Source organism: Pyrus communis, chromosome 2 (assembly GCF_963583255.1).
Source record: "Pyrus communis chromosome 2, drPyrComm1.1, whole genome shotgun sequence".
In the NCBI taxonomy this organism is placed as follows: domain Eukaryota; kingdom Viridiplantae; phylum Streptophyta; class Magnoliopsida; order Rosales; family Rosaceae; genus Pyrus; species Pyrus communis.
In genome coordinates this window covers 27365030-27436919 of record NC_084804.1, presented here as the reverse complement: position 1 = coordinate 27436919, position 71890 = coordinate 27365030, and the positions used below count along the sequence as shown (strand labels likewise).

Here is a 71890-nt window from a genome sequence, read left to right as displayed (position 1 = left end):
TCCGTATGCTCTCATTTTCTAGGCAAAAGATTGATGTAGCAACACTATTTGCTTTACAAACTTTCTTCATATAAAATGATAACCCAACTGATTTTTCTCTGGATGAATAGTAACAAACTATTCATGTGGGCCATTCACATATTACATTACAACACCCTTCACACATTTTTATTGTTTTTCTTTCTTGCCAGTAAAATGCCACAACTATATTTAGAAATCCAATTCAAATATTTACACGTATTTTTTTTTTTTTGAGTATAATGATATATTTTACAGTAAGGAAAGACGGGAGTTCGGTTAAACCACACAATGGATTACCTCATTTGGTATTAAATTCGCCGTCCACAAAATTCGAACCTAAAACCTCTCATTTACATGTGAAGAGCAATACCACCAGACTCGTACTACTGAGTGACATTTATATGTTTTTAATTGATATACCTATATGTATGTAAAGATTTAATTAAATATTTACATGTATTCAATATGAATAAGGATCCTCTTTGGATCCTCTTTGTGAGGATCCTGGAGATTCGTGAATCATATCCATTCATCATACATCATGCGATCATAAATCATTTTAAATTTTTTGTTTAAAATTGAAAACAAACAATACCAAGTGAAAACTAATCACACGATGTATAATGAATGGACACAATTCACGAAGGATCCAGATTCATTTAATACAATACATATTCACACGAATTATATTATAATTTGTGTTGAGTTATATTAAGGGAGCGTTAACGAAAAAGGGTTTGGGTTACATCATCTTTTGGTTAGTTTTTGCCACTGATGTGTAGCTTTTTTCCAATGGGGTTTATTTTGGTACATTACATAAAATAGAGTGAGTCTATTTAGCGTAGTTTCATAAATAACATGCAATTTTTTGTTATAGTTCAATAAATAGTATCCTAACAATTTTCATTGTTGTAGATAAAAACAATGAAAAAACCTGCAAAGAAGGGTAAAACTAAGGGAAAAAAAAAACACTAAACAGAAGAAGGAATACCTCCAGTACAGATGCAACATGGCTGGGTTTGCAGATACAATGAAAGTTTACAACCTTATATTACAACAACGTCAAGATGTATGTGATGAACTAGCAAAGATGCCATTTTGGAGTCTACTGAAGACGTACATGGATGGGACTTTGATTATGTCAGAAAGGAAGCAAAAGTCTGACATAGACTTGATCAAAATCATTAACTGCTACAACCCAACAAACAAAAAGTTCTAATTTGAGCATCATAAATCACAGGGATTTCCAGCGATGATGTTGTCCAAATTTTTGGATTGAACAATGAATGAATCGATATGACGAATACTGACAAATCAACCAAATTCGGTGATGATGACTGCCTCATCAAAAAGTACTTCACAGATGTCAAGATTGTCAAGAAGGCATCTTGCAAAGGCATACGAGAATGCACTTGAAGACGAAACACCTGAGGTCGCACAAGATTGCTTCACTTATGTGCACACCTCATTCAATCACTACTGTTTACAAACTCCGAAACCTACATCACCTGGAGTTTCTTGAAAATTTGTAAGAATTTGCAGCAGATAAACAAGTACAATTAGACCAAAGGAGTAAGGGACTATCTATTCAAGATGCTTAACAAAGCAAATAAAAAAAAAGGGAGGAATGAGAAGAACCGACCACAAGTGGATGCATCGTCCTTGTTTTGGTAACTAACCAAAATAGTTAATAAAATAACATGAATTGTTTCTTATAAATTTTGCACAACTAACATCACTTCCTTAATTCATATAGTACTGGATGTCTTCACACAAATCTAGTGGAGATAATAGATGAACAAGAAAACATGATTCCGGCAATCACAAGATGAGACATAAGCATTATCCACTAAACAATCAAGGATATCCCAGTGGAAAAAATCAAGGTAATCACCAATAATCAATATATTTCACTTTGAAATGGTTTTCCAACACAAAAATAATGACTTATCATATAAAATGACACCTATCTAATGTGACTGTTTGCAGATTAAGAATGTCATTCCTTTTGATCAACCACATGAAGAACCTACAAAAAAACGACAAAAAAAAAAAGGCGAATAAAAGAAAGCAACCTGATACTCAAGAGGATGAATCAAACAACGAAGATGAATCGAACAAAGAAGACATACCACAAGAGGTACAAAACAATCTCCAAGCAAAAAAACTATCTTATATGACCAATAACATCTATAAATATTTAACTAATTCTACAAAAAAAAAAAAATGGTTCATTCAATGTGTCTCTTGTTCTCTTCTATAAAAAAACCGTGGCTTATTATGTTTCTGTTTCATAAATAGTTTGAGTAATTAGGTTGTAGTTCCATAAATATAGTGTCTATTTCATAAACTCTGTTACTTAATTTCATAAATAGTATGTCTATTTCATAAAGAGTGTTGGTTAATTTCATAAATAGTGTCTATTTCATAAACAGTATTGGTTAATTTCATAAATAGTGTGCATATTTCATAAACAGTGTGCTCAATTTCCAGAAAAAATGTTGGACATTTTGTGAAAATTAGCAAAATATGTAATGTTATTATGTGCAGGCTAGTTCTGAAGTTCCTTCTGCTCAACGAGAAGAACAATCCTCAAAGGAAAAAGGCATAAAAAGATAGCAAAGAAATGCAAGAAAACTGATGTTGAGATTGCTGAGGTTCATTCTGAAAATGAAGGACAAAACATGAAAAACATAACTGGGCTTAATTAGAATGTCATCAATAACAATCGAGGAAATGATCCTTATGTGAACAAGAACGCGTAGCAAACTGATGAACAAGAGAATATCAGCATCAATGAAGCCTAAATAGAATTTGACAAACTATTTGGTGAGGAAATGATCAAGCTCGATGCCACTGTCCAAAGACACATCATTGGCATGGATATAGTTATAAGTGAAGAGTTATTCGATGAGTTCAAGAAAGCTAGAAGCATTGTTGAGAAAATGTATACAACCTTCAGGGAGATGATGGCACATGCAATGGATGCATCATACAGAGAATGCTTGATACTCGGCTAAACGAACAAAATGCTGAACAATGAAGTTGAAAAGCTCCTCCGAAAAGTAGAGGTTCATCAGAAGAATATCATGCATATCAAACAAGATATTAGTTTCATGAACCATTCTTTACTAAAATTGATTTTTATTAAACCAGTACAATGAACAAAGAATTGAAGCAACTATGCAAAATAAGGAAATGCTCTATAAGCAATTGATGGACCAACGTGGAAAAGTATCAATGATTTTCTTCCCATTATTTCATTACAACCACTTCTCCTTAGTAGTTTTGGACACCAATACTACAGAAATGACACATTACAATTCTCTTTGACAAGGTTCAAAAGATGAAGATCTGGAATTTGATTGCTACTGGGAAAATGAAGCAAACTAAGTGTGCATCCTTAATAAACATACAAAAGTAAGTTCTTTATAAAGCAGATAAGTAAATCACATTCATATTTTATGAAACAATAAATGGATGTAATCAATTTATATAAAACATATGATCATGGCTTCGAATTTATCTCTAGTTAAAAAGAAACTTAGTTACACATGTTCATCATAATTGAAAAGCAATCTAAAATAAACATCGAAACTTAAAACAAAGATAGAAAAAACTCTGAAAATTCCAACTACTTCAATGGATGAATGGTAGACATGGTACACCCTAAATCGCTGCAGGAATTTCATATATATAGGGGGAATGGCTGAATCTAAGGAGGAATTTGGCATTTTTGAGTTATTTTAGGGCTTTAAAAATTAGGTAGAAAGTGTTGGAATGTGATTAGGATTTCTCCTTGCAGCTAGAGATAAGATAAGATAAGATTTGATAAGATAGGATAGGATAGGATAATGTTCCTCTCCAATTAGGATTCCTTTTTCTTGTGTAATTCCTTGCCTTCCAAGCCTCAACTTTAATTTTTCCAAATTTTAGCACATGTCTAGCACCATTTAAACACCAAAAATGTTCAGCCCATATGGTATCTACAAAACTACTCCAAATTGCTCCATTTAACTATTTATTGTCATCTTTACCAACTGGACCTCCAATAATACGAAAATAACTTAAATTACCAAAATAAATGGAAATTAACTAAGCAAATGCAAAGAAATAAGATAACAAAGTTGCATAAATATGCTCCTATCATGGTGAACCAAAACTCAACTCAAATCTAAAAGAAAAAAGTTGAGAAACTTTTATACCTTTGAAGCACCTCTTTGCTTAGCAAAGGATATTAACCCATATGAAGACATTATTTCCTTAATCTCCTTGCTCCTTGGCTCCATGGATGTGGATGGAGGAACTTTACTTCTTTTCATGACTTCTTGGATACAGATGTATGGATGAAGGAATGGATTCTCCAAGTTCCTAAGAAAGGGAACCTCTAAGTTTCCACACCAAGGAGAGTATTGAGGAAGAGATGAGTGATCTAGGAAGAAATGGATGCTAGTCCATTCTTCCTATGGTGGCCGGCCTCCTAAGAGAAGATAGATTTTTTGTGTTTTCAATTCTCCCTCACTCTATGGCTAGCCATGTGGGTTCATTGGGCTTTCATGCCCTTTGCGTTTTCAAGTTGTCATACAACTTGGGTTATTGGTCTTGACATTTGAAGCCTATTGGGCCTTGAGGCCCAAAACTAACACGAGGTCTAAAACAAACTTATTCGTTTGATTAATTAACATATTAATTAATCATAGCCATAAATAATTAAACCATTTAATTATCCTTAGTCATCTCCATGGTTTCTTCAATCTCTACCTTACACGGTGTACGATCCATTAGGTTTCTTTTAGCGAGGCAATGAGTGATTATAACTCTTCAAATCGATTGTGAATTGAAACTTACTTTTCAATTCTCCCTTTAGTGATTATACACCTTTAGGACTCTCACAAACCATGAGTGACACCTAGCAGTATGTCATGGCTATCCAAACTAATCAAAAGAGGTTGGAGAACCCATTTAATCATCGATTGTCGTTTACACTCTATTCTTGTCATCGGATTTCATTTTTCAGATTTTCTTTTTTGGAAATATGATCTTTTAGCATATACAGAAAAATGAAAGGTTCAAATATTTAATATCACGTTCTGATGTTTATAGTTAACTGAAATATGGAGTCGATCTTTGATGTGGCGTTCCAAACAATATTTTCACTAATCATAAAAATCTGAAAATGTTATCAACGATCTGAATTGTTCATCTTTCTGCGTTCGCTAAAAGTTCATGTAGCAACAAAGAAAATTTAAAAAATGAAATTCAGTGAGAAGAATAAAGCGTAAACTTAAACGACAATAGATTTCTTGAATACAATAGATTAAGCCAAAGTTCCAATACCATTTCCCTTGTTGATCGATGAAAATTAAAGGGTTTTAGTGTATAATAAAAAAATTAAAAAAAAAAAAAAAAAAAAAAAAACAATGTGCAAGCTTTGAGTCTCATTGGCAAGGTTTTGACTTTTAAGAAAGGCTCCACAATCTTGAAAAAAAACTGCATTTTGCGTATCCTTGAATATTTGTTATTTTGTAGTAATGTAATGTTTTTTCATTAGGCTCTTATTTTGGGTATATAATACTTGAAAGACAAAAGTGTTTTTATGTTATGAAGTAATGTTTATGTGACAATGTGGTATATGTAGATACTAATTTAGTATTATGTTTTTCATTTGATTATTTATTGATTTAAATATATTTTTTTTAACTTATCGTGGATCAGGTCATATTACCCGTTAATATAAACGGGTCGAGTTTGGGTCGGATCATCAAACATGGTTTCAGAAATATGCTAACTCTAGAATCAGATTATTAATTTAAACAGGTATGTACAAAGCTCATCATCTCTTAAAAGAATGGTGAACAAACGAAACCACTTCAAGCATAAAGTGATATCCAAAGCTTTTTAATCCGGCATTGAACACTTACACGTCTACAGATGACAAAACTCATGAGATAGGAATTATGACCTAAATACAGTTGCTACAACGAAAATGTCTCTACACTTAATATCTGAAACTTTGGACTACATAGGCCAACTCAATTGCCATCCAACCAAGCTCTACGCCCACTTACCCACTGAAATAAGCCCAGCTCAAATGACACTTTACATTAGAGTTGATTAAGGTGGCAAACTAAATTCTTAAATGCTAAACCCTACACTCTAAAACATAACTGTTTTAGGACAAAACCAACAAACAAATTACAAGTAGATGATCATGATCCTATTTGCACATGACCAGTACTTCTTTTGTTTCCACTTTGTTGGAGGAGGTGTATGGTTCAACCCATACGGATGGGCTGACAATGTATAAAGCTATTTTGTTAATATCCTATCATTTGTCAAAGAACAATAAGCTAGACGATTCTACTTCTGTTATCTTCCCATGTGGACAGGATATTGTAGTATACAATTCATGCATTTGATAAAGCAAAAATAAAATTTAGAAACAAACCTCTGAGAATACGAGCAGGGATTCAATGTCATCAAAGCTGGGAATTGGAATGCTCCCAAATATGGGGTCATTGGCTCTTGATGGAATCCAAAAGGGGAAAGACAGGGCTTTTCTAGCTTTCTTTTTTGAGTATTTGAATTAGTTGGAGGATTCACAAAGTCACTCTTATCAGTTTTTTCTTGAACGAGGTTTGAATCTTCCTCCTCTATTGCATTGTCCATCTATGCAGAAATAGATAAACAATCAACTATTAAATTTCGTAATTGAATAATAAGGAAAGTTGCAGAATCATTTTAGATTTTGTACCTTGATTTGAATATTTTTTTATCTTTGTAAGTGTTTATGGAGTATGTGGAGGTCCCATCTCACTGCAGTGGGTTCACTTTTCTCCCTCCCTTCAATCGGTTTGATCATATTTCCTCGCTCGCACAACCAATACTGTAAAAATTGGGGTAATGGATTAGTCATGGAAATATCTGATAAATGCAGAAACACGTAAATAAGTCTTAAGTGAAAACAATTAAACAAGGCCTTTCATCATTTAAACATGTGTCTAAACCATGAGTATCGGCTTCAATACGAAGTGCTATTAATAGAGAACCATACCAAGATGCGCATGTAAAAACAATCCAATGATAAACACCATGAAGTAGGAAATAAGTGTTGCACGAATAGTTCAAAGGATTATCTTCTGTAAAAAGAGTTAACTGATAATCTTATGTAATATTGGGTTTGAGTTTCGTTTTCCTTTTCTCACCAGCAGAGTCATGATGCATCCACTTATTGCAGATTGTTTCCCTTTCTCCTCAGTTTTGACTTGAGCTTTGTGGATTCCGTTTTGAAGGTATTCTTTTATCTCTCTTGCCCAATTATATGTCTTTATCTGTTCCACACTCTCACAAGCTTGGACGTAACTCCATGGCAGGTAGTTTCCAGAATTTGCAAGCAATAAAGTGATAAGTAAGTACAACACTATTAAACATGCTGCATCATCTTGCCCTCTCTCTAAATCATCTTCAAATGCAAGTTCAATTGCATTAGAGAGATCCCTCTTGTCGGGTCTTGCCGTTGCACTGAAGAACTTGTCTGTTAATCGAGAAACGCCTGTTTTTCCCTTTCTTGAATTTGTTGTTTTTGGTGCTTCTGTTCCTTTGTTCGGTGTCCCATAAATCCGCACCACATCTTCAGTAGTGATATGACTATATCCATTTTGAAACTTGAACTTTTTCTTTGTTGTGTCATACCATTTGCAAACTTCTTTGACATCCAAATTTGACTTTCTTACCGTCATTTTCCCTTCTTGATACGCCTTTATCAGTGCTCCAAATGGTGTGCTGTAAAGCTTCTTCAAGACAAGCGGCTTTTGTTCAAATTTGTTCTTCAACTCAGCCATTTCCTCACCAAATCCAACCATAGTGCACTTGAACTGGGCATATTCACTGTTTTTAGTCATTGGCACTTTTCTTCTGTCTTCCTTTTGTGTCACATCAATTGATTCGTTCTGATCTAGCTTCCTTGTTTATGTACTACATCTTTGATCCTCGGCTAGGTTCTTCCATCATTTGATACAAATATAGTAAATAAATGGAGGTTTTTTGAAGAAATAATTGTGCATAAACAATGAAGAAACAGTACAGAACAATTTGGAGTTCAAATTGAAACTCAAATACAGATTGAGCAACCGAAAAAACAGATAATAAAACTATTCAAATAAAGAAATCTAAAAACAGTAGAACAAAAACACTTACCAACTCAAATAATCCCAAACGTAATTTTGTAACTACATAAGCCAACTCTAAGGCCATCTATCTATCGACCCTCTACACCCACTCGACATTATAGTTGAAGCGCACAAAGAAAATATTTTGTTCCGAATGAACAAAGCAACAGACTTTTTTTTATTATCCCAATTTAGAGGGACACTCGAATCAAACTTTCATTTTTGTACTCTACTCGTTCCTTGAAGATCCAACTAATTAACAGTAATGAGAGAATGTTTGGTCTGGAACGTTATAGCACGTGGTCCAATATCTTAGTGGATAAGGTGTTGGGTTTTCATCCATGAGTTCTGAGTTAGAAACTCCACCCTTCCCCGAATTATTGTTATAATTTAGAATTCTCCCCTCCCCCTCCCCCTCCCCCTCCCCCTCCAAGCTAAATTCTTAAACGCTAAAACCTACACTCTAAAACATTATCAGTTTAGGATAACACCAACATACAAAGTATATGTAGATGATCATAATCCTATTAATCCATGCGGGGAGGACAATGTAGTTTCCAATTCATGCGTTTTCCAAAGCCAAAAATGTACAATTAAATTTTTTAAAAAGATATAAAAGATGAATTTGTACAGAAAACAAACCTCTGAGAAAACACGAGTTGGGAATTGGGATGCTTCCAGATATGGGCTCTGCGGCTCTTGGAACCAGACAAGGGAAACCTGCTCTTTAAATGTCAAGACTCTCTGTCTCTCCATCTCTCTCCTCTGAGTCAAACTAATTGAAATCGGGTCTGGGTTTTGGACATGATTGAAATGTGACCCTGTCAATCTCGCATTTTTGGGCTGATTGCAAATACAAAAAAGTGCTCGAAATCATTAACAACTTCGCCCAAAAAGAAAGAAATATAATACTTGTTCATGTACTTGCAATTAATCGAGGAGTCTGATATCCAAACATTTCTTTTTACTTCTTATATATTATTTTAATTTTCAACTGGCAGATCGAATGAATTGATAACGATCAAAGACATAAATTAATTAGGAGTGTGAGAGAAGTAAATAGAGTCTTAACTTATCATTACAATAAGAATATCATAATTAAAATTTCTCATTCGCTTTATCATTGTCTAAAATTATATATACAAAGAATCGTTCAATTTGAATATCGCTTATCCATTCATGTGTGTCAAACCAATCAATAGTTTTTGTAGCAAATAGCTTCATCATGATGAACCGTTCATTTATTTTATGCATAAGAATGACTAAAAGATGAACACTTGCATATGATCTTTAGATAATGATATTCTACACAAAATTCGGTCAAATTTTATACACGGAAAAAAAATACTACTAACCAAAGTGATTAACCCCAAGTCGAACTGAGCAAATGATTATTATTATTAGTATTATTTTATTTTATTTTTTTTGGTATTGGTCAAGTAACAAATGGTTTATAAATTGAGGATGGATATATATTTTGTTATCTTTTAATTAATAACTATTCACGAAATTCGAACTCATAGCATTCTCCAATAGAATAAAGATCTAGTGTCGTTAGACTAAATTACCAACTCTCTTATTTGTAGCATTTAATGCACATACGTACTCAATGATGAAATCGACAAGAGGGTAGTTGTTCTGATTCTCTTTCCTTACTTCTCCTATTTTTAAGTTTTCAAATTCATTCATTTTCTCATTTCTTTTAATTTAACAACCATTCACAAAATTCAAACTCATAACATTCTTCAATAGAATGCAGATCGAGTGTCGCTAGATCAAATTACCAACTCTCTCATTTGTAATATTTAATGTGCATCCTTACTCAATGTATAAAATCAAATCTACGAGTGGGTAGTTGTTCTGATTTCTTTTCGTTCTTATATTTTTAAGCTTTCCGATTTCTCATTTCTGTTAAGTAAACATGCCTATATGTGCAAATCAAAGAAGATGATATCCCAATATAACACAATAATGTGAGTCAGTGAGTGAGTGGAGATATTGTAGGAGTCCTTATGACATCCCACATCGCCCAGGGGAGTGATCCTTAAATGTATATTCCCATCCTTACCTAGCACGAGGCCTTTTGGGAGCTCACTGGCTTCGGGTTCCGTAGGAACTCCAAAGTTAAGCGAGAAGGGGGCTAGAGCAATCCCATGATGGGTGACCCACTGGGAAGTTGCTCGTGAGTCCCCAAAAACAAAACCGTGAGGGAATGGTAAGCCCAAAGCGGACAATATCGTGCTACGGTGGTGGAGCGGGCCCGGGAAGTGATCCCGCCCGGGCCAGGATGTGACAACTTGGTATCAGAGCTTAACCCTGGTCGCGTGTGTGCCGACGAGGACGTCGGGCCCCTGAGGGGGGTGGATTGTGACATCCCACATCGCCCAGGGGAGTGATCCTTATATGTATATTCCCATCTCTACCTAGCATGAGGCCTTTTGGGAGCTCACTGGCTTCGGGTTTCGTAGGAACTCCGAAGTTAAGCAAGAAGGGGGCTAGAGCAATCCCATGATGGGTGACCCACTGGGAAGTTGCTCGTGAGTTCCCAAAAACAAAAACCGTGAGGGAATGGTAAGCCCAAAGCGGACAATATCGTGCTACGGTGGTGGAGCAGGCCTGGGAAGTGATCTGCCCCGGGCCGAGATGTAACAAATTGGTATCAGAGCCTATCCCTGGTTGCGAATGTGCCGACGAGGACGTCGGGCCCCTAAGGGGGGGTGGATTGTGACATCCCACATCGCCCAGGGGAGTGATCCTTAAATGTATATTCCCATCCTTACCTAGCACGAGGCCTTTTGGGAGCTCACTGACTTCGGAGTTCCACTCCGAAGTTAAGCGAGAAGGGGGTTAGAGCAATCCCATGATGGGTGACCCACTGGGAAGTTGCTCGTGAATTCCCAAAAATAAAACCGTGAGGGAATGGTAAGCCCAAAGCGGACAATATCGTGCTACGGTAGTGGAGTCGGGCCCGGGAAGTGATCCGCCCCGGGCCGGGATGTGACAGTCCTTTATTAGGAATGATATATATTGTGTTTATTGTTTTCCTTGTACGACAAGAATTGTATGTGTATAAATTGTGAAGTGTTAGCAAATATCATTTTTCTAGAGGGAGTTAATAGTTATGGCAGTTTTAGTACATGAAGGTCGAGCTGCGCGCAAATACAAAATTTTCTACAAATATGTATCACCGTTGCAGATTAAAGGAGAGTTAATTCCTATTTATTAGGATTTTTAAACAGTTGAAAGAAGTCAAAAAACCTTTTGATATAATGGGACATAATGAGACTTCAACGCTCACTAGGAGAGAAGAAAAGAAGGCCATTCAAGCCTTGGGCTGTTACAAAATGAAAAGGGATAATATCCGTTATCAGGAAGTGAAGCAAGGCAGCGGGAGAATAAATAGAAAAAGAAGAAAAGCAAAGGCAGTAGCAGCCATAAGAATAGAGAACGAGGCAGCCACGGTAGAAAAGGAAAAAGAGGAAGGACCAGAGCATCATTTCGCACTTCGTCATTTTTGCTGCCTATTTACATTATAAATAAATAAATTCCGTAGTTGAGACTTGATTGAAGTCCTAATAATGTTTCTTTGAGTATTTTTGATTCACTTTTGTTACAAAAACAAGATAATTTGTTGATGTTTTAATGGTTAATTCTTATTTTAATTCTAATCTTATTGAGTTGTTTTATGCTTAATCACCATAGAATAGCTTTGTAATTGAGTTCATTACATAGGTAAATTTGGATGACCCACTCTTGTACCTATGCTGAGTAGGCTTGACAATTTCTTACACGACTTGTTAACCCGACACGACACGACACGAAATTAACAAATTTTCAGGTCGACACAATAATGAATCGGGTCGTTATCAGGTAACCCAATAAACACCTGTTAAGATAACGGGTCAGTTCAGGTATACACATGAGTAACCCGTCACACGATAAGAAAAGTATTAATTAAATACCTTTATAACGCTAAAGAGAAATACTATAATTAAATAGTAGGATCTAATGCCGAACTGAACTGAAAGTTAAAATATAAATATATGTGTGTGTGTGTGTATTTTTTCAAAAAGAAAAAATTAGAAACTTGATGACCATTTGACACACCCCGACTGAGATCAGGGCATGCTGGCCGTCACGTGGAAGTGACGTAACCATGTGTACAATGCGGAAGCTAATAAATAATAATAAAAGTACGAATAAATAAAAACCCAGCTATACACAAAGTAATAACATACATGTGCAAGCGTAAGTGTGAAAAACAAAGTTCAGAGCACGAAAGACCTAGTGCAGTCCGGGAGAAACAACACTAAATAAACACACCCAAAGGTGGTCCTACACTAGTGATAATCTGTCAGATAGGCCGGGAAAATCCTCTCGGGAGCCACCAAAAGCGCTAGCCAAACTAGAACCTGGAGGGGCGCAAAACAGAAAGCGCAAGTGGGCAAAAACAAAGCTTTTCAAAAACCATTTCATATATAAAGTTCTAACCCCTCACCGTAAAACATGTATACATCCCAGAAAAATAGCATATATACATATATATAAATCATGCTCGGAAATATGCCATGCCAAATGCCTCGATATAAAATGCAAGTACTCAGGTAATGCCAAACAATGCCATGTAATCTGTCAGCCGGAGTCACCTAACGTGACCTGTACGGCTGGATCTAGAGCTCAAATCTCCAACTCACTAACTATACCTGCACACGAGTCGGAACCACCTAAAGTGGTCTGTACGACAAGACTGGGTGTATAATAAGTATGCTCAAGTGCTACGATCACGTGAAGATTGGATGAATAATGGCGGGTCACCTACGAGTCGGAACCACCTAAAGTGGTCTGTACGACAGGACTGTGCACCTAACTTAGATCCAAGATGAGCATGTGGTGTGGGAGGTGAACATCACGTGAAGGACTGTGCCCAACTCTGGGCGGGAACACTAACATTGGGGGTGCAGGTTATGAGCTCTCTATGCATCTCACATCACTACTGAACATAAACATAAACCATAACTTACATGGCACTTACCTGTGCGTCCGCAGCACCAACACACATATACATATGCAACTAATAATGCATAATTAAATGGGCAAACATAATGCGTGGCATATAAACGTATAAACGTTTCATTCCACTTTCTGGGAAAAACATAAGTATATAGGTATATACGGAAAACCAAAAGCCCACTCACTGGTATGTAGAAGGGTCGTAACCCCCTTGCCTCGAGTGACCGCGCTTGTCCTTGGGATAGGTCTCACCTATATGCGAAACAACTATAAAAAGATTAATTTTAAAGCACATAACCAACATTACGAAATAACTTCTCATACAAGGCTCAAATGGGGTGTATGAAATACACCAACGTGATCTACTCAACCTCACGAACATCCCCATATTTTTAGAATAATTTTTCGACACCGCACGCGCCCCCACGCGCCGGCCAAGGCACTGCCACACGCTCCACCCACGCGCTGGCACGTGCCTGGCACACTGACGGCGTCAGTTAACGCCGTTAAGAATATTCCGTTATATCTAACTGATTCCGTTAACGTCGTTAGGAATATTCCGTCCAAACTGACGGAATATTCCGTCATCTTCTCTGTCCAAACTGACGGAATACCGTTATATCTAAAAAATTCTTTAAATTTTTTTTTTTAATTCCAGATTAATTCAATGCATATTCATATAAATAATTTAATGCATGGACATATTTTTGATGCAATTCATGGCAATATCAAATTCACATAATTCAATAATTGTGGATATAATGCATACACAATTTATGTAGAATCTAAAATTCGCAAAACGTAAAGTTGGTTCATGCATTATGGTGAATGTTCATGCTATCAGGGCTATAAAAATATCGAGATAAAAAACCGTTGTTTTGAAAGAACTTGATTGCGTGATGATATTGGTGGACTGGTTTGATGCATAAAACTTCCACGTCAAATTCCTAAGCTCAACGGTAGGAGCATACTGATAACGTGTTGTGGCCCATATTTAACTGACAAGGAGAGCGGGTCGGTGGCACAGAGAAAATATAGAGAGAGATGTGTTTGTAGGGTTGTGTAGAGGATGTGTTATTCTCTCTGCGCAGTGCCTTTATTTATAGTAATAAGGGAGAGAAGAAATCCTTCTCCTCCAAGGAATACAAGTCCTAATAGGGAAGAATAACTAGAATCAAATCTAATCTATGATTTACACAATCACACTTAAATAAGAAGTTTCTAACAATTATTAAATTACAGAGTGCATTTTTGTTCACCCCTCAAACGTCGGGTGCCATCAGATTAATTTGGTTTCATTGATTTAAGACACCGATTTCAAAATTAAAAAGTAATTAATCAATGACATGGTGAATATCATCCTCACTTTAAAGAGAAATTTTTCGAGGTGACGGGAACCACACATTACCCTGGACAACTGAAATACCCCTTCAATGAAATTACGCCACCTATTCTATAATAACTCCACAAAGTTTATCTTTTAAAAAATTAATTAAATAAAAACTAGAACATAAAAATACAAATCTCCAGGCCAAACAACCCCTTCCCAGGCAAGACAGGCCACCCCAATTCCGTTCAAATATGGTACCACCACCACCTCCCTCTCTTCCTCTTCCTCGTAGATGAACAACAACAGGCAGAGGAGAATTATAGAATGAGTAATACTATTCATACCATGTTTTTGTACCACATTACTATACCACCTCAGGTGGCATCTAATATGGACAGCTACATTATTTGAAAATTTTGCAAAACCCGAGGAAATGAAGGAGAAAGACTTCTCGTATACCACAATCATCATTTAATTAACTAGTTTTTCTTAATTATTAGTTATTAAATAATGAACTAAATTTAAAAATCTGATTAATTCAAATGATGTGGCTGTTCACATCAAATGCCACCTAAGATGGTATGAAAATGTGGTATAAAAATGTGGTATGAATAGCATTACTCTTATAGAATAGTACAGTATCACCTCGTCAATCGAGGCACTTCCATTCAAAACTAGCCATTTGTACGGATATTTTATAGTTGAATTAAATTTCATCAAAGTTCTGTCTTTCTTTCTCACAAACAACACTGGAGCTCCCCAAGGTGAAGTATTAGGCTGAATAAAATCCTTATCCACTAATTCCTACAACTGAACTTTCAATTCCCTCAACTCAGCATGAGCCATATGATAAGGAGTTAAGGATATAGGATTAGTACCTAGAAGCAAATCAATAATGAACTCCACGTCTCGGTCTGGCGGCAAACCAGGTAAATTATCAGGGAAAACATCAGGAAAATGCCTGACTACCCTTACATCCTCCACATTACTAGGAGCAACATCATTCAACACCACATAAGCTAAATATTCTTGGTAACCCTTCGATAAAAACCTTTTCGCTCATATAGCAGAAATAACGCCATGTCTCACCCTACTCTGCTCACCCACAAAAGTAACCATAGGTAATCCAGGACAATGGAATGTAACTATTTTCCCGTAACAATCAATATTGGCACGATTGAAATGCAACCAATCTGTGCCCAAAATCACATCAAAGTCAACAATATTTAACGGGATAAGGTCAGCTGGCATAACAACATCCTCCACCATCACTGGACATCCTAGATACACACAATCAACAATACATCTCTCCCCTCTAGGCATAGCAAACTCTAAATCATACACTAGAGGTGTAGGGTGAGGTTGCGTCACTTGAGCAAATGTGTGAGAAATAACAGAATGTGCAGTACCACAATCAATCAATACTCTAGCAAAATAACCAAGGATATTTAACGTACCCATGATCAAGTCTGGATTATTTTGAGCATCCTGCAGAGAGATATTGTGAATACGCCCCTGGGTTTGCTGCCGTCCACCACGACCTCTACTAGTCTGACCACCACGACTCTGTGCACTACGCCCCTGACTAGGCTGACTAGACTATCTCGACGACCCCGCACTACTAGCAGCAATCTCCCCCTGTTGTGGTTGTTCTCCCTGGTACCATAAAGACCCACCTGCTGAAACTGGAGGATACGACATATAGCCACCAGAATACTGGGGATAACCAATTTGAGAATACGGATCCTGGGGATATGGATACTGTCCTGGGGCATAAGGAACATCATCACCTTGATAGTAATAGGCACCACCACGACCTATCTGCCCATAACTACCAGGGCCAGGAACCTGCTGGATCGACGTAGGTGGTGGCAAGAAAGGCTGCTGGGGTCTCTGCTGACTCTGGGGACAATTTGCAGCTCGATGTCCCATCTGTCCACAAGTGAAGTAACCACCGCTGCCTCTTCTGCACTCTCCAAAATGTCGATTATTATATCTGCGGCAAACCGGAGCCCTTCCTCTACCAGCATCACCCTGCTTCTGGCCTCTAGCACCCCCAGCAAATCTACCACCACGACCCTGACCAGTGGCACTGAAACCATTGCTAGAAGAACTAGAACTAGTTTCACATCGCTTAAAACTCTGGGTCTTGCGAGGTCCGAGCGATGCCTGACCCTTGCCCTTATCATATTTCCTTTGATTACCATCTTTTTCTTTTTCCTCACTCTCGCTGGGCATGTTCTCGGAATCCTCAATCCTCAACAGAATCTCGTAGAACTCCTGGTAGGTGTCACAAGAGGTAGTGGTCGCCATAGAATGCCACTTCTTCTTAGTACCCAAACGGAAACGACGAAGCATCTCTGCCGGATTGGCAGCAACATCTAGATGATAACGGGACAAATCAGTAAACCTCCGATAATAGTCGTTTGCCGTCAACTTCCCTTGCCTCAACTTAGTGAATTCCTGCTTTTTGCGATCTATATACTTAGGAGGCACAAACCTTCTCCTGAACAACTCTCTGAACACCTCCCAATCAGTCATCTCCTCTGGGGACAAACGATGAACCTCCTGCTCCCACTAGGATGCCAAATCCTTACCCAAAAACCAAGATGTCGTCTTAATCCACTTCTCAACAGGGAGATTCCCCTGATTATGCAGAACACGAAAAATCTTCTCAATATGTTCTAACCACCGCTCCACTCCCTCAAAACCCTCGTGGCCCTCGAACTTATCCAGCTTCAGATTGTACATAGTCTCCAGAGGAGTCCTCTGGGGAGGGCGGAGCACCGACTGAATAGCTGTGGCGATAGCTTCCCCCAGTTGAGCTACATCGGGGAAACTAGGCTCAGCAGAGCGACGTGGTTCCCTACAAGGTGGCATAGTTCTGACAGAAGACACCAAAATAATTAGAACACTCACAAAAATACAGGACTGCCAAACCTATGCTCTGATACCAAACTGACACACCCCGACCAAAATCAGGGCGTGCTGGCCGTCACATGAGAATTACGTAACCATGTGCACAGTGCTAAAGCTAAGAATAAAAAAATAAAAGTATGAATAAATAAAAACCAAGCTATACACCAAGTAGAAAACATACATGTGCAAGTGTAAGTGTGAAAAACAATATTCAGAGCACAAAAGACCTAGTGCAGCCCGGGGGAACAAACACTAAATAAACACACCCAGAGCTAATCCTACACTGGTGATAGTCTGTCAGATATGCCGAGAATTCCTCGAGAGCCACCAAAAGAGTAATCCAACTAGAACTTGGAGGGGCGCAAAACAGAAAGTGTGAGTGGGCAAAAACAAAGCTTCTCAAAATCATTTCAATATTAAAAGTACTAACCCCTCGCTGTAAAACCTGTATAGTTTCCCAGAAAATAGAATATGCACATTTATATAAAACATGCTCAGAAGTATGCCATGTCGAATGCCTCTAAATAAAATGCAAGTACTCAGGTAATGTCAACAATGTCATGTAATCTGTTTGCCGGAGTCACCTAACGTGACCTGTACGGCTGAATTTAAAGCTCAAATCCCCAACTCACTAACTATACCTGCACACGAGTCGGAACCACCTATAGTGGTCTGTACGACAGGACTGGGTGTAAATAAATACGCTCAAGTGCTACGATCACGTGAAGACTAGGCGAATAATCGTGGGTCACCTACGAGTCGGAACCACCTATAGTGGTCTGTACGACAAGACTGTGTACCTAACTTGGATCCAAGATGAGCGTGTGGTGCGGGAGGTGAACATCATGTGAAGGACTGTGCCCTACTCTGGGCGGGAGCACTAACACCGGGGGTACAGGTTATGAGCTCTCAATGCATCTCAACTCACTACTAAACGCAACATAAACCATAACTTACCTGACACTTACCTGTGTGTCCACAGCACCAAACATATATATATATATGCAACTACTAATGCATAATTAAATAGGCAAATGCAAAGCATGTCATTTAAAACATATAAACGTTTCATTTCATTTTTTGGGAAAATCACAAGTATATAGGTATATACGGAAAACCAAAAGCCCACTCACTGGTATGTAGAAGGGTCGTAACCCCCTTGCCTCGAGTGACTGCGCTCGTCCTCGGGATAGGTCTCACCTATATACGAAACAATTATAAAAACGTTAATTTAATGCACATAACCCAAACTAGGTAATAATTTCTCATACAATGCTCAAATGGGGTGTGTGAATACACCAACGTGATCTACTCAACCTCACGAACATCCCCATATTTTTAAAATAATTTTCCGACACCGCATGTGCCCCCACGCGCCGACCAAGGTACGGCCACAGGCGTCGCCCACGCGCAGGCACGTGCCTGGCACACTGACGGCGTCAGTTAACACTGTCAGGAATATTCCGTTAAATATGACAGATTTCGTTAAAGTTAACCTAACGCCGTTAGGAATATTCCGTCCAAACTGACGGAATATTTCGTCGTCTTCTCCGGCCAACCTCCGGCGCCAACGGCGTTGCCGAAAAATCGGAAAATTTTCTAAATTTAATTTCTCACTCGTTTTTCACCCAAATTTCACGAAATTGATACCAAAATGGAGCTTACAACTAGAGGAACAAAACCTTACCACTTTCAAGCACTAAAACCAACAGAATCTCGCCAGAAAAACTTCACCAAATCCGGCCAAACCTGCAACTCACGATCTCGACGTCCAAAACCTTCAAACGAACCACCCCAAGCTTCCTAAGGACCTCACCAAGCTTCCTACAACCCTGAAATTCCCAAAAACACATGATTTTACGTGTGCATGAACAGTACCCCGAATTGAACATCTCGGGTTCGACTTGAAAACGAAGGTGTCCTTACCTGAAATGGGTATGGTTGAACTCGTATGAAGCTCACAAACACAAAGGTATAAGTCTCCACCACGATCTACCACATTTTCGAAGGATTTGATCTTGTCCGTACAAAGAAGAAAGGAAAGGGAGAGAGAGACAGGGATACAGGACAGGGAAAGGATGAGAATGAGTGTGGATGTGTGTGTGTGGTCCAAAAACAGCCAACCAAAACTCCAAAATAACCACACAACAAAACAAAACCACTAGGGGCAAAACCGTCATTTTACCCCTACGGTACGAAAAATCCGGGACAGGCTGTCACAGCATATGCATAAACTATAGTATTAGTGAGATTATATTTTCCAATGAAATTAGATATAAAAGGAATAACTTGAGTAGCAACTAGCAATCTAGTTCAAAACTAAACGTTGAGACTTAAAGAAAATTTGGTGTCACCTTTAACACAGAAAACCAAGAGTGTGGGGCGCCAAAACCTAGAAGAAATACATGCAGGGTCGGGATTTGGATCCCATCCGGATCCTCACATCCTATCCGTTTATCATACATCGTGTGGTCAGAAATTATTTTGAATTTTTTTATTTAAAATTAAATACGAATAGTGTTTAAAGCAAGTTAGCCACTCGATATACGATAAATAGATAGGATGTGAGAAATACTAAAATCCTCACAAAAATGACCTAGAGAGGAATGTCACATCCTGGCCCGGGACGGATCACTTCCCGGGCCCGCTCCACCACCGTAGCACGATATTGTCCGCTTTGGGCTTGCCATTCCCTCACGGTTTTGTTTTTGGGAACTCACGAGCAACTTCCCAGTGGGTCACCCATCATGGGATTGCTCTAGCCCCCTTCTCGCTTAACTTCGGAGTTCCTACGGAACCCGAAGCCAGTGAGCTCCCAAAAGGCCTCGTGCTAAGTAGGGATGGGAATATACATTTAAGGATCACCCCCTGGGCGATGTGGGATGTCACAAGGAACATCACAAAAAGGGCCCGGAGGGGATCCTCATCCGGGTACAAGGAACGGCAACAAAACCAAATCAAGTTTTGTTTTAGGTCAAGCCAATGAGGCATCGTCCCAATTCTAAACCTGGTTTAGGGCTGGCTCTTCTTCTAATCCTGCCTCCCATTTTACAGACAACATTTTCCATTTTAAAATACAATGGCATGGCACAAAAAAAACACCCAACTAAATAAAACCCACAAATATTATACATAACTTGGGAATTGGGATCCGGCTTCAATAGCACTAAGTGCTTTGAATGTTTTAGCCGTTAAATTTAATTTCTATAACTATTCGATTTTATATTTTCAATCTCCTTCATTCAATTTTTATATCACTTGGTGTCAAGGCCCATTCATTAAAAAAGAATTGCACATCACTCTATGCACATTAACTAAGTGTCGATTAACGTTTTTATATAAGATTCCGTTGGTGTTGGGTCAAGACATTGTGTCTACACATCAACCCTGCCCTGCCCTGCCCTCCCCTCGCCTAGGTTAGCCTAGGTGGGAAAGTAGAGTAAAACAATGAATTAGAATTAAGATACATTTAGGATTCGAATCCTTCAATGTAATTGTCTATCCATTACAAATCACGATTATAGTTTATAAATATCTTGATTAGGCATGACAAAGGCCTAAATGGTGAGTGAATTCACAACTGAATTTCACACCGATTACTTTCATTTTCTCCACAACTTTTTACCACCGAGAATGTCGTTGGAGTAAATAGCCCCTAATGGTGAATTCACAACTGAGCAGCAGCAAAAGGGTTGTAAAACATGCCGACCCTTTACAGCGTGCCATATACGTGTTGTGCGTCATAATTCATAATACTTATGACATACAGACGACCACGCCCGAGGCGTTTTGCATGTGTTTGTGCCTTTTGTACATTTACTGTAACACTGACTACGAGTAATGCTAAGAAGCAATGCACACCATATTTTCAAGAAACTGTTAGCCCCTTCATCCTGTTCTCATTTCATAACTAGCGATAAACATTCACGAGACAGCCAAACATCAAAATGCACACAAAGTACTTTGATCCCTAGTTAAAGAAGACAGCAGTTGATGTTACGTACAATGATTATCTAGCATGAACAGTAAAAAAAAGCCTCCTTACAGATCCTGGAATGCGTACTAGTACTCCACTGAATGCTTTGCAACTTCAGCCTGCATACAGGATTTAGAAATGTAAATGCACTCATCGTTGTACTCCTAGGTACACAATTCATGACACATTTGATATTACTTAACAGCCTTATAAAACAAATCATATCCTTTCACATGAACCTTGTGCGCTTTCAGATATTTCAAAAGAAAAACGTGAACATAGGAAACCCCTCGCATTTATGCCTCAGTTTGTTCTAAAATATTTGAGAACTTATGTCGAACATGATAGCAATTTCATGATCTTATACTCTCAGAGGCGTGATATCAATCATTGTCCTCTAGACCTATGATTAGATAAACATGATAGTAAGTTCATTTGACATACAGTCCAAATTAAACTATCATGACACTGAAGTTCACACCAATTATTAAACGAAGAGGGCTCCATAGTAGCACAATGTTAAAAATCTCATAAATGCTATAGGTAAAGGTAAATTTCAAATTTCAAAAGCATTCCCAACGCCTTTATTTAGTTGGACCAACACTAAGTGAGAGTTTTACTAAAGCAAGCGTTGAGAAGGAGAAGCATCAAAAAGCAATACCTCAAAACCATTCTTCAAATGGTCAAGTTCCTTGTCAAGATCATTAATAGCCTGGTTGTATGCCTGCATTGGTGAAGACTGGCTGCTTGTGTGAATCTACAAAAACACCATTTACTGGTTCAGGTCACAACCACAACATTATATGAGCACTTCTACTTCTCATTTCATGATTAACATGTTTCCTTTCTCTCTTTTTTTTTTTTTTTTTTTTCGCAGAGGATAAAATAATCATAGAGAATTAAATTGGGAAAACTAACCCTGACAATAATCTTGTACTGAAGAGGGTGAGGAAGCTTGTAGCCAGCAAACAAAACATTCTCGTCCCTGTGTAGCTGCCTGAATGTTGCAATTTTCAAAAGGAATTATTAAATAGGGTTTGGTTAAGCTTATACAAGTGATCTAAGAATGACAAAATGTTTAAAAACAAAATAAAACTTGAAATAAAGGAATAGGCCTGCATACATGCGGAGGATGTTGCCGATGGTGTGGTCCTCTCTCTCAATTGTAAATGATGCTGCATTTATGATCTTCGTGTCCCTCTCGTACGACACCCTGCAAATAGGAAGAAAAAAAAAATTAGGATTCAAAATTTATACTTCAAAAAGGAGCTAAATTTCTTCCAGAGAGTAGAATTACTTTTTTGTTCCCTCTGGAACGACAAACCGTTCATATCGGTCTGGGGCATTCATGGTAGTATTTCCTTCTGTTTCTCACAGACTGAGGATCAGCTCTCTTCTCTTTTGCGGGGCGCAACTTACTGAATACAAAACAAGGACAATGTTTATAGAACTCTTTCTGGGGACTAAGAATGTGATAAAATATTACGGCACAGATGATATACAGTTTGACTAACCACCTGCAGCTACTTATTGTACGCTATAATGATTTAGTTGTATACAGTATAAGCACCTCAAGAGATTAAAATACTGTCGATACCAAAGCGGGGGAAGCAAATATAGTTTGATTTCATACGTTAGTAGTGAATCAATATACATAAAAGGAAAGGACTTTATAATCATAAATAAATAATAAATAAATAAATAAACGTAACAGTACAAAAACCAAGATCTATACAAACTGCTGCAGACCCAGATCAAGAGCTAGGGAAGAATGAAAGCGTGTACAAATAATTTTTATAATGAAGAACTTGCAGTAATTAACATTGAACCAGAGAATAAGCATAATCTGATTGTACATAGCATAATATGGTAACCAAAACAATCCAAATTGCTAAGACAGCTAACTCGATCTCACCACTGAGTTCGAAAGCCTCTATGTTTACAGTACATAAAAATAACACACAATGAGCACCAAGTCCAAATAAGCCAGAACCAGAAACACGTTCCTAATCTTATCATAGAACATTATGTTTAGTATCCATAAAGTCTGGTTAGAGTTTGCCTTACAAATTTACAATAAACTAAAAATGAAGCTTTTATGGAGTTTCTAAAGAAAATTTTGCATTTATGTTCTCTTGAATATGTTTTCTGCCCATTCATCTTTTCACTCCTTCATGCGATATCAAATTCATTGTATAACAACAGAGAAGCGGGATTTTTCATGTGCCCAAAAAACCCAAAAATTTGAATCTCCAAGTAAAAAGAAATACCATTATCCATCTGCATTTCCCGGTATTTTACTTGCAATCACAATGGGCATGCGCCTTTCCACTCACATCTCCCATCTAATTTCTAGAGAGGTGCAAGACCCTCTTGGCCTTCCATGGCTCCTAAACCCTCTAAACCCTAAGACCCCTAATCCCCACAATCTCTCTTGGGGATAACAGCCACCCACCCTCCTCCACTAACAAAGTGAAGGTGATGTGCAGCAATGGTGAAAAAAACCGCCGTATAGCCAACCCAGAAACCGGAACATCAACCAAAACCAAAACAATCCAAACAATCAGAAAAATTAAATTCTTCATTCCAATCGCAACAACAATCAGATAGCTCCAAAAAAAAAAAAAAAATTTCAGCAAGAAATAATAAAATTTCCGGAGAAATCGACAGGCAACTCGCATGAAGGAGAGAAACAGAGCGAGAGAGATCACTTACGATCTTGCTATGCTGACGAGCGAGGAAGAAGCTGGATAGAGTGAGAGAGATGCTTGGTTGCCCAAAGTTCTGTATTCCTGCCTGGCCTGTTTGGTTGGAACCTCTCTCTCTCTCTCTCTCTCTCTCTTTTAATACAACGATATATTTACGTCAAACAGTATGATGTAGTAATTCAATATTAACCGCGTTATTCATGATATTCAAACATATGGATGGAAGAGGATACATATCGAACGAGGTGCTTGAAATCCGTCTTGGATTCAATTTTTTATTTTAAAACTAGTCAGTGACTCAGTATGCAATTTGGGTCAAGCAGATGAAACGATGAACTGTTCGGCTCTGATTTTGCACCATCAATGAACTGTTTGGACCTGATTTTGCACCATTGGTTCTCGTAATTTTGGGCGTTTCGGTGAAAGTCTGGGCTGCTTGGGGGTGAAGGCAAATCAAGTAGCCAGGAATGCAAACAAATAAAGAGAAACGAATGCCGTCATGGATTAGTAGGTTGTAGTGCAGTCTAATAATATTCCTTTTCACTTTTAACGATATTCCTCTATTAGCACCAAGTGTGATGGACACGGCCACGCAGTGTCACATTAGTAATATAATATCGGCGGGCAAAGGGAATTGGCTGATATTTCATTAATCCAAGGTGCAGTATTATAGAATAGAACATTTGAATTAGGTCAATAATATACGTGTTACAATATGAGTGAATTGTCAACAACACATGACGGTACGTTCGACGCTCAATAACTTCCCCTTGTAATGAAGTCGAACAAGTATAAACTTGAACTGCAACCAATAAAATTAAGACATGGTAAATGAATATACAACAAATATAGATACCTAACTTGTTATGGTAGGAAATTCTCCGACCTGCATTTGCCCCGCGGGCGATTGCTAATTCGGGTTATAAATTATACCGTCGATGCTTAACTTACAAAACGCAATCCAAAGTGGTTGTTGGATTTGAGTTGGTTGCCACCAACCAAATGCAAAGTGCGTATGTTCTCACTTCAATTACATGAATGTGGAAGGCTCCGGGTTTGATGATCCGAGTTGATGAGTTTGCTTGACTATGGCAATGGGCAGAGTGAAATCTTCCATAGCCTCTCTTAGCCTGGAAGAAGTTAGATAACTATGGCTTACCACCAATTGTCCCTCTTTTTGTAAAAGGAAGAAAAACAAAAAATCATACCTAAAAGAAAGCTTTTCTAGTGACTTTTCAGTTAGACCTGGTATTCGTGTCATGTTTCTTGTGTTCGTGTTATACTTGATAGCTTAACGGGTCGTGTCGTGTAATACCCGTTAAAGTAAACGAGTAATATGACCCGACCCAAAATCAACCCATTAATATTATCAGATAATATGACCTGACTCGTTAATCGTTAAGAAAAATATATTTTAAATCAATAAAAATGAAAATGAAAAACATAATTTCACCTAAAAAAATGTAAAACATAATACTAAATTAGTATATACATACTTAATTTTGGAGTTGACCCCTTCATGAAAGTTGTAAAGCTTTTCACTACGAATTATTACATTTTTCACACTTCTACAATAATTATTATTAATTTTGCACTCAAATAAAAAACACTGTTCATGAAATTTGGAGAGTTTTAAAAATCTAAACGACCATGTAACTATCGTCTAAGCGTTAAGGATGCAATTATGAATGTTTATTATGCTTTCACATCTTTCAGACTTATATATTAATGATTATGAATTTTGTTTATTTTGAACTCCCTTAAAAATACTATTTATGAGAGTTTGTATGGTTTTAAAAAATTCAAACGATCATATACCCATCCTCAAAGCATAGAGGATGCGATTACGAGCGTTTGCATATTTTTTTTTCATATTTTTCACATATGTAAATTAATTATTATAATTTTTTTAATGTGTTTGGTATTTTTAAATTACTTAATATTTTTATTTTTAATGTGTTTTATGATTTTTAATCTCAATCTTTGCCTATAATATACTATAAAAATAAATAAATAAATAAAACTTAAAATTTAAAATTTATATAGAATAATAATTAAAAAACAATATATACATATTCATTATATTTATCTCTACTAATTAATAAAACATTTATTGTCAACCAAAACTCTATGAAATTACTAGTTTAACATTTTAATTAAAACATAACCTGTATAAGAAATATGAGGTAAAAATGTAATTTCACACAACCAAATTTTGCTTTTTTTTTCTTCAAAGCTTCACATACATGTAATCTTAACATATCTCTAATTAAAAAAAAATTAAAAAATTAAAAAACTTCTTACTCCCACATTCTCTATCACTCTCTTCCTCTCCCCTTCTATTTCTAAATCAAAAAAAAAAAAAAAAAATTCTCACAATTTGTGTGCGCCCATATGCTAGTTGTATTTGATAGCAAGTTTTTTATGGTAGTTTAAAAATTTAAAATCATCAAAATCGTGTCGAAACAGGTTACCCACGTATCACTCTCGTGTAAACTTATTAAGAACCCGTTATTAATAGGTTATTATCATGTGACCCGATAATAATCCAATTAATTATCGTGTTGATTCGAAATCCGTTATTTTCGTATCGTTTACGTTTCGTGTTAACAGGTCGTGTAAGAAATTGCCAAGTCTATTTTCAGTATTTGCACACAACAAAAAGGCGAAGGAAAGAAAAACAAGAAAACGACCTCCCAATACAAATTCCAGTCTCCAAAAATTTTGAATATTAACCCAAGATAATAACTAAGAATAGCTCAAATTTCAGTTGGAAAATTTACAAATTTAGCTCCCCCGAATAGCCCCCGCTCCATAAACTATATCTACAAAATACATATTTTCAAAAACAAGAAAAGGATCCAGATACAAGGATCTCCAAATTTCTCTTCCACGAGAAACAAATAGCAACACAAGGAAGAATGGGAAAAGCACTTGGGATCTTAGAACGTAAAGCACTTGAGTGTTTAATAATAATGATACCATCGTAGAAAAATACGGTCTTACGTTAGAGACTGTACACCTTTTTCTGTATGAAGCATTCAGCTTTCATGAATCAGATCTGTCAACCTCTGCTGGCAAGTTTAGATCAAAACCACCTCCAAGACCATCCTTCCTAGCACGCTTCCGAGAGGAGCATCCACTCTCATCTGAACTTCCAAAACCTGAAGGTTGTTCCAGTTCCGTCGATCCTCCTACATTAGAAGTGTATCAGTAAAATCTTACACATGTTAGCCTGAATTTTCTGTTTTGCATCCATCATGTTCTATACAAGAGACGATACTGTGAAACTTTTCTTAAAACTGAACATGAAAGAAAAGAACCATCGATAGTTTGCACCCCCAACAAATTTCTTTAAAAACTGCCGAGAACACATAATAGTACACTGCTTTTCTTCATTGAAAAAATTAATGATGACTGCTGCAGACCAAGGTTTTATAAGTAAAGTCTATCCAATTGAAAATTACAAAATCACAATGCCAAGACGATATGATGTGATGCTAGTAGGAAGAGCTACTCATAAAAGACAGGAAATATGTGATAACCGCTACCCACTTTAAAAAAAGGTCCAAGTTTCTCATCTTTCTAAGGGGATTCCAATCAGATGTAAGTTTTCACTAATCTATACAATTACAAGAAAGGTGAAAGAAGCTGACCACAGAAAAGCAAAAAAAGCCTTCAATCTTTTATGTCAACTGGTCAGGTTAAAACATTACCTAAGCAGCTAAAAAACTGATCATAAAGCTTAACATATAACCATTGCAAGTAAGGGATGACTATTATATTTGAGCTATAGCTAGATATGCCAAAAACATTATCGGCTGATGAAGATACATGCTCAAGTTGCATTGTGAATTATAAGTAAGAAGAGGCATAATCAAATATATAACCTAAGATTGTTTAATGATAATAATAACTATAATAAAGTTTCAGCATGCAATTGAGCTCCTGAGTATACCATAATAGCGACACATGAAAAGTTGACAGGTTCTACTCGCTCACTAAAGCTTTAGATGTTTGAATATAACATATTAAATGGTATACAACCGAGTTTTTTTCTTTACAAATACCATAGTTTTAATTCTTTTTTGTTCATTAGGACATCGAGGGAGGCAGAAGAATTCATGGAATCTACTTTACCACTTGTACCACAATGCAATGCTGGACCTTTATCAGCATTATTGGCATTATTGACCCAACTAACAGGAAGTTCTGATGCCTTCTCAATGCCCTTCGACTTGTAAGGAGCTATGTTATGGATACCAAGCTGTAGAGAGCCCAATAAATCAGTCTCAATACAGTCATACCTGCATACAGTTTAAAAAAACATGTGTTAATGAGCATCACATATATGCACAAACACATTCATAACTGTGTGTTGTAGAGAGTTATGCCAAGATATTTTCAGACACTAACATTTTCTGACAGAGGGTATCCGTGATTGCTGAGAGATTGATCACTTGCATCCTTACATCCATAACTTCATTCTCATTATATTGATCAAAAGGTGACTCCAAAAACTTGGATAATTTCTCAACATTTTCCTCAAGTTGCTGCTGCTGGTCCTCAAACAAATTTTGTTTTATTTCCCTTTCCTCCTCTGTCATCTCATCCTTAAACAGCTCTTCTCCAAACATATAGAAAGCAAATGGGTACGAATATGAAAGAACCCTCCTTGATCTGAAAAGTCTGGAGAGTCCATTGTTTACCCAGCTGAAATCTCTGAGATTCGAGTCCTTCTCCTCTGAAATTGACACCTTCTTTTGTATACTCTCCTTCAAGTTACTTTCAAGCTTAAAGGAATCAGTATGAGCTTTGTAACGGTTATGATAGTGCATATACCGGTAAAGATCCCGCTTTGCCCGCTCAGCATTTTTTTCTTTGTCTTCTTTGTACCGACCACAGCTATGACCTGCAATACTTGACCATGTATGGTCTCGACCAGTCGCTCCACCACATAGCCAACTGGCAGTAAAGAAAGTAGAAGTCAGTTTCAACCCTCCAAAAGTAGTCAATAGATATCAAACTCATAATGGAAATCTTTGCTCATTTTTGACGTTTGTCAAGCCAGAATTAGCAAGGGCTTGCATCAAGTTACAAAGAACGTTTAAAGTACAAGAAAACAAGATAATACAAATACATCAACCGAAGGGAGCAAGATGAAGTGGAAAAAAAAAGAACCCTCACCAAAATGCTTGTCCACAGATACAGCTCACAAGGTTGCAGCCACCATTCTTCTCCACAGGTTTGTGACATTTGGGACAAGGTTTTGTATGAACTGTGATCCAATTAACTGTCTCTGATTCATCACGGCACTTCTTGGCCCAAAGCTCCCACATTAAACATGAACAAGGTGAATGAGCTTTTAATAAACAACTGAAACAAAATTGCAGACCACAAGAACATTCTATCTCACAAAACTGATCATCCTCCACGCGTATTGCATTCCCACAATGAGGAGTGCTCGGGCACCACTTAACCCTTTTATTGTCCTCAATATATGACTCAAGAAGAAAACGGTCAAATTTTTCAGCAAGCTGGGGATGCCTCTTACTGACTAGATTTCTGACAACAGCTTCATCACAAATGGCATTGCATTTGTGAGCCATGCACCTAATGCGCTTACTTTGACCCTCATTTATCTTTACAACGAAATGCTCTGTCCAGCCTAAACAAGATACAGTATGTTAAATTTACGACAGTAGCTACATGATAGAAAATAAAGCACATGGCAAAAAAGACCTTATATGTATGCTCATTTTACATACTACATATGTATAATACACGATATAGAATAAATAAAATAAAAAAAGCCATTTGATGAACTGCATACTAATAATTGTATAAATCCACTAAAAGAATAAACGTGTTAACAATCAGAAATGCAAAAAAAAGTGTAGAGTACTTACAACTGTTGCAAAAGCAATGTCCACAATCCATTTTTGTCGTCTCATTACTAGGCACATCTTCCATACAAATAGCACACATTACTGGAGAATTAGGGGGCGATGGGTCAAGATCTTGATGATCAACAACAGTTACACCTGCTTCAGCAAACAACCAAGATTTTCCCTTCTCTACATACACCGCAAAAAGCTTCTCAACATCCCAGCGATGATGAATAAGTAAAGTCCTGGCATGGTGCTCCCTAAGGAATAGCAAGTCCATCACCCTGCGCAAATCCTCCTTCTGCAGAAAACACAGCCGAATTGAAACATTAATCTTAGACAGTGACGACAAATTAGTGAGGATTTAAAGCAGAGCAGTAAGGACTGTTCTTTCCCTACCTGTGCGGTCAAAAGAGATTCTTTGGTGATCACCTGCAACCGTACACAAAAACCATCAAATTCCCAAATAAGTAAACAGAGCTAAAACTTATTTGAAAGAAATACCCAACAACAAAAATCATATGAAATATCGAAAATAATACCAAAATTGTTAAGAAAGCGAAAAGTAACCCAAATTCCAATACACCCCACAACAAAAAAGGTAAGTCTTTCCAAATTGATACAAACAACATACATATTAATGCACGATGCACCCAAACAAAACAAGCAAAAAAAAAATACACACACACACACAGAGATTACAGTTATACAATGAAAACCCATTAAATTAGGAATAAATAATCGAAATTAAACTCCTATTAATTGCTAGAAAGAGCTGAAAACCCAGAAAGCAATCGGAAAACCTTAGTAGTGGGCCCCTTGGGGAGAATCCACGGAAGATCAGAGTCTTCATTCTCAATGACGTCGAGAGAATCCTGATCGGAGTAATAGTACTCCTCGTCGCTGCCCAAGCAATCCTCCATCGATTATTTATCTCCCCCCCCCCCCCCCCAAAAGCAAAAAAATCGAAAACTTAATGTAAAATTTTATTGAAATCGAAACGAATAGGCAGTACGCGCATGCAGGGAATTCACGTAGGGACGAATTGGGGATTGGGTTTCTGCCCCGAGAGACGAGAGATTGAAGGACTGATTGAATTTTGAAGACGAGGGTTCCGTGAAGGGGAATGGTGAAGCTGGACGACGTCGTTTGAGCTGGTTGGGGAAGTGGGAGAGATGGATCTAGTTGAAGTGCTGGATTTTGGGTGCGATTCTGCAGAGGATGGGTTGGGAAGAAGCTGAACTGGAAAGTCTGAATGAGAGAGATGATGCAACGGAGGAGGCCTCTTCGCTTTATGCTTCTCTCTCTCTCCACACAGACTTTGGTCATAAATAAAAAAGTATTTGAAATATTAGTGGACAATTAATTTACAGTTTAGAGGAAGAACTTTAAAATTATAATTTTAAAATAACGGAAATAAAAATATAAGAATTGTTGCAAGCGTTGCAGCTCATGTAACCAAAAGAGAAAGAGGGGTGTGGCAATAGAAAAATGGTAGAGGAAGTGTAGAGATTTATTATGTGTGTGTTATTCCTGCGTGACTTTATTTATAGTGAAAAAAATAATCTATTTAGAATTTACAAAATCACAATCCAAGAATATCCATCACACTCAAGTACATTCGTCATTAGGAAAAACTCAACAACGTCAGTGTGGATTAACCCTAGAATTTCAGTGGCACGCTTTCCTTTCCTAATGAATGAAGATTTGGACATCTTCCCTTTCAAGCAACATTCACAAGTACCCATTTGGTCATTTACCTAATGGGCGGAAATATCCGTCTTTCGACATCTTACAAATCTTATCAAGGTTCACATGTCCAAGTTTAAGATGCCAAATCATTTCTTGGTTAACTTCTTCTCTTGCCTTTTTGGGTTTGAGGTATTCGCGCTTTTAATACAATGCATCCCACTACTATTCTCGCGGTGAAAAAGTCCTTCGATCATGTTACCATGGGAGATAATATGACCATTCAAGCATAAAGTACAACTCATTTTGTCAAACAATAGTGAGTGCCCATCTCTCAAAAGCATAGAGATGGATATTAAGTTCTTTATACAAGAAGGAAAATATAAACAATTTTTAAGTTCCAAGACTTCCCCTAAGGGCAGTTTGAGCATGTAGGTGCCTATTGCTTTTGCAGAGATTTTAGTGTAGATTCAACTTGCACAATCTTCTCCCATTGCGCAATGTTATGCTCCCTATTAGTCCCTACAACAAATTACAGATATGTTGACTAGCGCCTGAATAAAAAATTCAGGAATTGGAGCTCATTGTAAAAGTGCTCTCTATGACAAAAATACTCTTCGAAAGTTCATGTCACAAGGCTCGCAATGCGCACCCTGTATTTCTTCTTCCAACATTCATCACTTCCACAATGAAAGCATGTTCCTTTGGATTTTCTTGCCTTCTTCTTATGCAAACTTTTCCTTGTGATTGCATTCTCATTCTCATTGTCCCCTTTGAAACTTTGTTCAAACTCACAACACATGTCAATCATCTCAGAAAAAGTATGGTTGAATCTATTCACTTCATAGTTTACAATAAACTTAGTGAAGTCATCCGAGAGAGATGTAAGGAAAAAGTTTTGGGCCATTTTCCTATCGATGGGAGTTCCTAAACTCTCAAGATCTTGGAAAGATCCCTTCCATCTTTTGTCCATGTTTTTGGACCAATGTCCCCTTTGCCATTTTGGCATTCAACAAACTACAAACATTTGAGAATCGTACATTATTAGTCTCAATGCCATGCATCTTATGCAAACTATCAACCATGGCATAAGAAGCATCCATGTGCTTATGTAGCTTCTTAAGCTCCTCACTACGTTAAGTGAAGATTAAGCATTTGACTTGTAAGTCATCCTCATAGTGTCTAGCATAACTTTGACACTCTTCCTTTGAAGCTAGTTTTATAGGAGGTACATGAGTAGGGGATTACTTGAGCACATACAATATGTGATTCACCTTTGGGACATTCTCAATGTGACGATACCAAGCAAGGAAACGTTGGCTTTAAGGCTCCTTTTCTCAAGTATAGTGGTAGGTGTAATTTTAGGCATGTTGTTTGCTACCTAACGTAACATAAATCGTATTAGATTGTTGATTTTAAAATAACTTGATCGGGTCTTAAGTCAAATGGTACCACCCACTATTTTTGGCAAATCCACATCCCTCTAAATGGAATCCGAGAGTTATTTTGAACCCTTAACGGGGTATGGGAGACTCAATATTACCAAGCCCATCTAATAATGATATGATGTTGGCTAGCGACAATAATGATGAGAGGATAACGCTTTAGTCATTTACAACTCTTGTAATTACCCATCTAGTTTGGCCTCTGGAGAATGTGTCTCGCAATGATATGATATTAGCACCATGACACTTAGTTAAGTCATTCCCACCATGCTAGTTCTTACACTAATTGTAGTTACAATATTCATGCATATTTGAACAACATCCACAACATTCAAGATGCCAAATTTTCAAGCAAAATTCATATTCAAAAAGCAAGAATGAAGCATATAACATTTACATTCAAATCATAAACTATGAAAAACACAAAACCCAAAATGATTCACCACACACTAGACCTAGGCTCTTGATGATTTTGTCCTAGTTAAGAACATGTGAGAATATTTGAACATACAAGCATACAAACAACTCTTAATGTAGGCATGCGTTCAAAACAATTCTATAAGCTCATGACTTTTAAAGCCTAGCGAATGGTGAACCTAAAGACTTTTTGCAAAAGAAAGAGAAAGTTTGAGCTTTTCTCACCCTTGAAGCTCATCCTTGTTCACACAAGGGATTCACCCAAGTGGAGGGCTTTCAAGTCACCTCCTTGCTCCTTGCTTATTTCCATTCTTATTGGCTCTTTGCTGCTTGAATTTTTTCACCTTTGCTTTTAGAAGATGTAAGGAAATGATCTCCAGAAGCACCAAAGGCTTTGTGCCTCTTAAGTCTGCACATCAAAGATGTATTCGTGAAGAGAAGATGGATGACTTAGAGAGATTTTTGATGCTATAAAAATTCCCTCTAAGTGGCGGGCCTCCTTGGAGAAAGTCCAGCTGGGGGAGTAGCACGATGGACCGACGTTTGCACAGGAGCCAATCGCCCCAACAATCAACTCCAGCCCATGTGGGCTTTAGTGCAGGAGGGGCCCCGAGCAACATGCCTGACACAAATCGGTGGCTCAAGAGCCTGAAGTGGGGGTGATGTAACGTTGACGTCAGGGCGACGTTAGCCACATTTCAGATTTTTTTGTGTCAGGCACGTGCATAACACGTGCACGTGGGGGCGTGTCCCCGACAAGTTTTCAGACTCTGGGGCCTGCGGCGTAGATTCTAAAATGTTACCGTTGCCTGGGACACGTGGCTTCTTCGCGTCTGTTGGATTTCAACGGTTACTTTTTATGGACCGTTGGATTCCCAACGGTAAAAAAAAAAAATTTCAAACCTTCATTAATTTCAGCCATTGGATTTGAGATTAATGGACCACGTTATTGGCTTTTATAAATTAAAAACAAAAACAGTAAAAAAATCTAAAATATTACTGTTGTGCCACGTGGCACAATCTGGAGGGTTGGATTTCAAAATTTTTTTAATCCAACGGCAGAAATTAATTATGTGAATAAAAAATTAATAAAAAATCCGAAATTTTTTTTTAAAAATTAAAAAAAAAAAATAACTTTTCTATAAATACCTTCTCATTATCTTCTACCTTACACCACAATTTCATATTTTCTCAAGTACTTTCAATCACATTCAAATCTTTCTCTCAAACTTTCAATCCAATTGGTTTCCAACAAAATGACTAATGATGCAGGTACGAATTGGATGCTTATTGAAGATGTTACGTTGTGTTCTAGCTGGGTTGAAGTTACTCATGATCCGATTACGGGTAATGATATGTAGTTGCGAGAAATGTGGAGTCTTATTCATACCAATTATCTTGAGAAAATTGGTGGGAAAAGAACCAAAGAATCGATGTCTAGTCGTTGGAGAATACTCAGTCAATTGTTTAGTATGTGGAGAGACACCTTGGCACAAGCTAGTAGTAATCTTCGAAGTGGGGAAAATTTAGCAGATCAAGTAACAATATATTATTTATTTGTTTGTACTATACCCAAATTTACATTAGCTACTTTGATTATAATTAATTATTTTCCCGCATTGTGTAGACATTTTAGGCACAAGCTTGGTATAATGCTGAAACCAAAAACAAAAACAAATCATTCAACTGGTGGGAATGTTGGAATATTGTCAAATATTGTCCTAAATTCAGAGTTATGCCTGTCGGCCCAGAAGTTGTCGTGAACAGCACTCATCTACACTCTACGCCTGATCATGCCTGGTATGTTCATGAAGATGATGCAGAAGAAGTGCTGGAAACGCCCCTTGAACAAGCATTGGGGTCGACCTGTTATCCAATTAGGCCTCAAGGTAAGAAGGCTTCAAAGAGAAAAGGGAATGCTTCCAAGAATGATTATGCAAAATATATGGAAGAATTTATTCGCCAAGATGAATTGACTTTGGCGCGGGAAATGGCTAAATTTGAGGTTGATAAGGCTAGAAAGGATGCAAAAGCTGTAGCTATTGAGAGATTATTTCAAGCTAATGAGAGAGAAAGAGAGCTATTTAGGCAAGAAAGGGAAAAGCTTAGAGAAGAAAGAAAGGCTCAACAAGATTGCGACATTATGAAGGAGCCTGTAAAGGCGATGTTTCTGAATTCTAAATATTTTTGAAATTCGGAGAAAGCGGACGTGGTGCGAAGGAGGCGTGCAAGAGAAGCGAGAGCAAGAGGAGATAGTCCTAGCACGACAAGAGGAGATAATCCTAGAACCACAAATTGGTTAGGTGATGATTTTCCATTCACGAGGAACTAAGGAATTTGTTTTTAATCGGAACCCATAATTTTCCAATCACTTTAGGTTGTAATTTCTTATTTATTGAGTAGAGTACTTTATGTTGTTTCTAATTTATTGAATTTAGTACTTTATTTAAACTAAGAGTATATTTATTTAATTTGGTAATTTATTTAAACTAGGAGAATCTTTATTCAAAATGACATAAACAAACCACATAAAATTACATAAATATACCAAATAAAAAAAAAAATACTCACTAAATGAACTTAAAAAACACACCAAATAAAATTAAATAAACACACCAAATAAAAACAAATACACTAAATGAACTTAAGTATGTTGAGCATGTTTCAATTCCCACTGGTGCTCTATCAAGTCAATTTGCCAGGCATTGTGCATATATGGGTCCTGATGTGCAGCATATTGTTGAATGAGCCTTTCATTGTAACGTCCATCCCCTTCTAATGGTTCGTGTTGCACGGGTTCTTTGTTGGCATCATGAGCACAATATATTTATGTTCTGGAATTGTTCATTGTGTCTGGCTCATATTCATCAACGACATCATAATCGTATTCATCTTTCATAATCATGTTGTGAAGAATGATGCATGTCATCATGATGGATTGAAGCGACTCTAAATCAAACATTATGGCAGCACCCTTGACGCCCAACGAGCTTGAAGGATACCAAAACAATGCTCTACATCCTTCCTACACCCATCTTGACAACTTGCAAAATGTTTCTCCTTTGCACTTCCCAGACGTGGCACTGTTTTGACAAACGATGACCACCTTGGGTAAATGCCGTCTGTTAGGTAGTATGGCCCGTGGTACTTATGTCCGTTGACCCAGTATGTGACTCTTGGTGCTTTTCCATGCAAGACATCATTGAAAACTGGGGATTAGGCCAGGATATTGAGGTCATTTTGAGCTCTCTGAAAACCGAAAAAACGTGCCAGATCCATATATCAAATGAAGCCACCGCCTCCAAAATGATACTTTTTGCTCATTTTCTGTCCCCATAAGCTCCTTGCCATGCACTTGGACAGTTTTTCTAGGTCCAATGGTGTTGTGAAAATTAACTTGACACACAAATTAAACCCTAATGTTGACAATTGTAGTATATATGTAAGTAGGGATCGTTCTAGACCGGGGATTAATTAGGGATGCTAATCAACACAAATAAGACTTAAAAACACTAAACTAGACTTTATAGACTCAAAACTGACTTAAAACACTCAAAACAGTAACACACAATAAAAAATACTCAATTCTAGACCTAACAAGTGATTTTGACGAAAATAAGACTTAACTTGACTCAAAAGACCAAAAGAAAATAGATTTTTACTCAACTAACAAGACTCAATGGAAAGGGGATTGTTTTTGACGAATTTAAAACTTAAAACAGAACTTTGCATAATACCGAATTTGGTGAATTAAAAAGGGTGAAAGGCTAGTTAGAGGGTCATTTTCCACACATGACATATGCATACAAACCAATTTCCAGTTATGATTCCTTTAGACTATGAATGACAACACCCCAAGTTAGCCGTGATAACACAAATTAACCATCAGATTTTCCTTAACTCATTGAATTGGATGGGATACGCATCACAACCAAATTATCCTTATCAAATTCCCTAACTATGAAAAGCATGATACTCATACCAAGGATTTACTTAACACAATCATGACTAGTGACTTCCACTACTTGTGAATATAAGTTCATAACGATTAGGTGAAACTCCCTTATACTCTAGTATCAAATTCATGCATGCAAATTAAGTGTCGACCCTCAATCAACATACAAAAACATGTTTTGATAACTCAGATAAGCAAATCACATTCAAGACTCAAGAAACAATAACTGGATGTAATCAATTCATATAAAACATATAATCATGGCTTCGAATTCACCTCCAACTATAAAGAAATTAGTTCCTCATGCTCATCATAATTGAAAACCAAATTAAAATAAACATTGAACTAAAACTAAGGATAGAAAGAACCCAAAAACACTCCACACTCCAATGGCAAACTTGCAGCACTCCCTTGGATGGCAGGTTGCACGATACTCTTCTTTTCCTTCCTTCCTTGCTGCGGCACTAGGGTGATTTGGATGTATGTGGTGTGAATTATGGTGTTTGATGGCTGAATGAATGAATGAATGAGTGAGTGAATGGATGGGTGGATGCCTAGGTGCGGCACAAGCTTAAATATATATATATATATATATATATATATATATATATATATGATGCATGGCAAACCTTAGGGAAATCAGATTAGGGTTTGGTAGAAATCAGGTGGGAAAAGGACTAGGGTGCACCAAAATCTGAAGGGAAAAGGATTTCTCAATTCTCTAAGGAAAAGGATTGTAGGTTCTAGAGCTTTTAGAAGAGGGAGAGGCGCCACCTTTCTAGGGATTTTAGAAACAATGTGTTTTGTGGCAGAAATTGGGACTTCTAGAAGGGATAAAGGGGAAGGGTGCGGCACCCTTTTAGGAGCATATAAGACTTCTAGAAATCAGGTATTTAGGTCCCTTTGTAGCTAGAAATAAGGTAGAACAAGATTAGGTTAGGATAACGTTTGGATAAGATAAGGTTGTTTGGATAATGTTCCATGTTTCTTGCTCTTTCCTTATCTTTTTTGTCTTGAACTTGTTTCTCCAGATTTGTAGCATGTTCCTAGCCTCTTTTGACTTCAAATTCGCCCATCCACCTTGCTCCATATGCAAGCTATCCATTCCATGCCCAAAACTGCTCCAAATAGCTCCAAAATGCACTTTCTTGCTTCCTTTGTCATTAAGACCTACAAACACACAAAAATAGCTTAAATCACTATAATAAGTTGAAACTAACTATGTAAATGCAAGAAAACAAGCTAACTAAGTCGCATAAATATGCTTCTATCAAGTGCATATAGTCGATGCTTCTAATCATCCCAGGAAAACCTTGCATCTCGGCCTTCTTCAGAAGCCTTTGCAACTCCATCTTAGTAGGTCTCCAGAGGTACTCTGCAGTGTAGAGAGATTCGATTGCAAAGAAAAACCTCATTAGGGACTTAAGAATGATTGATTTCCCCTTCTCACTATCTTATCCACTTGGTTTGCAGATACTCTATATGCAAGCATCCATAGTAATTTTTTGTTCAGGAAGGAGACCCGTACCACCAAAAAAATCATTCTTTTGCACAAAGTAAGAATCATGGTTGCAAACAACAATCATGATTTTGTTGAACAAATGTTGTTCCATTCTAAAACAACATCTAAAGTACGTATCAGGGAATGCACTATTACGGACAAAATAATTGTCCAAAAGATCCTTACCTCATCGTTGCCTACTTCTATCAATGTTTGTGGAACGGCTGGGCCTGCAGATCTGAGCCACAGCTTGGATGACTCAACGAGAATGTGAGGCTCTTTGGCTTCTTGCTTCATCATCTCTCATTCTACGTTCCTCATCCTCATCCTCTTCTATCTCATTTTGGGTCACCTGGAGACTGAACATTTATTCCCCTTGCTTAAACAATTCTTTCTCTTACTCCTCGATTTCCCACAACATCCTTGAAGAAGAAGACATTGCAAGAAGGAAGCAAAAACTATGAATAATGATAGAGATTTTGATTTTGGTGTATGATTTCTTAGGATGGATGGTGAGTTATATGGAGGAAAAAGAAAGGATTAGGTTGTAGATAATGCCACATGGCATGCCATCATTCTTTAAAAATCTAATTGAAATCTATCCTCAAAGATTGTAAACAGATTGTGACACGTGGCACGACGTGATTGGTTAAAATTTTTATCGGAAATCTATCCTCAACGATTCTGAAAAGGTAACGCCACATGGCATGATGGCATTGGATAAATATCTTATCGAAATCTATCACCAAAAATTGTCTTCTCGGATAATGACAAGTGGCTCAACGAGAATGATTAAAAATCTTATCCAAAATTACAAATAAAATTATTTTTTAAAATAAAAAATACTAATATTTTATTGCCTATTGCCATGGCTATTCAGTGCAGGGGTGAAGATGCAAAAGGCAGTTACTGTTCATTAAAGACAGTTACATTAGAGGCTATTCAATAGTGACTTGCCCTAAGAGGCCTTTGCAATACTGGAGTTGCTCTTATTGGAAAGAGAGAGTGAAATGTTTCTCTTTTTGTCCAAAGAAAACCTTGTTGAGCTTTTGCCTATAACTTCCTTTTTGTACTCACTCAAAAGTGAGTGGCAATTATGCAAACTTACTCACCATGGCCGGCTTCTCTTAGTTTCTTTGGCTGATTCCCATTTTGTTTTAGTTGTCATACAACTTAAACATAATAGGCCTTAGGACCAAAACCGTTTTGGGCCTCGAAGCCCAAAACTAACTTAAAGGCCCAATTTGAACCTTTCGTAATTAATTAAATAAATAAATAATCTTGACCATTCTCAATTAAACTATTTAATTACTTATCCTTCTCATTTATATATCTTCACGTTCATCCTTACTCGGTCTGCGATCCATTAGTTTCTGTTTAGCAAAGCAGTGGGCGATTGTTACTCTTAACGATCGATTGTGAATTGAAACAACATTTCAATTCTCCCTTTGATGAAGATTAGTGTTTTGCTAATCTTAGTGCTTCCACAAACCATAAGTGACACCTAGCAATATGTCATAGCTACCCATGCTAAGCAGAAGTGGTTGGAGAACCTATCCAGTTACAACTACAATGTAATATGGTTAATTTCTAACACAATACTCTTGATCACATTGTTTAAGTGATAGTTTGTTTCATGTTTACTATCCAACATGATACTTCTCTATATGATTTAATTGAATATGATTTAGAATATTCCTCTTAAGTCATATTCATATGCTTTGGCCAAAGACTCTTGAATCATATTTCAAAGTATTCTCCTTTCATCATGGAAGGTTAGAGATCCCTTGTTATCCATTCACATGCCTACATGACTACGTAGCTTAACCCCAACAATTTCGTGGACATTTTCAATTGCCTTTGACATAGTCAAAGATCAAGGACCTAACATCAGACAATTATGATGCCTCAAGTCAGATGACTACTTTGCATATTGCAACTCATGAGCTCTGATATGACATGTATGTTTGAACTCCCTTTTGATCGTTGTTTAGTTTAATCAATTACCATTTCGAGTACATATGTGTTTGTCATAGTGTCCAACACTAAATGTCTTGAGACTTGTCATACTTAGGCTTGAAAATTGGCAACACTTGAGGAGGCGTGTTGAGAATGAATCTCATATTGATGGGAGAATGTCCTTGCATGGGTTTATGAGGTTGAGTTATTCTCCATATTACCAATTGGTTTATGGTAGAACCTTAACTTCTTTAAATTACCTGCTCCCTTGCCTATGACGACTGCTGTTTTTCACAAATTGACCTCATTTTCTTCTCTTTCTCCTCCCTCTTTCCAGGTGCAAAACCCATTCGATACTACAACTTTACTAAGATTAGGGGTTGAATGAGAGATAAAGAAGCTCGGGTGAGGAGAGTAGTGACCGCTTATGTAGCTATGTGGTTGTTGATGAGTGATCCGTTAATATATTGTCATATGGCGTTTTTCCCATGAAGGAAACATCCCATTATTATGAGATTCTTTTTTGTAATTATACCTAGCGGGATATCATGCTATCTCTTATTGAAATATTCTTACAGGGGAAGCACATTGCCAAGTGATCATGCCAGGTAGCTAGACTTTCTATTTTAGAACCCAGGCAATTTCGCTGTCGGTAAGAAAAAGGCAGATGGTAACCGTTCCTGGTTTAACTTTCGCCTCTTGTAAGGCATAACTATTTGGGTTCCATCCAGATGTGTCTCAGCTACTGCTTTCGCTGTTGTCCCGTCAGATCCTTGCAGAGGCACCATATAAGCCTTAGTTCTTCCAAATGTATGGCAGTAGTGGATGGCATATGGGTAGCTCATCTTGTGACACACAATGACTCTTTTCTTATCAGCGACAGAAAGGTTCTTCATTTCGGGGGATATTGTGTAATTCTACATAGTGGCAGCTCCTTTTTCCACCTCTGTGGAGATTGCTAATTAATATTTCTTTCGTGCTTAGAAGTGGCGTATTCAATCACCGACTCTAAAGAGGTGGTACACTGTTTTTCTTCTCCTTTAAAGCCCTGAGTTTGGTATTCCTAGACGGTTTCTTTATTTATAACCTCTTCCACAGACCTCGGTTTCACTGAATATTGATTGAAAATTTCTGGCAGTTCGAGAGATGAGAAGGGGATTGATTCTGCAGTTTTGTGGGACAAGAAAGTTGTTCTTGTTGAATTTGTAGCCAAGTGATGTTTCATTGTTTTCCCAGGATGCATGTCCTTCTCCACAAAGAAAATTACTCTATTCAGGACCCCAATTTTAGGGTAATGTCTAAAGGGTGGGTCATTTTGGACAACATCTTGGCTCAAGAAATCCATGTCTCTTTGGTATATTCTAAAGGGTGGGTCATTTTGGGCAGCATCTTGGCTTAGAAAAGACTAGTCTTCATTGCCAACACTAGTGAAGTCTGCAGATTTATGAACATAAATGGAGAAAAAGAGTAAGTTTTAAGATGATGATTGATTTTTACAAAGGAATTGTTATAATTAGCAAATTGACAAAAATAGTCACAATTCCCTAATTCTTCTTACGTATTTTTTTATTTTATGTTTCATTCAATGAGGATTGCAGGATAACTATTTTGGAGTATCAATACTAACCCATAATAGTTTGTGACGGTTCATTTGATTAGTACATACATTTCAAAATAATTGTACTATCTACATATACTTTCTTCATATTAAGAGAACCAAAGAGTATTAATTCAATTCAGTTTTGTATCCAATTTCTTTCCCATTCACTAATTTTTCTCTATCCAGCAATGACTTCCTCCTACACACATGCATAACATGTTTCAAGACCAGTGTTTATGGATACAACTCCAATTTCATTCAATTATTCCTATTCCTTTAAAATACCCTTCAAAAGAATCAAATCATTTTTTTCTATTCTTTTTTCTTTCATACAAGTAAAATGATGGGATAAGCTCTATGAGTAAGAGATTGTATATACAAACCAGGTTGGACAAGTTGACTAAGAGCTTTTGGCATTGGTGTGTCTAGAAAAATGGAGTTCTAGTAGTAAAGTTGAGGTGGGAGTGAAGTAGTAGCATGGTTTGCCACCACCACCAGTGTCAGCTGCAAATAGTTAAAATTCTCATTAGTTCGAGCTAAAGGAAATCAGATACACACGCACCCAAACACATATATGATTAAAAAAAAATCATTGTGAAATTCAATTTTACGGTGTTTACTTGCATTGAGAAAAGCAAAGATTTTGAAAAGAAGGAACCCCATTAAAAAGGATGAAACAAGAAACTCAGGCTCCTATGGTAAACAACAGTAGATTGGTTCGATTTTTATAAAGGAAGTCAGAACTAAAGTGCCAAATTTGTTGGGATGAGGTGTAAAACATGCAGCCCTATGCACATGCCTTGTGTGAAGGTCCTCATCTGCTTCTAGATTAATTATCTGTCACCATTGAAAAAAAAAAAAAAATTACCTGTCACCAGTGGGTGAAACAGAAAATGCAGAGAATGCAGTGGCCTATAAATAATTTTTTTTTCTTATTCGTTTCTTTGTGCGGAAAAAAATGGAGAATTTAATTCAACATTAACCTAGTGGCTAGTGAACACTATTCTAAAAAATTTTGCCTAGGCGCTAAGCAGCTGGTTACTGCCACAATAATCTCTAAGCGTTTAAAAATTAATAAAGGACAACTAGACTTGCTTAGGCGTCCACTGATGTGATAGAAACTAACACACAAATTAAACCCTATTAAGATAGCTGTAGTATATGAAAGTAGGGATCATTCTAGGTCGGGGATTAACTAGGGATGCTAATCTACTCAAATGTGACTCAAAAACATAAAACTAGACTTAGAAGCACTTAACTAGACACTAAAAACTCAAAACACACTAAACAGACTCAAAACAAACAGACTCAAAACACTAAATTGGACAGATTTGAACACGTTTCTAAATAATCTAACACACTTAATTAAAGGGGGGATTGATTTCGAAGAAATTAATTAAACTAAACAGATTGCATAAACTAAGCAAGTTAGACACGAAATTGGGTGTTTTAAGGGTGAAAGCCTAGCTAGAGGGTCCTTTTCCACACATGAACCACATGCAACACAAATAGATTTCCAGTTATTATTTCTTTAAACCATAAATGAAAATGCCCCAAGTTCACCGTGAGAAGCACAAATTAACCTTCAGATTTTCCTAAATTCATTGAATTGGAATCAACGACGCAACCAAATTATTCTTATCAAGTTCCCTATATGAACTGCATAATAGAGATACATATCAAAGATCATTAAGTTCTATGAAAATCATGAGCATTGACAAGACATTCGTAACTATGAACAGCATGATACTCCTGCCAGGAATTTACTTAACCCGATCGTGATTAGCAACCTCCACTACTCATGAATATAAGTTCATAACGATTAGGTGAAATTTCCTTATATTCTAGCATCAAATTCATGCATGCAAACTAAGTAGGTCTCCTTAATCAACATACAAAAATAAGTTATCAATTAAACAGATAAGTAAATCGCATTCATGTTCTATGAAATAATAACTGGAGGAAATCAATTCATATCACACATATGTTCATGGGTTTGAATTCACCTCTAACTAAAAAGAAATTAGTTCCACATAATTGCAGAAATTAACAACGAAATCAACATAATTGTAAGACTAAAACAAGGATAGGAGACACCCCAGAGACGCTCTAGCACTCCCAAAAGCTTGGGCATAGGCACGGAACAAAGGCTTCTCCCTTCCTTCCTTCTCCTTGCTGCGGCACACCTTTGAAACTCTCTAAAAATCTCTCAATTGCTCTCTTCTGTGTGTTTTTCTTTTTTGCGGCATAATGATGAGGTATTTATAGGGTAGGGATGTGGCACATTGTCATGATTGGAGAGGGATTGATATGATACAAATTCATGTAGAAAAAGGATTACACAACACACTCCAACAAGGATGCAACCTGCGGCAGATTCTAGAGCTTCTAGAAGGGTTGTTGCGGCACCTTTTTAGGAGAAGAGATAGGCCTTCTAGAACCAGGTTTTTATGTGTTCTAAACTAAAAATAACTCCCCTTGGTAGCTGGAATTAAGGTGAAATAGGATTAGGATAGGGTGAGATAAGATAAGATTAGTGTGGATAATGTTGGATAAGATAAGGTTAGATAAGGTTCTATGTTTCTTGCTGTTTTCTTATCTTCTTTGTCTTGAATTTGTTTCTCCAGATTTGTAGCATGTTCCTAGCCTCTTTTGAATTCAAATTCGTCCATCCACCTTGCTTCATTCATAAGCTATCCATTCCAAACCAAAAACTGCTCCAAAATGCACTTTCTTGCCACTTTTGCCATTTGAACTTACAAACACACGAAAATAAACTAAATCACTATAATAAATGGAAATTAACTAAGAAAATGCAAGGAAACAGACTAATAAAGTCGCATAAATATGCTCCTATCAAATTCCCCCACACTTAGTTTTTGCTAGTCCTCGAGCAAAAGAAAACAAACAAAACATAACCTAAACCTTCCAACAATTGCCTCAGGGATTTCCAATGAAACACAACATGTTAAAAAACATCACTACTCCCACAGATTTTAGCTATCCTTACCCTCGAACTCATACTTCATCGCAGTAATCACTTACTAGCTCGCATTTAATCAATTAAAACAACATTTTGAATGTAGTAACATGCCTTAGAGAATCCCTCAATTCCTCATCGGATATACTCTCTATTTTCACACAGATTTTCTGACTACACTTCCTACACTAGGTATATGTGAGAAGATTGATGTAAACATGTAGACTTGTGAACATGTAGACTAGCACTCACATATGTTATAACAAAAAAAGCACTTTCTGGAATTATTAACATGTATATGATCTCATGAATGGAATGCCACTACTTAGACGCGAGAATCAGGGATACCATATGCTCGTACCAATTTTAAACTCCACATATTGAAACACATAACAATCAAGATAAAAGTCTAAAGGTTGTAATGGGGCTAAGGTATTGGCTAAAAAAGAAAGGTAAGGATAAACAAAAGTTCTTAAAGCGATAGTAAGCAAAGTAATGAAATAAACACTTAGAATTCACTTTTGAATGCATAAATCAACTTTAAACACCCATGGGAGATTCACACAACACTTAGGGCTAGATTCAAACTTTTGGACCCATTCTTCAACAACCAATACTTGTGAGTTCATTCTCACTTATTTTCAACTCTTTTTCTTTCTTTTCTTCAACTTTTTCTTTTTTTTTTCTTTTTCACATTTTTTTCTTTCTTTGGCACACAAACATACAACCTTTTAAATCTCCAACGAAAAACCTTCCCCCACACTTGTTTTTCTGCAAATTGTAGATTAGGAGGAATTCTCTCTAAGTCATGCTCCACTATCCTTTAAGAACAAGGGTATGGATAGTCCTATTCTAGGCTAGGTAAGGATAATATGGCTTAAAATAGGCTAACTAAGGCTCAACGGGGTTAAACCTACAATACATATGCAAAGGGTAAGGCTTTTTGGCTCTGACATAACTAAACAACTTCATCTTGTTATATGTTATGCACTCAATTTTATGCTTTGAATGAAACAGACATGAGTTCTAGTATTTGGATCTATAGTGATGAAACGCATTCTAAGTAGCAACCAAGCAAAGAAATAATGAGATCATGCAAAGACTTTAGAAAACAAGAACATCTCAGATTAATAACTCTCCAAATAATGTATAGGCTCAAGTCTCTCAGGGTTGTAGCATTAGTTTGAGTTCCTTCCTTCAAGCATGTTACAAAGACTGTTTTTTTCTCTTTGTGATTACATGTGAATTCGTAAATGACAACTACAACTAAGCATAAACCAAAGAGCATATCAAACTTCCACCCATGTTTGTAACTTTCTTTAACAGTTATGTAATTAAAAACCAAATCCTCATCATTGTGTTGGAAGGTACCCTAAGACACAAACAAACTTCAAAAATGACTCTTTTTGAGTTTTTTCAAACCAATTTTCGAATTTTTTTTTCAAAATTTTCATATTTCCCTTTCAAAACACATTAAAACACTTCAAAACACACTAAAAACGCTTAAAAACAGTGGAAACAACATTAGAAGTGATAGGTGATAAAATCTGACGCCCCCACACTTAAACCAAACATTGTCCTCAATGTTGCAAACATAGACTCACATACAAACAATCAAACACACAACTAACAAACATGACAATTATGGCAAAGTAAAAAGCAATAAAGAGTAGGGTAAAAGAAAGCAAATATGATTGTAGGAGTCGAAGATTCCTAGTTCTCTTTATTTGAACACATGGGTTGCCTCCTAAGAAGCGCTTGCTTTAACGTCTTTCAACCGGACGATACCTCCATTCAAGCTCCATTAGTGCCCACGGAATGGAGGGGTATCTCCTCCACGACATGCTCCCCAAAATACTCATGCATTGGCTCTATGAACGGAAGGGGATAATGATCCTTCCTGATTGTGGCCTTGAGCTTCCTAAAGTCAATGTAAATTCTCCCACCACCTTGGATTTGATTGGGTATCTACACCAAAGAAGGTAGTTGAAATAGGAATTGGAATTGGAATAGGTGGCGCACCAATGTATTGCAATGAAGACTTAAAAGTGGCAACACTGTCCACAAAATCACTATGGATGCTCTCGGCCAGATTGGGTGTTTTGAGGGCAGTGGTGTGTTCTTTGTGCTCTACTCCAATTCCCTCTTCGATGGTGGTTCGAAATACATCCTTCTTGATAGTTGTTGAACGTTCATGCCCTATATTTTTATTCACATCAATGGCAAGAACGAACACCATTATGATTCTTAACAGATTTAGAAACATTGAATTTAATAATATCACCACCAAACTCCATTGTTAACGATCCCTTGGCCACATCAATCTTGGTTTGGGCTGCTTTCATGAATGGTCTTCCAAGTAGGATCGGCAATGGTGGAGAATGGGCCGAATCTTCCATTTCAAGTGCATAGAAATCAGCCGGAAAGATTAAATGATTAACTTGCACCAAAACATCTTCCAAAACTCCTTTTGGATATGCATTAGAACGATCGGCTAATTGAATTATAACACCATCATTTTTAAGCTCTTCTAGGTTCATAGATGCATAATTAGAGTAGGGCATTACATTAATGGAAGCACCTAAATCTAACATAGCTTGTTCAAACTTTGTATTACCAATTACATAAGGGATTGTGAAACTACCTGGATCTTTGCATTTAGGAGGCAATTTCCTTTGTAACATTGCAGAAACATTTTCACTTACATGTACCACCTCTTTCTCCCGAATTCGCTTCTTTGTTGTACAAAGCTTCTTCAAAAACTTAGCATAAAAACTTAGCATACTTCGGAATTTGCTTTATTGCATCAAGGAGCGGGATATTTACTTGCACTTTCCTAAATGTCTCTAGAATGTCTTTTTCATTTTCTTCATTCCTAGATTGCATAAACCTGTGAGGGAAAGGCACATTTGGTGGAATAACGTTAGAAGGAATTGAATTTGAACCTACTTTAGTTAAGTTAGATGGAATAGGGTGCTTAGGGGGTTGCGGCAAGGGGTGTGCTTCCCTTGCCATGACTTTGGCATCCTCCTCTTCCTCGAGCAGCAGCTTTTCATCCTTCTTTTGACTTGATTTGGACGTTTGTGGGTTGGTTCCAACCTCCTTGCCACTTCTCAACGTGATGGCATTGGCGGTTTCAAATCCTCCTATTGGATTCACTATGGTTGAATTAGGTAGTTTGCCTTGTTCTCTAAATTGTCCCATGAATTCTGCCATTTGCCCCATTTGTTTCTTCAATTTGCCCATCTGTTTAGATTGATTTTGTAAACCCTGCGTCAAAGAAGTTAGTATTGGAAGAATTTTATCGTAATCCAAGGACGAACCTAAATTTGGTCGGGATTGGTGTGGGGGAGGCTGTGGTGGCTGCATAGGTCTTGAATAAAACTCCTCAGATGGTTGTCAATATCCTTCTTGTTGAACTTGTTGAGGTTCCCTCCACATAAAATTTGAATAATCTCTCAAATCTGAATTGTAAGTGTTGGAAAACAGGTTGTTACTTGATTGATTATGGCCTTGATAACCCCAGGCACCTCCATTCTCAGTTAATTGAGGGCGTTGATAAGTTTGATATCCTTGCCTATAGGACACACCAAATGTAGGGACACTTTGCATTGTGGTCCTTTCGATATACTATGACAACTGAGAAGTAAGATTCACAATTTGAGCTTGACCACTAGCAATTGCCATGTCTTGCTTCTATAGTACCTAAAATCAAAGAAAGAAAACTAAATCAAATATCAAAAGTAAAAAAAACAAAAAAAACAAAGGGATTAGCAATTTTACTAATCCTCGGCAACGGTGCCAAAATTTGATGTGATAGAAACTCACACACAAATTAAACCATATTAAGATAGTTGTAGTATATGAAAGTAGGGATCGTTCTAGGTCGGGGATTAACTAGGGATGCTAATCTACACAAATGTGACTTAAAAACATAAAACTAGACTTAGAAGCACTCTAAAAACTCAAAACACACTAAACAGACTCTAAACAACACAATACTAGCAAACAGACTCAAAACACTAAATTGGACAGATTTGAACACGTTTCTAACTAATCTAACACACTTAATTAAATAGGGGATTGATTTCAAAGAAATTAATTAAACTAAACAGATTGCATAAACTAAGCAGGTTAGGCACGAAATTGGGTGTTTTAAGGGTGAAAGCCTAGCTAGAGGGTCATTCTCCACACATGAACCACATGCAACACAAATCGATTTCCAGTTATTATTTCTTTAAACCATAAATGACAATGCCCTAAGTTAACCGTGAGAAGCACAAATTAACCTTCAGATTTTCCAAAGTTCATTGAATTGGACTCAGCGACGCAACCAAACTATTCTTATCAAGTTCCCTATATGAACTGCATAATAGAGATACATATCAAAGATCATTAAGTTCTATGAAACATCATAATACTCCTGCCAGGAATTTACTTAACGTGATCGTGAATAACAACCTCCATAACTCATGAATATAAGTTCATAACGATTAGGTGAAATTCCCTTATATTCTAGCATCAAATTCATGCATGCAAACTAAGTAGGTCTCCTTAATCAACATACAAGAATAAGTTATCAATCAAACAGATAAGTAAATCGCATTCATGTTCTATGAAACAATAACTGGAGGAAATCAATTCATATCACATATATGTTCATGGCTTTGAATTCACCTCTAACTAAAAAGAAATTAGTTCCACATAATTGCAGAAATTAACAACGAAATCAACATAATTGTAAAACTAAAACAAGGATAGAAGACACCCCAAAGACGCTCCAACACTCCCAAAAGCTTGGGCATAGGCACGGCACAAAGGCTTCTCTTTTCCTTCCTCCTCCTTGTTGCAGCACACCTTTGTAACTCTCTCAAAATCTCTCAATTGCTCTCTTCAGTGTGTTCTTCTTTTTTACGGCAGAATGATGGGGTATTTATAGGGCAGGGATGTGGCATATTGTCATGATTGGAGAGGGATTGATATGATACAAATTCATGTAGAAAAAGGATTAGAGAAGGGAAAAAGAGTGGGAATCTGACTCTTTTCATAAGTTGCGTGTTAGGATTTACTTTTACCATGCCGCATTTTTTCCAGGAGGTGATCTGCTCCATGAAATGCGCACCTGCTCAGTGTTCCCTAAATGCAGTTCGTGTGATGGTGGGGTTCTCGAACTTGAGCAGGTTCTTTAATCTTGGCTTAACCATAAATGAGTTTTGGTACTTTTTTGAGATCGACCACAAGGAAAATGTGGGCAGCTGAGATCTCGCCATAGGCTGCTCGATGCTTCTAGCAAAGGTGATCATGAGTGGGTGAGAGATACCTTGGAGGTGACCAGAGAGTGGGAGTCTGACTCTTCTCCTGAGCTGCATGTCCCGACTACCTTTATCAATGGTAAGTGACTTGCTTCATTCTTGTCCTGCTTGAATTTTGCTTAAGCTGTTCCATGACTTCAATTTATTGATCATCTTTCTTACTTTGCGTAGATTCGGAGTTTGGCTCAACTCCAAAGACTTCAGCAGATATAAAGAAAGTGCACGTCGCCTTGGATATTCCTGCTGAGTACCGTGAATGGCGTTAGCTGCTCAGCCCTCTTCGTCAGGAGAAAGGTGGCCTGCCTCCGGAGGAAGAGATAAAACTGATAAAGGATGAGGCGTTAGCTCGTCCGATCACTGCTGTAGAGCCTGCTGCCAATGATGGTAGTAAGAAGAGGTATTCCTCTCCTACTTGTGAGCCTTCTGTTGAGAAGAACCTAAGGAATTCTTCTGCTACTCGTGGGAGCTCATCTACTGCCGAGAAGCTTGTCATTGATCTAACTTCCCCAAAGGGGGCGAAGAAGACCGTTGAGCCTAAGCCTTTGAAACTTGTTGCTCCAAAGGTGACTGTTTTCATCGTTAAGAGACTTGCCCAGCGGAAGGGTTCGGCAACGCCTCCAATGTTCAAGTTTGTATCGAAGCATCCGTGGAGAGCTAAGTCTGGATCAGCTTCTGAGAGGCTCATCGCTATGAAGAACGGGAATGTGGATTCTGCAGCTAAGGTGGCGCCTGGGCCTGTTCCTTCTTTTGCTGTGACTGACTCATTTGCTGAGAAGGGGAAATTTGCTAGCACGGGTAGTTGTGAGAAATCCACTGAGTCTGAGGTAAGAGAGTTTCCCGAGGTTTGTGCGCTGCTGAAGGCTGACCTGTTTAAGGATGTCGATGCATGCGCCAAGTTTGTTGACGGTGTTGGGAAAGTTGTCATCCGCTCAGACTCATTTACGAAGCGTCCTGCCTACTTGAAGAGGTCATCCCTGATTGCTAAAATGCATAAGACCTTAATCCTAGCAGCTGAGTCTATGCGCGTTAATCAACATGTTGTCAAGTGTGCCAAGGAGGCCGAAGTGGCATTGGTGACTCGCCATTTTAAAGGGGTCTGATGTCTCTACCCCTACTTCTTTGCAGCTCGAGATCGCTCATCAGGAGATCACCCATTTGCATGCTAGGCTTAGTGCGACTCAAGTGATGTTGGAAGCTACAGAGAAGGAAGTCAGTCGTGTTTCTCCGGTAGTCGAGGACCTTGAGCGTGTCAATTCAAAGCTACGATCTGCTTGCTTTGCCAAGGACGAGGAGCTTACTTCATGCATGCTGAAATGTCTCATCTCAATTAGATTACCAGTAAGCTTGAGTCCAAGGAGGTGGATCTGCAAGGTGCGCTGTCTACCAGCGAGAACCTGAAAATGAATTGGATGAGCTATAGGGTGTTCACACTAGGCTCGTTGAGGAGAATGTGCAACTGAAGAATACGAAAGCTAGTCACGAAGTGGCGCTTGCTTCTTGCAAGGCCGATTTATACAAGTTTGGTTATGTAGACCATCTTCAGGGCAGGCCGTCAGATTATGAATTTTTCGAGAAGGACTTCGAGACTTTTTACATTTCTCCAGTTCATTTGCTTGATTTCTCATTTGAGGCTGCCTTTGGTGGAGCAGTTGAGGGTCAGGCAGTCCAGGCAGTGGTGACTGAGGATGAGCTGATGGAAGCGATGCGGCTGCTGAAGGCGTGGCAGTTGAGGAACCAATGGTTGTATAGGTTGCCAAGGAGTAGTTTTTTTGCTTAGACTTAGGAATTTTCTTCTTTTCCTTTTTGTTCTACTTTGCTTGAACTTCATTAGCCTTGGACCTGATTTATCAATTTGCTAGAAATTTAATAAACAGCTTTCCTTGTTTTTGCTTCATCCTTCTATTTGACCATGCCTTTTGTGAAACATTACCGTAGGGCGGACGTCTGGGTGAGCTACTTCAACGAAGCAGTTGATCCCACATCATCACTTAGATTTTAGTTTCATCTTCAGGGCTTCGGGAGGCTTGCCTGCTGGAGGCAACTTGCAAAACTTCGTCGTAGGATGGGCAGTTGAGTTGTCTACTTCGATGGAGCAGTTGACTCGCGTGGTCACTTTAGGCTTCAATTTTGGCTTTGATGCTCATAGAGCTTTACCTGCAAGAGTAAAGAGTGCGAGACTTCTAGCTTATAGGGCCAACGGCCAAACTTGTTACCTTCGTAGGAAGCAAACGAGTTCGTGTTGCTACTATAGCTGTGAATCTCGGCTTTGGATGGCCTCATGAACTTTTAGCCCTCCCAGGGTGTATTTGCAAAATGTTTAACCTATAGGGCCGGTGGCCAGACTCATGCTTCTCATGGGAAGTAGAGAAGTTCACATAGCCTCTATGGTTGTATTTCGGCTTTTGTGTGGCTTCTTGAGCCTTGGGTCTCCCGGGGCATGTTGCGAAGTGTTTAATTTATAGAGTTGTCGGGTAGACTCATACTTCCCGTAGGCAACAGAGAAGGTCAGTGTATCCACTATAGTTGTACCTCAGCTTTGTCCCAACAAAACTTAAACTGTAGACCGTCGGCCAAAAGCGCTGCTTATAAGTAAGCAGGCGAGTCCGCGTAGTCATAGCATGTGTAAGTCTCGGCTTACGGATTGCCTTGGGCTTTTACCCGTTGGGTTGTTGGCCGGGCATCTTACTTACAGAAGCAGACAACCCACGTAACCACTTCAGGCGTCATCCCTGGCTCTCAAGGCGTTTTAGGCATGAGGTGTAGGCAAAATCGGGCTTCAGAGGCCATATCCTTCTGAGTCACAACTTTAATTCCGTAGGTTGCTTAACTAGTATTACAACACTTTAAAATTAAGCCACTTCATGAAGATTTGCACGTCGAGGACGGACCATCTTGTCACATAAATTCTTTCGTGGGTAGGGGTCCTGCACTTAACATCTTTTCCGGTTAGAGACCCAGGATCCTGCAGAATTGAATAATTTAGTTGGCTAAGTCTATTCCATAGGAAGGACTATTGTGGCTAATTCTGGGAGTTGTCCGGCGCAGGTAGTTGTTGCACTCAGGGGAAACTGAGCAGTCGTACCACCCATCCACGTCCAGATGTTCCAGATTAGTTTACCCTATCACGTTGGATAGCTTACCTAGATAGGTGTTGGGGAATTAGCTTACCCTCTCGCGTTGGAAAGCTTATCCAGATGGGTGTTAGGGAATTAGTTTACCCTTTCGCGTTGGATAGCTTACCCAGATAGGTGTCGAGGAATTAGTTTACCCTCTTGCGCTGGAGAGCTTACCTAAATGGGCGTTAGGGAATTAGTTTACCCTCTCGTGCTGGAGAGCTAACCCTGATGGGTGTCGGGGAATTCGTTTACCCTCTCACCCTAGAGAGCTTACCCAGATGGGTGTCGGGGGATTAGTTTACCTTCTCATGTTAGAGAGCTAACCCTGATGGGTGTCCGAAAATTAGTGTAGCTTTCACACTAGAGAGCTTACCCCGATACGTGTCGGGAATTATTTACCTTTTCGCGCTGGAGAGTTAACCCAAATGGGTGTCGGGGAATTAGTTTACCCTTTTGCTCTGGAGAGCTAACCTAGATGGGTGTCGGAGAATTAGTTTACCCTATTGCGCTAGAGAGCTAACCTTGATGGGTGTCGGGGAATTAGTTTACCCTCTCGTGCTGGAGAGCTAACCCAGATGGGTGTTGGGGAATTAATTTACCCTCTCGCTCTGGAGAGCTTACCCAAATCAGGCTTTGAGCAATTGTTATAGGCAACAGTTGAGCCAGATTTGTGAAAAACTTCTTGGATCTTTATTGAGAATAAAGAAACACATCAACTATGCTAGAAGGTAGAAACTGCATAACAACTAGGATAATCCTCGGCCTGCGAGGTCTTGTTCGTCGAACTGCTTAAGACTTCAAACTTATTGGGAAGGGCCTAAATAGAGTTCAAGAGGTGACAGACCGAGGTACTCTGACCTAGCAAATATGCCATTAATCCGCATCATCTTCAATGGGGTTCAATGTCAACTTATGCTGCTTGCATAGGCTATGCAGCTAGTTTGTTGAGGTATTCGTCGGATCGGTCTTCCTTCATCAGCTCCTCGAGGTACTGCTTCCATTTCAGGCAGCCGTTGATGGTGTGACCCAGCCCTTGGTGGAATGCGTAATACTTTGTCTGATCTAGCTTGGTAAGATCACCATTCATGGGTGGTGGCAGTTCGAACCATAGTTCATTCTTGAGCTTACGGAGATTCTAGCCAATCGAAACTGTGAATTTGGTGAACGCCTTAGGTATTGCATCATCTACATTAGGGGAACGGTCCATTCGCTTATTTTTTTGCTCATCTATGCAGAACTATTTGGCCTCATCCCACAGTGCGTGCTTTTCTGCCAAAGAGTAATAGTTTGTCAGGGTTAAGTTCTCGCCTATGATCAATTTTTCAAAAAGTGGGTGATTTGCTGGGAGCCTTTTTTGAAAAGCTGAGCATGCGATGCTGTCATCACATCCAACAATCTTCGCCTTCTCCGCCTTGAACCTCTTGACGTATGTGTGGAGTGACTCATTCAGGTCCTTCATGCTGAAGAAGTGGTTAGATTTCTTCTTGATCGAACGGTAGGACGAATACTCCTTAGTGAAAACCAAAGAAAGTTCGCTGAAGTTCCAGATTGAGCGTGGCGGCATGGTGTAGAATTAGTCTTGCACTTCGCCTTGGAGCGTCGTGGCAAAGATTTTGCACATGAATGCGTTGTTGTTGACATAGAAGGTCATGGCACTTTGGTAGTGCATTAAGTGTCTGTTTGGATCTTCATCTCCTTTGAACAAGGTGAAATGTGGTGAGTTGAACTTTCGCGGTGGCTTTGTCTGCTCGATCTCGTCTGAAAATGGTGACCTGCTCAGGTTGGCCCGTCTCTACGAAGGGCATTGTCGGTGGTGTCAATGCGCTAGAATCCGCTCAGCTGCTCTGCTACTAGCCTTTGTACTTCCTCCTGGATTTGCGCCTGGTGAGGCAACGGAGCCTTCAACTGCCCCCGATGCTGACCTGCTGGTCCCCGTTGCTTTTCGGCATGCTCTGCTCGTCTGTGTCGCTGTTGCTGTGCTGTGCTGCTCGTCATCATGCTTGGTAAAGGCTGCCAATGGAATTCAAGCTGGACTGCTCTTGTGCTCTCCTCTGGACGTCGTGCAGCTGCCTACTCCGTTGCCTTGTAGAAGGATCTCCTTATGGGCCTAGCCTTATATGGATGCTTCGCCTGGAATGTCCTGAGTGCTCGTCCGAGTATAGACCCAACCTCGAGTGCACACTGACTCATAAGCTGAGTCGGGAATGAACGCTTCTTTATGCATTTAGGCAAGAAAAGACATTTCCCCGATGGCCCAAACGAAAGTGCACACTACCTGAATGCAGGGTTCATGATGGGCTGAGCAGCTCTTTGCCGAGATGTCGCTAGAATGAGTCACATTCTCCCACCCTTTTCCTGCTTTAGGACACCTAGTCTGGGGCGCGTTGTATCTCGATGAGGTCGAGGAGTTGCTTCTCTAAAGTAGTCTGCTGCGCGAGGGCATTAGTCAAATTGGCGAACTGCTGGGGTAGGTGGTGCTCGCCATTTGGATTGGAAGAGTCTGGAAAATAGGCATCTCCATGTGTGGTGGAAGTATAGTGGACTGCAGGTACAAAGCTTGAGCCCAAAGCGAGCATTCCTGCAGAAAAGTGGGGTGTAAGTAACCCTAAATCGATTGCAAGACCTGTGGTCGAACTCTGGATCGCTGGAGGTGGCCTTGGAATCGGTTGGTCCGCAATCTGGGTCATCGGAGCGGGTCGCGGGGCGTGTTGGCCGGCATCTGCTAGCCTTGGACCTGCATGGCCTTTGGGCCTCTTGGCCGTTGGGTTACCACATCAGGGCCTGCTGGTTGGGTGGCTTGGGCTTGGGCCCGTTAAGTTGCCTGGCTGGCAGCAGTTGCTGCGTTTTGGGCTTGGGTTTGGGCCTGCTACTGCAGTGGGCTGGGCTTCTGTCCTAGGCCTGCTATGGCAGCTGCCAAATTTTGGGCTTCCTGCCCATGAGCTTGGAAATAGACTTGGGCCTCATTCCTAGGGTTTGGCTGGGTGCAGCGCTGCAAAGGCAGTGACAGTGGGAGTGGTACAATGGCCTTGTGGCCTTGTCGTGGCCTGGTGGGTCACGATGGTGATGGTGGTGGCACGACTTTGTGGCGATGGGGCTCCTCCAGCCGTCATGTTGAGCCTTGAGGACCTCCGTCGTGGGGCTATGTCCTCGTCTCCACTCTCTAGTCCAAATCATTGAACGTAGGAGGTTCAGTTCGTCATAGTTGCTGAAATTCCTACCATTGTATCCTTTCTCTAGGGATTGATCAAGAAACTTTTCTAGGAAAAATTAAGTGATACGACGTGTGAGAAATTCAACGTAATAGAAAATTCAAGAAACAAATGCCATAGGCTTCTTCAAGTGTTTTGAATCAGCTTTCAATAAAAGAACCAATTTGTCGACGCAAATTTCCACCGTCTTTAGTCTTGACGAAAATGCACCTGCAAAACAATCAATACCTTTGATCAGAGACCTAAGCCTCACGCGCCCACGAGGTGGGGGGGGGGTTAGGTCAACGAATCTCCAATGCCTAAGTTAGGTTCTCTGAGAGAGTAAAGTGTTTATGGCTTTTTTAGGGTTGCAAAACCTCTCAAAATTTGGTAGAATATGAAGTATTTATAGGGTTAGGGGCGGCCATATAGTGTTTAATGGAGAGATATTCTCTAAATATTTCCAAGATATTTAATAGGATATTAAATCTTGAGATAATGGAGTAATTATCCCTAATTGATTTAAATTAGGATTACTTACTTGATTGGAATCAATCTTCAATTGGGAATGTATTAAAGATATGATTTGGGTAATTAATTCTTATCTTTAATTCCTTGGCAAGGGCAGGTGAGATGTGGGCAGTCGTATTCAACTGCTAAGACCTCCAGGGGTGTGAGCTGTGCATGGAAGCATCTGAGAAGCCTGCCCATTTATTAAGGGCAATCTTGTCTTCTTTGAATAAAAATTCACATATCGCCTCAAGAATTTTTGGAATTATTTTAAGCTCCACACTTGTCATTTGTGACCAATTTTTTTTAGGGCCCCTAAATATCCTCAAAAAAGCACTGTATCTGACGTCCAAAAGTCCGTCGAGAATCATGAAATGCCACACCGAAATCAAATGAAATCATGAATTATAACTATCGGATAAATTAGCTTTTATTTATTTTTGGATAAATTATAATTTGTAGCTTTCATTTTATCAAATGAAATCAAATTGGTTCAAAACTTGAGAAATTTCTCAATACTATATATCACTAAATAACACGAATCTCCAAATAATTACGTACTTCTACATTTTTCCATTTTTGTTTCCGACCACCAAATTTTAGACAAAATTTCTTAATCCACAAAATTATTTTGTTGTCCAAATATGTTTAAATGGTAAGAGCCATTATTTGTGTTTTCAAATTTGTTGGAACATTCCAAAAGCCACGCGTTCATCTCCCTATTATGATTCATGCAACCTGCCATTTACGGTAACCTTTTCGGTAATTTCACACATCCGTCCCCGCCGTCCAGGTATCAAAACGACGACCCCTAAGTCCCGATTCTTCACGTAAAACGACAACCCACAAAAAATATATATATATAATAAATATAAAAAAACACGTAATATTCATGGGGCACGGGCACAATGTTGCCCACAAGATAAAAGGAACACCGCCACTGCCAAGTGCCAACCAACTCCAGTCTCTCTCCACGCGCCTCTCCCTCTCTCTATCCCTTTCTCTCAGCCATGGCGATCACTCTCCACTTCGGCCGAATTCTACCGCGTAACGATCTCTTCCTCTCAGAGAGCCTCGCCGGGAGGGTATCTCTCAGTTGCCGGAAACCTTTCACCGTCCGATGCTCCGGCGACTCCTCTTCCTCCGCCGTCGAGTCCGACTTCGACGCCAAGGTCTTCCGCAAGAACCTCACTCGAAGCAAGAACTACAACCGCAGAGGCTTCGGCCACAAGGAGGTGACATTGGAGCTCATGAACCGCGAGTACACAAGTGAGAAAGCTGTAATCGGGGCAGCTACACCTCAGAATCAGTAATTAAACAGTTAATTAGTCGATTAATTAAGTTTAATTGTTGAGTTTTGATGTTTTAAGGCGATATTATCAAGACGTTGAAGGAGAACGGGTTCGAGTACACCTGGGGAAACGTGACGGTGAAGCTCGCGGAGGCGTACGGATTCTGTTGGGGCGTTGAGAGAGCCGTGCAGATTGCTTACGAGGCCAGAAAGCAGTTTCCCGATGATAAGATTTGGATCACCAACGAAATCATCCACAATCCAACGGTCAATAAGGTGCTTAATTAATTTTTGCAGTTGTATTTGGTTTACTGTTTGTATTAACAAAAAAATGTGGGAGGTCCTGATGCCCCGAGCTGATGAGTCTGCTTGACTGTGGCCATGGCCAGGTGAAATTCTGCATAGCCTCTCCAGGCCAGGAGTAGATAATTGTGGCTTGCCATTGGTTGCCCCCTTTTTAAAAAAAAAAAAAAGTTAATTAATCATCTAATGGTGGATTGTGGCTAGTTGTGGATTGTCCGAGGTTAAAACGCTCCATTAGTGTAGCTTTGAGTATTAATATCGTCTGTGATAAAAAAAAAAAAAAATATTAGTTAATTATCTAATTGATTGTGTTGAGATGAAATGAGCAGAGGTTGGAGGAGATGAAGGTGGAGAACATTCCGATAGAGGAAGGTCAGAAGCAGTTTGAGGTGGTGAACAAGGACGATGTGGTCATTTTGCCTGCTTTCGGAGCCGGAGTGGATGAGATGCTCGACTTGAGTAACAGAGATGTTCAAATTGTTGACACTACTTGCCCCTGGGTTTCCAAGGTTGGCAATTTTATTTTTAGTCCGTTTAATATTTTTGGCGAAAATTTAAATTGATTCTGATATGTTATGTTGGTGTTTTCGTGTGAAGGTTTGGAATACTGTGGAGAAGCACAAGAAAGGAGATTACACTTCGATCATTCATGGGAAATATTCTCATGAGGAGACTGTGGCCACTGCTTCTTTTGCCGGGAAGTATGTTATAGTGAAAAACATGGATGAGGTATACAATGGTTTGTACTTTCTCGTAGAACTGCTGCCGAAGTTAAAAGTTTTTACTCTTTAGCTTCAGTTGTTCTGTTTGTCAAGCTAATTAGTTATTAATGTCAAATTTATTTCAGGCAACGTATGTGTGTGACTATATTCTTGGCGGGGAACTTAATGGTTCTAGCTCAACTAAAGAGGCGTTTATGGAGGTGCTGTTTTTAAGTTGCTTATATCAATTCATTTGGTTGTGTGATACTATCAGGCAGTGTTGAAGTGTTTTATTGGCTTTGAATGCAGAAATTTAAAAAGGCACTCTCTCCGGGGTTTGATCCAGACAGAGACCTGGTAAAAGTTGGGATTGCAAATCAGACAACAATGCTTAAGGGGGAAACTGAAGAGATTGGTTAGTCCTTGAAGTTATGTTATGTTGGTCCATCTGCGGCGAACAGATTATTTGAGTAAATTATTGATTGCATCTGCAATCTAACAGGAAAATTAGTAGAGAAGACCATGATGAGTAAGCATGGAGTGGAAAATATAAATGACCACTTTGTGAGCTTCAACACAATATGTGATGCAACTCAGGCAAGTTCTTTCTCTAGTTCATGGTTTTTGGGGTTTGGTTTAGATTTCTTTGTAGTTGGTGTGCCATGGAACAATTTGTAACCATGCTTTGTGTTTTATCTTCTGGTAAGATTGTATTTATTATTCTAATGCCCCACTGCAGCAGCAACTTGCATACCCTTGTGAAGCTAGTTTATAGTTTTGTATACATTTTAAGAAAATTTAAAATTTGGAGAATGTACACGATGATGTATATGCTCCTTTTACAGGAGCGACAAGATGCAATGTACAAGCTCGTTGAGGAAAAGCTAGATCTTTTGTTAGTCATTGGCGGGTGGAACTCAAGTAACACCTCTCACCTACAAGAGATTGCAGAAGAACGTGGAATTCCCTCGTATTGGATTGATAGTGAGAAGAGAATAGGCCCTGGAAACAGAATAGCTTATAAGCTCAATGTGAGTCTCTGAAGCCATAGAACTGCAATTTAGTTTGTTATGGTTTACAAATTTATGTCGTTCTTTCGGAAAACAGTAACAGAAACAAAATTTCATGTACAGTTATTTGTTGTCTTTTAGGTACGTATCATAACTGTCTGTTGTGTTTCTTTGGTAGCATGGCGAGTTGGTCGAGAAAGAAAACTGGCTGCCGGAAGGTCCTGTCACTATTGGAGTGACATCTGGGGCATCTACTCCCGATAAGGTAACTCTCATCCATGTGAATATTATTTGAACCACTGAACCGCTTTTGTTTGAATTCACATTATCTGCCGAAATTTTTGCTTGTTAGCTTAATAATTGATCAAATCCATTTGGGTTTCTTCCAGGTTGTTGAAGACACTCTTATCAGGGTGTTCGACCTCAAGCGTGAAGACGTCCTGCAACTAGCGTAATCCAAGTTGGGCATCATCATTGGTACACCGTACCCGGTTATGCACGCAGCTTGATCGTTGTCTAATCGAGCGGTAAGTCTTACTGTATCTTATTTTGTAAGGCTCCTTGTACCCTAGAAGTGTAAACTCATATACAAGTTCCTCAATAACATTCTCAATGCAACCGAAGTTTTGCATATTAGATATCGTTTTCACAAGGAACTAAAACTGAAATGATTATCAATCGGCCGCTATAGAAAACCTAAAACAGAAAGACAATCGAAAGCACAGGTGCTTTAAACACGTTCACATTTCGCCAAAGAAAGGACCATTCACAACCTTGGAAAGGGAAGCCTTGTAAGTAAAAACCAAGCAAAAATGAACCTTGGAGTAAAAATCAAGCAATAATAAATCCCGTCTCGCATGGCCATCTCTGTTTCATTTATACTTTTAATAGGTGATAAAATAATCTACTTTAAATTCATTTAAACTACGGAGGAAGAGAGATTGTTTAAACCCAGGATGGAAGAAAAATGTCCTTCCACAAGTTCATCTCTTCATCTAAATAGTTACTTGGGGTGTAAAGTACCGTGATATTCAGAACCTCACTGTGCTTCAACAGGTACTCTACCCCTTTCATCTCATCTGGCTGCTGCCGGAATCCACTCGTGCAAACAGTCTTGAGGCTTGACAACAAACAAATAGGCAGAGACTCTGGTGAAATCCATTCATGTTCTACGTCATCCTCGTTGTGTTGCCAAATGGATCGACCAATACATGGGAGTGCTAAGGATTTATTGAACATATGCACAAGATATTGATGTACTGATGTACCGAGTTGGGATCCTTCACGAGAAATAAAAGTAGAGACGAATGAATGACTATCAAAACTCGATATTTCCAGGACATAAAAAGGCTATGATCGAGCCTCCAAGAAAACCAGTTAGAAGCATATACTTACCCCGAAAATAGGACCTGAAAGTGGTAGATACTCAACGTGGACAATTACAGTAAAAAGCCTGTGTACAAGAGGAACATCATGATGGGCAAATTCAAAGGTTCGTCCTGCATGGTCCGCGCGAAGTTAATTCTGGCGTTCCTTAGGGTTTTCGCATCCTTTGACGAGTAAAATACCTACATGTTGCCGTCGTAGCTGAGCTTTTTAAGATTTGGAGCATCAACATCAATAGAGACTCTTCAGGTTCTAGTCTTTTTAGTTTCGGTGCAAAGATATTAACTGTAAAAATGAGATCATCTTCAGGTTCAGGCTCTGCGTGAATTAGCACAAATCCCTCACCCTTCAGTGTAAAAAACCAAATATGTTTTGAATCTTCTCAATAGATCTGGAGTGACATGTGCATTAGCACCCGTGTCAAGCAACCACTGTCCATTAGATTGCTTGTTGATGGTGACCGATGATGTTGCCATAGCAGTAAGTCTCTTGGCTGGAATGCGCCCTTCATATGCTACATTCATTCTTTGATAACAATCTAGGGCAGGATGCCCTTGTTTTCCACATATTTGACAAGTAAGTCTTTCACCTGTAGCCGTGAACTTCTCACCATTGCAAGCCGAGTTTAGCCGTTGATTATTACTGCGAGGAAAGAAACCTCGCTGGTTGGCAGCACCACCACCACGTGCAGACGGAGACACACCACGTCCATTACCTCGAAGTCGTCCACCACGACCTCTGGTAGTCACAAATGCATTCACAGGAGCAACCTCCACAGTAGGAGCAATTTGCTCAGCCATCCTCCTCTCCATTGTCAGTAAGAGAGCCTCAAGTGTAGGGTACGTGATTGGGGTGTCACGTGCCTGTGCAGCACTCACAGTCATTTCATAGGCAGGACCCAGATTGTTCAGGATAATCTGGACAAGCTCATCATCATTCACTGGTTGCCCAGCTAGGGCAAGGTTGTCAGAAATCGAGTTCATTCGATCAAGATAGTCAGCAATAGACATATCTCCTTTTTTGGTTTGCATCAGTTCATTCCGAAGAAACAAGATACGATTTTGGGACGAGGAAGCATACCTTTGCTCGAGAGCCTCCCAGGTATCACGAGAGCATCTCTTGCTTGCCACAACCGATAGCACAGATGGCGTGAGGGAGCCATTTATCCAACTCAATATCATTTGATCATGATGGACCCAGGTTGTGTATGCAGGATTGATTTCAGCGGCACCAGGAAGCTGTTTGGGAGGACATGCAATGGACCCATCTACATAACCCATCAAGTCACGACTCTTGAGAATAGGGAGAATCTGAGCCAACCATAGAGGATAGTTGGTTCGATCCAGTTTGATATTGACAATTGTAGTCATAGACGAGAAGGAGTTCATAGCAGGTAATGCTGGGTTGGGAATGGAGATGTTTGGGGTTGCAGCACCGTTGGAACTATCAGCCATTGGGAAAAAAAAATTGGATCTGTGTCGTTGGACTTGCTAAGGCTCGTATACCATGTAAATCTTAAGAATGCTCAAGAGATCACGTTAATTGCATATCCCCTTAACGAGAGGCTGCATGTATTTATATTGCATTTTAGATTACATCAGGGAAAGCAATCCCTATTTACAAGGCTTTTCAAAATTTAAAGATTACAACAAACTGGAGGAAAGATATATATCCGAGAACCAACAAACATTTGAAAGAGTTGTAACCTAAGCTAACTCTTCATGGATAAGAGTTTAGAGCGATCACAACTCCCTGAAGTCTCGGAAGTGAGAGTCACAGACTGACGTGGTCTATCACTCTACCCCTTTCATCTCATCTGGCTGCCTCCGGAATCCACTCGTGCAAACAGTCTTGAGGCTTGACAACAAACAAATAGGCAGAGACTCTGGTGAAATCCATTCATGTTCTACGTCATCCTCGTTGTGTTGCCAAATGGATCAACCAATACATGGGAGTGCTAGGGATTTATTGAACATATGCACAAGATATTGATGTACTGATGCATCGAGTTGGGATCCTTCACGAGAAATAAAAGTAGAGACGAATGAATGACTATCAAAACTCGATATTTCCAGGACATAAAAAGGCTATGATCGAGCCTCCAAGAAAACCAGTTAGAAGCATATACTTACCCGGAAAATAGGACCTGAAAGTGGTAGATACTCAACGTGGACAATTACAGTAAAAAGCCTGTGTACAAGAGGAACATCATGATGGGCAAATTCAAAGGTTCGTCCTGCATGGTCCGCGCGAAGTTAATTCTGGCGTTCCTTAGGGTTTTCGCATCCTTTGACGAGTAAAATACCAACATGTTGCCATCGTAACTGAGCTTTTTAAGATTTGGAGCATCAACATCAATAGAGACTCTTCAGGTTCTAGTCTTTTTAGTTTCGGTGCAAAGATATTAACTGTAAAAATGAGATCATCTTCGGGTTCAGGCTCTGCGTGAATTAGCACAAATCCCTCACCCTTCAGTGTAAAAAACCAAATATGTTTTGAATCTTCTCAATAAAGCTGAAATGTAAGGATCTAAGCAAAAGAAACAAGTATCAACACATTTGCACAAACAAACTGAAAGAATGCAAAGCCAAGTCAATGTAAAGAATGGTACCCTTGTCCGAATCGAATGCGGCTCAACTGTTGCAATGTGCATGGTAAGTTTGATAGTTGTTGGAGAAAAAAATTGGACATATATAAATAAATACATACAATTGAAGAGCATCGACTTTGCACTTGCACTGGAAACCATACTGTCAATGGTATGATGCTGGTACGTATACATATAAAAACAAATTCAACTGCTCTGCCAACGTGTTGAATTCTGCTTCATAAATTTGTAATGAATTCTCTCTCTTTTTGTTTGAAGTTCTGTGCAATCATTTTAAACTGGAGCGATATCTGGATTTAATTTCGGTGCTCAGAAGAACAGCTATTCCATCTTAGATGCCTCAAAGACTAGCCAACAATGCTATCTGATTGCCTGGAAAGAGGCGAGTTAACTAATTCTGGAACACAATCAAGCAAGCGGTTCATCTCCTCTGGAAACTCTCCCTTTGCTCGGTTAGTTTTTACTCCTACGATCACTGCTGTTCCATTTTGTAAGGCCCAAATCTTTAGTTTGAGCAGAGGAGAAAACAAGGAACATAAGCATATATTAATAATTTGGGGGAACAGTTTCAACAATCGTAACAATTACGTACAACAAAACCAAAGAAAGAAATATCAATGTAAGATATAGGCACCCATATATGATACCATCCCAAACTACAAATACTTATGCATTAGAAACTTTATGTGATCCTACTATAAAGTTGGATTATAATAGAGGCAGTGCCAATTGATGACACCAGATTACATGTAAGCCTACTTGATGAAGACAAATATAAACCATTTTTAACCTTCATCAAAATTGGGGTACATGATTTCTGGTTTATAAACACAAAACACTGACTGGTAAGACGTATAATTGAATTCTACCTGCGAATGAGAAAGAAAACTGATGCAAGTAGTGAGCATTAGAGCACCAAATCCAGCATATACAACCGGCACTCCTGGGTCAGTCTGATAAGAACACGATTTAGTTTCAAGGCAGAATGGATGCAGTTGAAGAAAATTGTACACCAATTTTGAAGAAAATGTTTAGGCATCACCTTCAAGTCAAGACCGCTACTCCCAATTGCATCTACAATAACAATTTTGTTGCCATCAATTTCAATTGGAAGCTTGGAACTTGGTCGTCGGATTCCAGCAAATTTTCCTTCTTGATCGTACAGGACAATCGATTGTAGATCACGAGCAAGCATTGATCTGAAATTAGATAAAAGAATGTAGGTAAGCAACAACCGGAAACAATTATCTGTCGATAAAGATGTGGTCACTGCCCCTCCTTTTTTAAGGATGAAGGGGCAGGGGAAATAAAGCAACGTCTAAGCTTTAAAGGTTCTCCATCCCAATTGAGCCTTCTGTAATTGTTCGAAACACCAACAAGAACCAATTGGGAATTTAGCTTCCATATTCAAATGGTACAAGAAAAGATATAGCTGTAGGAGAATCACATACATTCCCTTAACATTAGGAGCATTCACATCTCCAATGGGTAAGAAGGACCCATAAAGCTTCTTGTCTCCATTGATCTTAAGAGGTGCCATCGCCAAATTAAAGGGTCCTTCATTATCCTTGAGAACTTGTAGCGCCGAAATACTCCAATCTGTCTGGTAAATCGTGATCCCTCCATACCTTAAAGGGTTATTTACACTGATTGTTTTCCTTAGCACCTCCTTACCATCAAGGTCCAATAGTGAAAGATCAGTGTAAAATTGTGATACCTGGGACACAAACAAGGGGACGAAAAGGTAAACCACCTATGCATTTAGCAGTACTGAGCAAGCAAAATTTGTGAGATGATTACGTCATTATAAACGTTATCATTTAGAACATGCGAGATAAGGTAGCATAAAGCAAACAAAATAGAGCACATACACATTCACCTCACCACTGTCGTAGTAGTTCATGTAGAATTTGTTGACATGAACCTATGTATTAAAAGCTCAGTTGGAGTAGAGAGAAACCCGATAGGGTGCATCACATCTCCTATAACAAAATTCAAACCCTGTGGAACCGTAACTGTTCCTTTGAAGCTCCCGCTTGCACTAAGAGTTCCACCTACCATTATTAGCAGCATTGCTAGATGTACTCCAATAGGGGCAAACCGACCAGCCAGCCCCTTGAAAGCATATAAAGAAGGCCCCTTCAAGAATACCTGAAAGGATGAAGCGACCCATATTGAACACGTAGCTATAAATATAAGGAGATAAAAATAATTCAGGGGGAGGAATTAACAAAAAATAAAAGTTTCCTAAAAAGAGTAAACAAAGAAAGAAGAATATAAAAATATATAACCTCATATCCAGCTCCCATAAGAACAACACCGAAATCTTCAACTGATGCTCTCGGCAAAGAGTCTGAAAATTCCTGCTTGTGGATGGCCTCAGAAGATTGCATGAAGTTCCATCTGTTATTACCATTAAATCCACGGTTAATAGGGCAGTGCGCAACTCATTTCCAGTTAGGGATCATAAAGTAAAACGAAAAATGAAAGCAAACCTTCTTGCAACCTTGACAAGGGGTATTTGTGCAGTGTAAGTGCAGGCCATTAGTGACGCACCAAGGAGAGTCAAAAGTGCAAGGAAAATGGGCGATGTGAACATGTGATCAAACCCAAGGGTGAGAACCCATCTCCAAGTGAAAATTCCCAACACGGGATTACTTTCAGGGTATTTATCGAAATAGAAATCAGGGGCCTCACCTTGATCAATGAAAGTTCCTGCAGAAGTATTGCATTGACACAAGGCCTACTTAAAATTCCACATGAAGATAAAAACATCTCTCTTTACAATACCTCATAAGACAAAACAAGGCATTGCTTACAATTATGAGCATTCCGAAAAGAGCATTGCTTATAAACTCTAATTTTTCATGAAAAAACAAAAAAATTATCCAAAACAAATAAATCAAATTTTATTTCCACCCCACAGTTATAAGCCAGGGAAACAAGCTACGTGGATTGAAAATTAAAAAAAAACCCAAATTTAAAGCAACTACTAACAAGCACACCAGCAAGTAACCCAATTTAGCAAACAACAAACTGAAAAAAGCCAAAAGCAAAAGTCATTAAGCTGCTTACTCAAAGATAACAAAACCCAAAAACTCAACATACCCAGAGCCATAAGACCAGCAATGGCAAACATTTCTCCAATAGCCAAAGGCAGATAAGACAGAACCGACAGAACCCTTATCGACAACATTTTCATCAGACCCATCACCCCACTCCCACTCCCACTCCCTGACTTCACCGGAGCTTCCTCGCCTCCGTCGGCGTCGCCACTCTTCTCCACCAGAGTTGGTGGCACTCTTTCGGAGAGTATAATCTGCTTGGTTATGTTATTTCCTTTCTTCTTGCTCTTCTTCCTGTCTTGAGGGGTCTTCAGCCCACAAGTGGTGGTGACTGAGAGGGAGAGAGGTGGCCGCCGGAAGGAACGTCTGTGAATTTGAAAATTGTGAAAAGAGAGTGTGATGGGCTTGAAGGGGCAGTGGAGGAGAGGGGCCTTGAGAAAATGGGTTCTGGGTAGACATGATTTGGGGGCTGTGGTGGGGTTTAGAGCCTCCATTGATATCAAGCTCCGCAACTGATTCAGTTGCGGTGAGGTGTAACGACCGGTACTTTTGTTAGTTTATCCCAAAGGGAGATATTTTTTATACAATTAAACGCTCGTTATGGTGTAATAGTATTCATTTTATTTTATAAATGACATATCTTATGTTCGATTCTCATCAAATACGAATTTGAACCATCAAAGCACACATGTTTGTCGATTTATTTTTATATTTACTAAAATGTCGTTCGATGAAATTTGTATTCTCATTTTTTTTTTATATTTGAAAATTAAAATTTGTTTTGTAACTGCTTTCAATTTTCAGGTTTAAAGAAAATGAAAATTGAAATACTTTCTTGAGCTTTCAAAATTTGATTTTGAGATTTCACTTTGATTTTCAGTGTTTATTTTTTTACTTTTTAAACTGAAAGTTGAAAATAGTTACAAATAATATTTCATTTTTCAAAAAAGTGAAAACTGAAAATAAAAAACTAATAACTAATAACTAAAAACTAAAAACTAAATGGTTATCAAACGGTTCATGAGAAGCTCATTTTACATTTTATTATGAATAATGCTATACTACATTTTGTATCACATTGGTGTACCATCTAAAATGACAGATAATGTGTATATGTCATGTCAATTAATGAGTGATTGGATGTTGATGAATCATTTATAATATCATATGATTACTAATGTAGTATAATTATGTACCTTCCTAGCATTACTTGGTTATTAAGTGGTTTAATAATCAGATAACTATGTGGGTTTTTTTTTTTATCTATACGTATAAGACGTATTGGATGATTCCCTGTCATAGCCTATCCCGAAATATTTGTATCGATGGTGTGAAATTACTAAAGTACCCTTGAACGTTTGTGGTGTTGTGTGGTTTTACTTTGGATGTGGACCATTTATGTTAAGTCCCTATCATTTTGGACCCAATTAGAACTTAGCTTTTTGTGGTTTTTGGTTGGTGATCAAGCTGGACCACACACACACACACACTCCTACGTACCATACACACAAACACTCAGACCTCTCTTTTCCATCTCTCGGATTTTCTTGCCATTTCTGTACAAGCATACGGACAAACCTTCAACCAACCATTTTAGGCACATATCGAGTTTTTATTGTTAACATTCAAAGTCCTTGCAAGCCTAGGAGTTGATCCATACCTTTGTTTGGACTTAAAACCTTCGAAAACCCTAGTTTCTCACGAGCTCTGATTTGGGTATTGTTCATGCAATTGTGATCATGAAGTTTTTGGAAGTTTTTAAGCTTCGAGGGAGCTTTAGAACGTCTTCACGAAGCTCAGAGAAGAAAAAAACGAAGTGTTTTGGACGTCGGGAAGTTGAGTTTGGCGAGTTTCAAGTTTGGCTGGATTATCGTGGGTTTTTCCGGCGAGATTCCGTTGTATTTAAGTTCTAAAAGTGGTAAGGTTTTGTTCTACTCGTTGTAAGGTTCATTTTGATACAAATTTCATGGAATTTGGTTGAGAAATGAAGAAGATATTGAAGTTCTAAGTTTTTTCCAGTTTTCGGCGACGCAAACGGTGGCCGGCGGCGGCTTCGGCTAGGATCACCGAAGAAGACGAAGAATATTCCGTCAACTTTGACAGAATATATTAACGACGTTACTAATGGCGTCAGGTATATATAATGGTAAATTCCATTTTTGGACGGAATATTCCTTAATGCCATTAGGGTTTCTGTACGTGTGCCAGGCACATGCCTGCGCGATGCCGGCGCGTGGGTGGTCGAAAATTTTTTCTAAAAATATGGAGATTTCGTGGTGTTGAATAGATCACGTTGGTATATTCAAACACCCCATTTGAGCAATGTTTGAGAAGTTCTTACCTAGTTTTGGTTTGTGCTTTAAATTAACGTTTATACAGTTGTTTCGTATATAGGTGAGACCTATTCTCAGGATGAGTGCAGTTAATCGAGGCTCGGGGGCTACGACCCTTCCACATACCAGTGAATGATTATACATCTTAAAAGGCGATGCAAGGTATTTGCATATATTTATGATTGGTGTTCTGGATGCACAGGTAAGTACCAGGTAAGTTTATAGATTATGGTTGTGAGATTGATGATTATGTGAGATGTGTTGAGAGCTCATAAACCTGCACCCCGGTGTTAGTGCTCCCGCCCAGAGTTAGGGCACAGTCCTTCATGTGATGTTCACCTCTCGCACTATACGCTCATCTTGGATCCAAGTTAGGTGCACAATCCTGTCGTACAGACTACTATAGGTGGTTCCGACTCGTAGGTGACCTGCTATTATTCGCACAGTCTTCACATGATCGTAGCACTTGAGCGTATTTATTTACACCCAGTCTTATCGTACATACCACTTTAGGTGGTTCCGACTCGTGTACAGGTATATTTGTTGAGATGTGGATTTAAGACATAAAGGTCACGTTAGGTGACTCCGGCTAGATGGATGAGCTCTAGATTCAGCCGTACAAGTCATGTTAGGTGACTCTGGTTGACATATCATTTGCATTGAGTTATATCACCTGACTTACATATTTTTTTATGTTGAGATATTTGACATGGCATATTGGTGAATTGTGACATCCCACATCGCCCAGGGAAGTGATCCTTATATGTATATTCCCATCCCTACTGAGCACGAGGCCTTTTGGGAGCTCACTGGCTTCGGGTTCCGTAGGAACTTCAAAGTTAAGCAAGTAGCGCGCGAGAGCACTCCCAAGATGGGTGACCTATCGGGAAGTTCTCGTGTGAGTTCCCAGAAACAAAACCGTGAGGGCGTGGTTGGGGCCCAAAACGGACAATATCATGCTACGGTGGTGGAGCGGGCCCGGGAAGTGATCCGCCTCGGGCTAGGATGTGATAATTGGTATCAGAGCCAATCCCTGGTTGTGGTGTGCCGACGAGGACGTCGAGCCCCTAAGGGGGGTGGATTGTGATATCCCACATCGCCCAGGGGAGTGATCATTATATGTATATTCCCATCCCTACTTAGCACGAGGCTTTTTAGGAGCTCACTGGCTTTGGGTTCCGTAGGAACTCCGAAGTTAAGCGAGTAACGCGCGAGAGCAATTCTATGATGGGTGACCCACTGGGAGGTTCTCGTGTGAGTTCCCGGAAACAAAACCGTGAGGGCGTGGTCGGGATGTCACAGGAATTTTGCTATTCTGAGCATGGTTGTGATATATATATATATATATATATATATATATATTCTATTTTCTGGGAAATTATACAGGTTTTACGGCGAGGGGTTAGAACTTTTGAGAAATGAAATGATTTTGAACAGCTTTGTTTTGCCCATTCATACTTTCCGTTTTGCGCCCCTCCAGGTTCTAGTTAGGAGTACTTTT

General features: G+C 38.8%; 5 protein-coding genes and 1 pseudogene across 6 annotated transcripts; 1 reads left to right on the top strand and 5 right to left on the bottom strand.

Moving 5' to 3' along the window:
- Positions 1-15333: 15333 nt before the first annotated feature.
- On the bottom strand, positions 15334-15990 carry LOC137724983 (uncharacterized). Its single transcript, XM_068463607.1, has 2 exons — positions 15619-15990; positions 15334-15567 (listed from the first exon to the last, which is right to left on the bottom strand). The coding sequence occupies exons 1-2, from the start codon at positions 15988-15990 to the stop codon at positions 15334-15336; spliced, it is 606 nt and encodes a 201-aa protein (XP_068319708.1).
- Positions 15991-21381: 5391 nt separating this feature from the next.
- Positions 21382-24263, bottom strand: LOC137726826 (DNA-directed RNA polymerases II, IV and V subunit 11). Its single transcript, XM_068465781.1, has 6 exons — positions 24140-24263; positions 22722-22842; positions 22548-22637; positions 22343-22421; positions 22086-22181; positions 21382-21543 (listed from the first exon to the last, which is right to left on the bottom strand). The coding sequence occupies exons 2-6, from the start codon at positions 22772-22774 to the stop codon at positions 21511-21513; spliced, it is 351 nt and encodes a 116-aa protein (XP_068321882.1). The 5' UTR covers positions 22775-22842; positions 24140-24263; the 3' UTR covers positions 21382-21510.
- A 2571-nt stretch (positions 24264-26834) lies between these two features.
- LOC137725423 (probable E3 ubiquitin-protein ligase ARI2) lies at positions 26835-31339 on the bottom strand. Of its 2 annotated transcripts, none has more exons than XM_068464094.1 (7): positions 30824-31339; positions 30420-30452; positions 30042-30321; positions 29320-29800; positions 28549-29097; positions 28282-28439; positions 26835-27326 (listed from the first exon to the last, which is right to left on the bottom strand). In XM_068464094.1, exons 1-7 carry the CDS (start codon positions 30941-30943, stop codon positions 27181-27183), a joined length of 1767 nt encoding a protein of 588 aa, XP_068320195.1. In that variant the 5' UTR covers positions 30944-31339; the 3' UTR covers positions 26835-27180. The 2 variants fall into 2 exon arrangements, with proteins under 2 accessions (XP_068320195.1, XP_068320194.1); XM_068464093.1 differs by having other exon boundaries at positions 26836-27326; positions 28273-28439.
- Positions 31340-41607: 10268 nt separating this feature from the next.
- Positions 41608-42331, bottom strand: LOC137724982 (BURP domain-containing protein 3-like; annotated as a pseudogene).
- Positions 42332-58598: 16267 nt separating this feature from the next.
- On the top strand, positions 58599-61633 carry LOC137725313 (4-hydroxy-3-methylbut-2-enyl diphosphate reductase, chloroplastic-like). The gene is made up of 10 exons (XM_068463959.1): positions 58599-58961; positions 59063-59259; positions 59616-59795; positions 59884-60015; positions 60134-60208; positions 60297-60402; positions 60490-60584; positions 60833-61018; positions 61176-61262; positions 61387-61633. Exons 1-10 carry the CDS (start codon positions 58703-58705, stop codon positions 61450-61452), a joined length of 1383 nt encoding a protein of 460 aa, XP_068320060.1. The 5' UTR covers positions 58599-58702; the 3' UTR covers positions 61453-61633.
- Positions 61634-64981: 3348 nt separating this feature from the next.
- LOC137726711 (cytochrome c biogenesis protein CCS1, chloroplastic-like) lies at positions 64982-68577 on the bottom strand. Its single transcript, XM_068465646.1, is given in 9 exon segments — positions 64982-65494; positions 65861-65944; positions 66034-66190; positions 66443-66708; positions 66871-66932; positions 66935-67142; positions 67283-67394; positions 67487-67706; positions 68100-68577. Coding segments are annotated over 9 exon segments (1716 nt in total). The 5' UTR covers positions 68551-68577; the 3' UTR covers positions 64982-65338.
- Positions 68578-71890: the final 3313 nt, after the last annotated feature.

Coding starts and splice junctions, on each gene's coding strand:
- LOC137724983 (XM_068463607.1), bottom strand. CDS start 15,990: ATGGGTACGTTAAATATCCTTGGTTATTTTGCTAGAGTATTGATTGAT. Junction 15,568..15,618: donor TTGTGGGTGAGCAGAGTAGG/GTGAGACATGGC, acceptor TTTTTATCGAAG/GGTTACCAAGAATATTTAGC.
- LOC137726826 (XM_068465781.1), bottom strand. CDS start 22,774: ATGAATGCCCCAGACCGATATGAACGGTTTGTCGTTCCAGAGGGAACA. Junction 22,182..22,342: donor AGTACAAGATTATTGTCAGG/GTTAGTTTTCCC, acceptor GTGTTTTTGTAG/ATTCACACAAGCAGCCAGTC. Junction 21,544..22,085: donor ATTTGAAGAATGGTTTTGAG/GTATTGCTTTTT, acceptor TCCTGTATGCAG/GCTGAAGTTGCAAAGCATTC.
- LOC137725423 (XM_068464093.1), bottom strand. CDS start 30,943: ATGGAGGATTGCTTGGGCAGCGACGAGGAGTACTATTACTCCGATCAG. Junction 29,801..30,041: donor ACATTGCTTTTGCAACAGTT/GTAAGTACTCTA, acceptor TATCTTGTTTAG/GCTGGACAGAGCATTTCGTT. Junction 29,098..29,319: donor ATCTGTGGACAAGCATTTTG/GTGAGGGTTCTT, acceptor CTTTACTGCCAG/TTGGCTATGTGGTGGAGCGA.
- LOC137725313 (XM_068463959.1), top strand. CDS start 58,703: ATGGCGATCACTCTCCACTTCGGCCGAATTCTACCGCGTAACGATCTC. Junction 58,962..59,062: donor CATGAACCGCGAGTACACAA/GTGAGAAAGCTG, acceptor TGATGTTTTAAG/GCGATATTATCAAGACGTTG. Junction 59,796..59,883: donor CTTGCCCCTGGGTTTCCAAG/GTTGGCAATTTT, acceptor TTTCGTGTGAAG/GTTTGGAATACTGTGGAGAA.